Here is a 71,611-nt window from a genome sequence, read left to right on the forward strand (position 1 = left end):
TGGAGGAAGAAATTTACATGGAACAACCTGAAGGGTTTGTGGTTTCAGGTAAAGAAAAGAAGGTATGTAGACTTGTTAAGTCTCTTTACGGACTAAAACAAGCACCCAAACAATGGCATGCGAAATTTGACCAAACAATGTTGTCAAATGGTTTTAAGATAAATGAATGTGATAAATGTGTGTACATTAAAAATATTCCAAATCACATAGTCATTGTTTGCCTATATGTGGATGATATGCTGATAATGAGTAATGACATTGCCAACATAAATGCTACTAAGCGTATGCTCAATAGCAAGTTTGATATGAAAGACTTGGGAGTTGCTGATTTAATTCTGGGAATTAAGATCCATAAGACTCCTCAAGGTCTGGCATTGTCACAATCTCATTAAGACAGTACTTGAAAAATTCAAGCACTTGGGCTTTAAAGTTACAAAGACTCCAATTGACGTGAATCTTGCATTAGCAAAGAATAAAGGCCAAAGCATATCACAATTGGATTATGCTCGTGTGTTGGGATGCTTAATGTATATCATGAATTGTACACGACCAGATATAGCTTGTGCTATAAGTAAACTGAGTCGATATACGAGCAATCCAGGCCAATCTCATTGGATGGCAATGAAACGAGTTTTGGGATATTTAGAACATACCCAGAACTTTGAATTGCACTACAGTAATTTTCCTGCGGTGATTGAGGGATACTGTGATGCAAATTGGATCACCGGTTCAACTGATTCTAAGTCCACGAGTGGATATGTATTCACTATTGGTGGAGGAGCGATATCTTGGAAGTCGTCCAAACAAACATGTATTGCCCGCTCTACAATGGAGGCTGAATTCATAGCCTTAGATAAAGCCGGTGAAGAAGCTGAATGGCTCCGGAATTTCTTGGAAGACATTCCATTTTGGCCCAAACCGTTGGCACCAATATGCATACATTGTGATAGTCAAGCGGCAATTGGAAGGGCTGGGAGCGTTATGTATAACGGTAAATCTCGTCATATACGACGAAGACATAAAACCGTTAGGCAATTACTCTCTAGAGGAATTATCACGATTGACTATGTAAAGTCAAGTGATAATGTGTCGGATCCACTTACAAAAGGCCTAACTAGAGAGGTAGTTGAGAAATCATCAAGGGGAATGGGGCGATGGCCGAGAACAAGTCATTGTGGCGGTAACTCTACCTAGAAGACTGGAGATCCCAAGATCTAGGTTCAAGGAGATCAAACAAAGTCATTAATGACGGTTCAACATTGTCAAATAAAATTTAAGTCCGTTCTCGTGATGAGACAATGTTCAGTACCAAGGATAAAGCATTAAGGCTTTTTAATGATTTCTAAATTTGATACGGGGTATATCAAATAGTGTATCTACAGGATGACACGTTTAGAAATCACCTATGTAAGTGTGAAGTGTTAGCCGCTTCAAGGAGAACTTTGTAAGGCCAGTTCTCTATGCACTTATGAAACCAGGCAGTGTTCATGGCTGAAACGAACACAACAATGAGAACCAAAGACGGTTAAGGGTTGATTGTGTGACTTATGGTTGTCTAGGTATACACCAAAGATCGACGGTTCAAAGATATCAAATCTACCGATTGACTGAGTATATCCGACATAAGTTTACTACGGAAAGTTCAAAGGAAAACCTACTTATCCAGATGCGATTAATCCTTGCTTGTAAATCACACAGTTTTTTCATGCATACTTCCGTGATATAGCCATTTCCCATTCATGTGGGGGATTGTTGAGGTTTTTGTTTTAAGATGAAATAGTATTAAAATGAGGGTGAATGGGAAATGGAGGGAAAATAAAATTTTTGAGTAAAATTTTAAGTTTCCCCCTCTTGACAATGAGACATTGTCCCATATTGGAAGAGGAAGAGATTTTTGGTGGGTATATATATAATTGCTCTTCTTGTAGCTCTTAAAGAGTTAAGAAGAAAGCAAGCCTCGCGCCGTCGTCGTCGTCGCTCGCTCGGCTCGGCTTCGGCTACGGCTACGGCTTCGGCTTCGGCTTCGGATTTGGATTTGGATTTGGATTTGGATTTGGATTTGGTCAAATGATCGATTGATTGATTAATTTTTTGGACCAAATTTATTTGTTAATAGTAAATATTAACGTAAGATTATCCGCATTTGTAACGGATATTTTCCAATCCGTGTATTGACCACAAGGCAGCCGCCTAATGCTCTTCCCACCATGAATGTGCTTGCTCCACAAACATGAATGTGCTTGCTCCACAAACAAGCTAATGCTTGCTCCACCATGGAGGGTGGACGTTTGGTCTTCTTCAACACTGGCTGCTATATATATGTGCAGCAGATGTTGAAGAAAGACACTCAACACTCAACACACAAACTGAAATCCTGAAATCGCTCAACAGATTTGGCTATACATTGCACTCCTTCCTCTCAGCATTTCCATACGATTTTCTGAGTTTCTGCTCATTTGTTCTGCATTGTTTTAACTTCAAACAAAGCAACTGTAAGTGTGATTTGCTACCGAACTTTGTGTTCGCTGAAATACTGGGGTTTGAAGTACCGCTACACCAGTGTGTGATTCGTTCTATCCTGGGAGGAAATAATCTATTACCTTGGGTACTAGGAGGGGATTAAATTCCTTAAGGAAACACTGTGAATTTAGTGGGCTCGAATTAATTACTGTTTCATTACGTTAACTTATATTTTGCAGAATTATTATTTACAAATACAGCAATATTGGCGGGACTAACAGTAAATCAGCTAGATGACCGGATCATCTAGTTGTGTGAGAAGGTACCTATAATCATGGATAAGATTGGCATATAAAGTTATTATCTAATATGAAGTATTTTGTTTAGAAGGACTATATTTGTTTATCTATAATATTTTAGATATTGCTTCAGTCTTATGATTAACTTACTCCCTTTTCTCTGTCCAAGTACATAACCATGCAGCTCAATTCTATATTTGGATGTAGCCGGATGTTATCATTTTATGAAAGCAAGAGTCTCAGTGAAATAAAACTGAAAAGTATATTCTAAGTAAATTTAGTTTTAAAATTTTAATTTCAGTGAGAAATCTTTCAACAAACGCATAAGGTTTACCTTTTAAATCTGAATCCTATTGAATTCCAATATCTTCTTGTTTGGCTTTTTGCACCAAATATTAAAATGATGTCCGTTTTCCAACAATAATATAGGTTGCTAGGCAGAGGAATGTGAAAAAAATAAAGAAATAAACATGATAATGAAATAGGTTATTAGAAAGGAGAAAGTGCCCGCAAATGTAGTGGAATTGAGAGTCTAGGGTTTTAAAATTTATATATTTTGTAATTTTGTTGTATGGTGTGATAGTTTGGTGATAGTATGATGGGTTTGCCAATTGGTATTGTTATTACACAAAATTTTGATGGGGACGTCATATTCACATACTATAGCCTACAATTGTTTGGCAAAGTGCTTGAAAGAGAATTTTAACAGTATGACCTTCCATGTAGTTTATTTCTTTCCAGTTTTTGTAAACATAAATTGACAAGCACAATAGATGCATGCTCAGCTATAGAACATTTTATTCGATATAAATTTGTTTTGTACCGTTTAACAGATTAAATTATTCGGTCATATAATCTATAATATTTCTGCTTTTTACTAATTAGAATTATGTCAATATACTAACGAAAATTAAATACTATCAGTGCAAGATGTTAAATAATATGTGGAAGATGGAAGTATATGTTGTATCTAATGCATGGAAATTAAACATAACAAATCATGAGTGCATTAAAAAAATAGGTATAATAAAATTATTTCTGACCGATAATATTATACTCCACAATTACTAAAATTATCACATGTAAATAGTGTCACATATATAGCCAATAGACAAGTCAGGAGGGGTCATTTATATCTAAAACGTAACACAAAATCATCTACACATATACATATAATAATGTGCGTGTGCGTGCATTCATATGTATATGTTAGCATGTATTTATAACGACCCGACTTGTCGTTTTGAGAATTAGCGACCCGTTCAACGGCTTAAGATCTCGAGCAGCTTTGTAATGCGTATTACAACGTACGTGTGCGGTCGAGTTTGGTTTTCGAACTATTCAGGATCAATTGGAAGAACAATTCTTATTTAGAAGCTTAAAAGAAAAGAGTTGACCGGAAAGTTGACTTTTGTGTAAACGACCCCATAATGGTATTTTGATGACGTCAATAGCTTCGTATAGTGATTTCGGGCTTAGGCGTATGTTCGAGTTTAGATTTGGAAGTCTGTAGGACAATTCGGCACATTTCGGCAAAAAGTTGGAAAACATAAAGTTTTGAAATATTCATAAATTCGACTGTAAGTCGATTGGTTGATAATGAGGTCGGATTTCGATTCCGGAAATTGAAACAGCTCCATTATATCATTTATGACTTTTTTACAAAATTTGAAGTCATTCCGGATTAATTTGATGCATTTCGACGCGAAATATAGAAGTTGGAAGATTTGAAAAACTCATAATTCGATTCGATGCGCGATTCGTAATTTTGATATTGTTTGACATGGTTTGAGGCCTCGACTAAGTTCGTATTATATTTTTGGACGTGTTGGTAAATTTGGTTAAGTTCCCAAGGGCCTGGGTCGATTTCGAAAGGTTAACGGATTGGATTTTGGACATTTGAAGATGGTGGAAATTCTGGAAAGCTAATGCAATCGCTTCTGCGATGTCCTGGTCGCAGAAGTGACCTCGCAGAAGCGAGCAGTCCATCACAGAAGCGAAAAGAAGAAAGATGGAAATAAGTGGGCAGAGGTCGCAGGTGCGATGCATTTTCAGCACCTGCGTGACCACAGAAGCGGAGACTGAACCGCAGGTGCGCATTTGGCCATCGCTTCTGCGATTGCGCAGAAGCGGCATTCTGTCTGCAGGTGCGAGCTTTGGCTGGACAGTAAGGATCGAATGCTCGATTGATAGTTGTTATTGTAAGCAAACTTTGCCAGTGGCAGAAATTGATCCCAAGAACCTCCAAAATCATTGACACAAGTGCGTAGCATATCCTTCAATATCTAAATAGTGTACTCGGACTGTCCGTCCGTCTGAGGGTGAAATGTTGTACTCAACTGAACCTGTGTGCCCAATTCTCTTTGCACTTCTCTCCAAAACTGTGATGTAAATTGTGTGCCTCGATCTGAAATGATGGACACTGGCACGCCGTGTAGGCGAACAATCTCGCGGATATAAATTTCAGCCAACCGTTCCGAAGAATAAGTAGTACCAACTGGAATAAAATGCGCGGACTTAGTCAACCGATCCACAATCACCCAAACAGCATCAAACTTTCTCAAGGTCCGTGGGAGCCCAACTACGAAATCCATAGTAATACGCTCCCATTTCCACTTCGGAATTTCAAGTCTCTGAAGCAATCCTTCCAGTCTTTAATGCTCGTACTTTACCTGTTGACAATTTAAACACCGAGCTACAAACCCAACTATATCTTTCTTCATTCGCCTCCACCAATAGTGCTGCCTCAAATCCTGATACTTCTTCGCGACACCTGAATGAATGGAGTACCATGAATTGTGAGCTTCCTGGAGAATCAACTCACGCAAACCATCTACATTAGGCACACATAGCCTGACCTACATCTGTAATACACCGTCATCCCCAATAGTGACCTCCTTGGCATCACCGTACTGAACAGTGTCCTTAAGGACAAGAAGATGGGGATCATCATATTGGCGCTCTCTAATGCGATCATATAAAGATGACCGAGAAACCATACAAGCTAAAACTCGACTCCGCTTTGAAACATCCAATCTAACAAATTGGATAGCCAAGGCCTGAACATCCAAGGCTAAAGGCCTCTCTGCTACCGGTAAATATGCTAAGCTGCCCAAATTCTCCGCTTTACGACTCAAGACATCGGCCACCACATTGGCCTTTCCGGGATGATAGAGAATTGTGATATCATAAACCTTAAGCAACTCCAACCACCTTCGCTGCCGCAAATTAAGATCCTTCTGTTTAAACAAATGATGTAGACTTCGATGATCAGTGTAAATCTCACAATGGAACCCATACAAATAATGCCGCCAAATTTTTAAGGCATGAACAATAGCTGCTAACTCAAGGTCGTGGACCGGATAATTCTTCTCATGTACCTTTAATTGTCTGGATGCATAGGCAATCACCCTACCGTCCTTCATAAGCACTGCGTCGAGACCAATACACGACGCGTCATAATACACAATATAAGACCCTTAACCTATAGGCAATACCAATACTGGAGTTGTAGTCAAAGCTGTCTTGAACTTCTGAAAGCTCTCTTCACACTCATCCGACCACCTGAACGGGGTACCTTTTTGGGTCAATTTAGTCATAGGTGCCGCAATAGACGAGAAACCCTCCACGAAGCGACGATAATAACCAGCCAAGCCGAGAAAACTCTGAATCTCAGTAACTAAAGATGGCCTGGGCCAACTCTGAACTGCCTCTATTTTCTTCGGATCCACCTTAATCCCTTCACTGGACACTATATGTCCTAAGAATGCCACTGAACTAAGACAGAATTCACATTTAGAGAATTTGGCATATAGTTTCTCCTCTCCCAACCTCTGGAATACAATACCCAAGTAATGTGCATGCTCCTCCTGGCTACGTGAGTACACCAAGATATCATCAATAAATACCACGACAAATGAGTCAAGAGAAGGTTGAAATACGTTATTCATCAGGTACATAAATGTTGTTGGGGCATTGGTTAGCCCAAATGACATCATAAGAAATTCATAGTGACCATAACGAGTCTTGAATGTCGTCTTTAGAATATCCAAATCTCGAATTTTTAACTGGTGATCCGGATCTCAAATCAATTTTGGAGAATACCTTCGCTCCCTGAAGCTAGTCAAATAAGTCATCAATACACGGCAAAGGATATTTATTCTTGATTGTAACTTTGTTCAATTGCCTGTCATCAATGCACATCCGCATAGTACTATCTTTCTTTTTCACAAACAGAACCGGTGCACCCCAAGGTGACACACTAGTCCTAATAAACCCCTTATCAAGAAGTTCCTAAAGTTGCTCTTTTAATTCTTTTAACTCAGATGGTGACATACGATACGGAGGAATATAAATGGGCTGAGTGTCCTGCACCAAGTCAATACCGAAATTGATATCCCTGTCGGGTGGCATACCTGTCAGGTCTGCAGGAAATACATCCGGAAAGTCTCGCACGATCGGTACTAAATCAATAGTAGGAGTATCTGCATCAACATATCTCACAAAGGCCAAATATGACAAACACCCCTTCCCAACCATACGTTGGGCTTTCAAATAAGAAATTACCATGCTAGGAACATAATCTAGAGAACCTCTCCATTCAACATTCGGCAATCCTGGTCTCGCCAACGTCACGATTTTTACATTACAGTCCAGAATAGCATGACATGGAGACAACCAATCCATACCCAGGATTACATCAAAATCAACCATAATGAGCAGTAAGAGATTAACTCTAGTCTCCAGTCCCTCAATGGTTACCACACAAGACCGATATACACGGTCCACAATAATAGTATCTCCCACCGGCGTAGATACACGAATAGCTGAAACTAAGGACTCACGGGGCATATTCAGATAATGAGTAAAGTACGATGATACATACGAATAAGTAGAACCGGGGTCAAATAATATAGAAGCTTTTTTGTGGCACACTGAGACAATACGTGTGATCACTACATCTGAGGCAACGAAGTCTAGCCTGGCAGGAAAAGCAAAGAATCGGGCCTGGCCGCCACCTGATCGGCCTCCCCCTCTTGGGCGACCCCTAGCTGACTGACCCCCACCCCGAGCTGGCTGGGCGGGTGGTGAAGTAACTAGTGTTGAAGTCGTAGTTTGAGTTCTCTGCTGTATTGGACCTCCCGAGCGACGAGAACATTATCTCCATATATGCCCAAATTTTCGAACTCAAAGCAGATCCCCGATACTAGTGGTGGTGCTGACTAAATCGGGCCTCGAGAACCAGAATAACTGCTAGAAGCACCCGGTGTAAATGAACCCTGAACTGAAGGAGCACGGGACGAACTCTGGGCTAGCAGGGCACCGAGAGATGACTAACCCTAATGAGAACTATATGAACCCTGGCTGGATGATGCACCACGGTGAACTGGATGACCCGTCTGAGCGTGTCTGTCAGGACGACCCCTACTACGGTAAACCTGACCCCCCGGATAGAACACCGCTGAAATCACCTGGACCACGAGGCCTCTTAGCCTCCCTCTCTCCACACTCTTAGCTACGGACCATCTCTATCTGCCGAGCAATGTCAGCTACCTTATCAAAAGTAGCACCAGATACTCTCTCCCGAGTCATAAGTAACCATAGTTAATATGTGAGGCCATCAATGAACCTCCTAATCCTCTCCCTATCAGTGGGAACCAACCAAACTGCGTGACGAGCCAACTCAAAAAATCTCATCTCGTACTACGTCAAAGACATATTATCCTGACGTAACTGCTCAAACTGTCTGTACAGCTCCTCTCTGCGAGACTGTGGCACAAACTTCTCCAAAAAGAGGACGGAGAATTCCTTCCATGTAAGTGGTGATGCACTGACCGTCCTGCGCCTCTCATAAGCCTCCCACCATCTGAAGGAAGACCCAAAAAACTGAAAAGTAGTAAACGAGACCCCACTGGTCTCCAAAATACCCGTTGTCCGAAGCATCCGCTGGCACTTATCCAGAAAACCCTGAGCATCCTCTGACTCAGCACCGTTAAATGATGGAGGTCGAAGCCTCCCAAATCTCTCAAGTCTCCTCTGCTCATCATCTTCCATAACGGGGACTACCGGGGCCTGAACATCTACAGCTGGCTGGGCTGGTAGTGCCCCCGGTATCTGAAGTCCCTGTACTACTTGATCTTGAGTATGGGCTACAGAGGTATGAGTACCTCTCCCGGCCTGAGAAGTGGCAGGTGCGGCCTGAGCCGAAACCACCTGAGCAAGACTAGTGCAAACTATCAATATCTAGGATAAAGTCTCCTGAAGGCCTGGAATCTCAATGGGCACAGCTGGTGCCTGAGCTGGTCCTGTCGGCTTAGCTATATCTGGAATCTGCTCCTGAGCTGGAGCAACTGGTGGTACTACAGGTGCAGGTTCAACTGTGGTACGAGCTACACCTCGACCTCTACATCGGCCTAGGCCTCTACCACGACCCTGACCTCTCGCAGTCCTAGCTGGTGGCACTGGTGGCTGACCGTCCGATCCAGTAGTACGTGTTCTCACCATCTGTGAGAGAATAGAATAATAGAAATTTAGTTTCCGAAATAAAAAAATTTGCACGACAGAGTACAAGAAATTGAAATTTTCGTAAGGGTTCGGCAACCTCTCAAAGATAAGTACAGACATCTCCGTACCGATCCGCAAGACTCTACTAAACCTGCTCATAACTCATGAGACCTATGTAACCTAGGCTTTCATACCAACTTGTCACGACCCAAAATCCCAACCTGTCGTGATAGCGCCTATCTCGATACTAGGCAAGCCGACAACCTCGATAAACCATAATTTCTTTTAAGTTTGAAAATGTAATATTTAAACACAATCTACAAGTCTCGCAAATACCGACACAAACATTTCCAAAACCTAGTGTCATTGAGTACACGAGCATCTATATATTACAAGTCTGGAAAACGTGGTCTATAATAATCTGAGACCAAATACAATAAACAAAAGGATAGGGAAGGAGAAACAAGGTCTGCGAAACATGGAAGCTACCTCTGAATCTCCGAAAAATTGACTGTGTGAAAGAATCAACACCCACTATATCCGAGATCACCTAGATCTATACACGAAAGTGCAGGGTGTAGTATGAGTACAACCAACTCAGTAAGTAACAATAATAAATAAAAAACTGAAAGTAGTGACGAGCATCTCAGCTAAGTCCAAATACAGTACTTTCCAATATAAAAGAGTAGGCACGCTCCCAAGTTCAACATTTAAGATTTCACGGAAATTTCATATCAAGTTTGACCGAAACAGAAAATAATATTTTTTCGAAATTTCCAAAAAAAAATAGTTATATATGATAGCTGAAATGCAGCAAATAATGAAATCAATGCATCCTCTCAGAGTAATAGTCACTCAGTCCTCCCATTCATTCCAACCTCACAGTCACTCTTTCCTCACAGTCACTCTTTCCTCACAGTCGCTCATTCCTCCCAGTCGCTCATCACTCGGCACTCGCACTCAGTAGGTACTTACGCTCACTGGGGTGCGTACAGACTACGGAGGGGCTCCCAACAATGTAAACATATGATTTAAACATGATTCATAGATCAATTTATCTAATACGGGGAAAAATGTACGGATATCAACAAAATTTTCAACTACACAGTTCCATGGAATTGACCAAGTCATAATTCCTACGGTGCACGCCCACACGCCCGTCACCTAGCATGTGCGTCACCTCAAAACCAATCACATAATATATATTTCGGGGTTTCATACCTCAAACCGTAAAATTCTTTATTCCGCTAGGTCTTTGCCTCGTGAATTGGCCTCCAAATGCCTCGAATCTAGCCACAAATAATTCGATTCAGTCAATAACATTTATTGGAATTAATTTCATATGAAAATATAATTTTTCCATAAGAATCCGAAATTTAACTTAAAAATCGCTCGTGGGGGCCACGTCTCGAAACCCGACAAAATTTATAAAATCCAAAAGCCCATTCAACCACGAGTCTAACCATACCAATTTTACTTAATTCTGACATTAACTCGACCCTCAAATTTTCAAATGAAACCAAGAGGGTTTTCTAATCTTTCCAACTTAATTCACCCATTAAATGTTAAAAACAATCATGGATTCGGGTAATTTGACCAATAATGAGTTAAGAACACTTACCCCGTTGTTTTTCTTGAAAATCTCCTAAATATTGCCTCTTCCCGAGCTCCAATCCGTCAAAAATAAAAAACTCATTTTCGGAACTTAAACTTTCTGTCCAGACCTCTCTTCCTCGCGAATGCGACAGGTCTCTTGCGTTCGCGAAGCACAAAATCGTGCTGCCCAACATTGCTCTTCGTAAACGCGAGACACTGCTCGCGAACGCGATGCTTTACCGAGCTCTTCTTCGCGAACGCGAGCTCCTCTTCGCGAACGCGAAGGGCAAATCTTTCCTGCCTCAAATTCCCCTTTGCGAACGCGAGGGCCCACTCGCGAACGCGAAAAAGAAAACCAAAAAAATACACCAGCAGTCTTCAGCCAACATGTCAAGTCCAAAAATGATCTATTAATCTCCCGAAACTCACCCGAGGCCCCCGGGACATCAACCAAATATATCGTCAAGTCCCATAACATCATACGAACTTAGTCAAACCCTCAAATTACCTCAAACAATGCTAAAACCATGAATCATACCCCAATTCAAGCCAAATGAACTTTGAAATTTCAAGTTTCCACAAACGACGCCGGAACCTATCAAATCAAGTCTGATTGACCTCAAATTTTGCACACAAGTCATAAATGACATAGCGGACCTATTACCATTTTTAGAATCGGATTTCGACCCCGATATCAAAAGTCAATCCCTCGGTCAAACTTCCCAAAAATTCGACTTTCGCCATTTTAAGCCTAATTTCACTACGGACCTCCAAATAATTTTTCGGATATGCTTCTAAGTCCAAAATTACCATACAAAGCTATTGGAATCATCATAATTCAAATCCGAGGTCGTTTACACATAAGTCAATATCCGATTAACTTTTATAACTTAAGTTTTTAATTATGAGACTAAGTGCCTCATTTCACTCTGAAATCCTTCCGGACCCGAACCAACTAACCCGGTAAGTCATAAAATAAATGTAAAGAATAACTTGAGCAGTAAAATGAGGAATGGGATTATAATACTCAAAACAACTGGTTGGGTCGTTACACGTAAATTGGTCCGCAGAAGCGGAAACTGGGCAGAAACATAAGGATTGAACTTTGTCATTTCTTCATTTTCGATTAGGATTTAGGAGCTCGATTCTTGGGCGATTTTGGGAATTTCTTCATGACTTCAACGGGGGTAAGTGTTCTACATCCGATAGTGATTATATTTCATAAATCCATGGTTATATTCATCATTTAATTCGAGTTTTAATAGGAAAATTGAGATTTTTGTAAAACTTTTCAAAAACGGATATTTCAAGATTTGGAGGATGATTTATTATTGGAATTCGATAAAATTGGTATGGTTGAACTCGTATCGGATTGGGTGTTCGGACTCCGTAAAAATTATGTCGGATTTTGAGAGGCGGGCCCCGCATTGACTTTTGGTTGACTTTTTAATGTGAATTTTTAAGTAATCATTTTATTATACGGAAATATTTTCGATGAATTTCAATGAAGTTATACAATTAATTTGGATAGATTTGAGTTGTACGGAGGTCAATTCCAGCAAAAAGGCTATTTTAGAATATCGGTACAACTTCATTAAGGTAAGTATCTTGTCTAACTTTGTGGGGGAAAACCACCCCTTAGGATTTGAGATGATTGTGTCATTCGTGTTATGTGAAGGTCGTGTACGCGAGGTGACGGGTGTTTTATTCTTCTAAATATAGGATAAATTAGTGTTTTATTCTTCTAAATATATTTACTTAGTCAAAGCTTTATTTTAATAAAATTAATATTATTTTACAAAAATTATATACTACATAGCTCGGCATATACGTGCAACGCACGTGTCGAGAAACTAGTGTGTGTGTATATATATATATATATATATATATATATATATATATATATATATATATATATTGCGACGTTTCGATCCCACTATATAACATATTAACAAAAGCATTTTGCTAACCAATAACATTTTATTAGAAATGTTTACCTGTAAAAACGGTACAGTTGAATTTATATGTGGTTTATAGACAAGTGAATTAATTTGATCCAAATATAACAGATGAATTAGACAGAAATATATACTTGGCCTTAAAATTGAAATAAACAGCAGATATCTTAGTTCCGGACGCAGAGCTACCGGGGGCAATAAAAATAGTACAAATAAGCAAGAAAGTAAAATGTTATTTGAGCTTTTGATGAAATATAGTATATGCTTATCAGAAAATTCGTGTCCTTACAATGATGATAGAGCTCACTATTTATAGTTAACAAGGTCCTAGGATTAAGCTCTTCTTTGATGACAATTATGAGGGCCATTGAAGAATGTGTAACGGTGGGCACTGAATGCCATATTCTCTATAACGGATCATGCACTTAATGTTGTAGAATATTCTTCATTGAATGCTACCTGATGGCGGCATTTATTTTGTCTTTATGAGTATCATTCTCTCTGATGACAAGTGAAATCATTGCCTTCGGAATTGGCTATATTCTATCTCCGGCTCCACGTGTCGTTTTCTCATGCGACCATTAAATATGAACATATTTTACCCATACAAAAAGTTAGAAACCCACATAAACTTAGAGATATTTTGGGTAGATCATGTGTATTTAATGGAATACAATCCGTGAAGTTTGTGAATCACCATCTTAATCTACATTAATTGGATTGCTTAATAATATTAAAACAAGTTAAAATACACTACAAGTTCTTTATACTATTAGTGTATGTAAATTAAATTCTACAAGAGTTTAACTTTTATACATATACAAAAAAGAATTAAAAAAAGTTTTATACTTATAAGTTACCTAAAAAATAAAGAGAGGTAATTATTCAGATTAAATGGTATAATAACCTGAAATATTATAAGATAGACAGCTTAATACAAGAAGTTCAAATTTATTAATAGTATAGAAATTCTTCTTACTATCTGTCTTTATAAAATAACTTCATATAATAATACATCTTTCCCGAGGAAAAAAGAAGAAGCAAAACTGTATTTACTTACTGGGAAAAGAATTACATAGAAAAGAAAAAGGAATTTCTCTCGCAATCAACATTAATTCACAATTGAGCGTCGTTGACCAACTAGGGGGATACGTTACAATTGATGAACAAATACTCAATTTCTTTTTAACAAAGATTAGAAAAGAAATAAAAATTAAAAAGTCAGATCGATTCAGACCTTCTCATCGTTTCCCCTAGAATCACCGGCATTGTCTGTGTCAACAACTCTTCTACCAAACATTACGTAAACTACCCAAATGAGACCTTTCACCACTTTGATCAAACCAATTGTAACAGTTAAGTAATATAACCACCAACCAACAAAATCAACCAATCCAATACTAATCAAAAGGTCTCTTTTTTTCTCCACCACAACAACTAAAGACTCAACTTCATCCCTCAATCTCCACCACCACAACCCACCAAAACTCATTGCCAATGCTACCTTTTCAGCCAATCTATTTTCCCTTGCAACACCAAAAACTGTGTCATCTACCACTGGCTTCACCACTGTCTTGGACCAAAAAAACATTGTCTCATGTAACCCCAAGAAAAATATAGCTCTTGTCAAGAATCCCCTTTTGTTACCAAGATCATGTCCATCTACTCCAGCAGCTATGCTACCTGTTGCAATATAAATTAAGATCCTCATAAAATATTATAAGGCACAAAAAGATGGAAGAGGGTCAACACAAACAGCCGACCAGATTCCCTATTTACTTTTCCTAACCGGTATAGATAGATTATATACATATTATACGTGGATTATGTACCGAGATAGCATAGTACAACTTTGCACCTAGTGACATAGATATCCTATAATAAAAAAATAAAAATAAAAATAAAAAAGAGCAGCCCGGTGCAGGCATCACTTGTTCACACAGAATCCGGAGAAGGGTTGTATCCCAAGGATGTAATGTAGACAGTTTGCCCTAACGCAAGCATTATAGATATCCTATAAGTCAAATAGAAAACACCAAAATGCATTTTGTAATTCAAGAATATTAAAGATTATATTTCCAACATTACCTTCGATGCCTAAGCCAACACAAATTTGCAATATGCAAAGGAAAATCCACGCAGTGTAAAGTCGTGGTCTTGAAACTGGCTCGGAGGTACGCCTGATAAAGCACGAAGTACCACCATTCAAGCTATGGGTAAGCGCAGCAACACTGATAAGAGAAACCAGTACATGGAGAAAAGTGGGGTTGGCATGAAGGAAGAATTTAATTAGGAGATCAGAATCTGTTTCTTCAGTCGAATAGCCTAAAAGGTCAACGAGATAATGTGCAATTGAAAGCCTAGAAAGTATGAGAAATGAAAGAGGAAATAAAAGGCTAAGGAGAATAGTTGTAAAAAATTGAAATGGCTCTCTCAACAAATTGGCAGCAGAATTCATAAGAGAAACTAATGATTTCTTCCCTTGGCATTTTTCTGAAATCGAACCCATTTAATCAAAACAAACAAGAGAATTTGAATGAATTCTTGTTGCACGTAAAAGAGACGAGGAGTACTAGTACTATATATGTCATCAAGAAAGAAGAAATAAGACATGAAAATTAGTAAACGAAGAATAAGAAGAAGAAAGAGAACTATAAAGTGGTTGCCACGATGTGTATAATTTAAACTAGTTGGCATATGATAAAGTCGTTTTCAATGTTTATCTTCTCTTCTCTATCAAGGTTGGCGAATTAATATAATGTTCTATGCAACAAATCCAATATTAATGTATTATTTGGAAGCCACGACATGTTTGATGCTTACATGATAATTGAGTATATGGTCTGATATTTGTTTATTTGTTTCATCTCAACTAATAGATAAGCTACCCAATATTCTTTTCAGAAATGTAGAAGGGATATTTGGTATTGCAACTTCTCAAAATTGACACTCACCTAATCAAGAAGTTTATATGGGAATCCCTGCATTTGGTACGTCAAAAGAAATTAATGTCTCATGTCACCAAATTAAGTTAGATTTGGAGTGACATATTGCAGCCTCCTTAGCGTAAAATTGCCTTCACTCCAATGCGTGGTGGGACTTAGGGCTGTGCATTTGGATCCGATATCTAAACCGATCCGTTCAATTTCGGATTTCGGATTATCTTTATTAAAATTTCGGATATTCGGATCGGATTCGGATTGGTATAATTTTAACCCAATCCGATCCGAAATCCGAAATTATTAGGCCATGTATAAATATTAAACTTTAATTTCGGATAGCCACTACTTACTTTACATCTTTCTCCAAGTTATTACCTTTATAATTGTTGGATTTAGCTACATTGGCACCATAGTACCCTCATAATTACAGAAACATGAATTTTTCTTGCTGTATTGCCTCATTTACAAAGAAATATAAGTATGAGTTTTGCAGTTTAGAGGCATAACAACTCGAACCTCCGGAGAAATATTTTCTTAGAGATACAAAGGATGAAAAGCAAAGAGATATTTGTATTAGCACAGAACACTGAAGAAGCAGATAAGGCAGATGTATTAGCCGATTAGATTAGCAGTAGCCTTAATAATACGTATAATCCGAACTGAAAATCCAAAATATTTATCCGATCCAAACTTTAAAATCCGATCCGATCGAATATTAATTCGGATAGGATTCGAATTACATTTTGTAGAATCTGAAATGTGCTAATTCAGATCTGATCCGATCCATGCACAACCCTAGCGAGACTTCGAGCCATGACATGTAACTAAAGCAGTAGTAGTATCAAAAAGAAGAAGAAAAAAGAGTTTAACTTTGAAGTGATAAAAATATTTTATACTATTTACATAAAAGGTAATATATATATATATATATATATATATATATATATATATATATATATTCTTTATCTTTCAAGAAGAGAGATTTGTTCAAGTGATAAGCATTTTGAGATTGTTGGCCGGTTTGGAAGTAGAACTATTCGACGAGCCAATAATAACTAAGCACTCAACCTTTGTCTTTAGTTTTAATTATTATTTCAAGTTTAAGCATTGACATATACAGAGGCCTTCCTTTTTCCTTTTTTCTTGATCTTCTCTTTTTTCACTTGTTCTCTTCTCGTCTTTCCAGCTCCAAACAATTGAAGCTTCATGTACTATTAATTGCCTTAGTTTAAAATTTTAAATGATTTATGGTTAGAACCGTATTAGATCAATGGTTTATCCTAATTCTAAAATGAGGCACGACGAACACATCAACTAACACTATATTGAGCACCTTTGCTAGTACTCTCTCCTGTCTTTTTATAATGGAATTTAGCCAAAAATTTCATATTATAATACATAATGAATTAGTCATTCCTATAGTGAAAATGAAATGTATATGGTTGGAAACCTATAGAATTCAAAAGATTAAGGATTTTTACTATAAAATTGATAGATTACTAATTATGAGCTGCTAACTTTCTGCTGGTCCTTTGCGTTATTAATAAAAAGAAATGCCAATCGTTTCCAAAGTTTCTTAAAGTTTGTGATGTTTAGGTGTTTACCCTCAAAATTGAATAACAATTGAATTTGTACGTGATTTTAAGGATATGTGATCTAACTTGATACAAAACGAGAAATCAGATTAATGTTGAAATAGGCAATGAAAAAATAAATACAAACCACACAAGTTGAACAATCTTAGCCCTGAAGATTAGTCACGCTCGAGTCGGAAATGCTTTTATTGATACCGGAACAGAATGACAAGATAATGAGAATTAAAAATATAATATATTGCTTTGTGATACGTGTTACAGTTTTTTAATGAATTATCAGACCCCCTTTATATAGTAGAGGAGTCATATTCTAGGTACATTTCTATATAAGGTAAAAATCTCTTGATTTGCTGAGTACTGGTTCCTTACTGATATGTGCCGAGATTCTCACCGTAATATCTATCCGGTCGCGGATATTTCGATCTTCTGTTAGTAATCCTCGAGCTCGTTCGAGGCTAAGTCCGACACCGGACTCAATTTTCCTCGAAGGCAGGTTTTTCGACCTCGGGTTCTAGCTCGGTGAGACTCGGGGTTGATTTTCAGTTCGTGGTCGCCATGTTCCAATCCTAATCTACCAAGTTGAAGTCGAGCTCGACTTCGACCGTATACAGATAGTCCCCTCGTTTTTCAGAGAATAATCGACGAGAAACGATATGAGCCTCCGATATCTCTTCTCGACATTCCTCGTCATAAATGACAAATTGAACGAAATGTCTCGTCAGTCACATCTTCATGGCATTAAATGTTTATCAGTCGCTAGTCGGCCACTTACGGCTTTGAACCGTCGTTTGGAAACTATAAATATCTCTTTCTTCATTCATTCAAACTTTTGACATCCAAATCTTCTCTACTCTTATTTCTTAGAAATTTCAACACTTTTCCAGTATTAAATCTTTGGCTATTCTCAAACATTTTCACAAGAACTTCACATTTATTTTTATTCCCAACCATCAAACTTTATCTTTAAATTTCCTCTCTTTCCTCCACCTAACAAAGAAATGGCGAAGACTTCAAAGTCTGTTCCCCAAAAAGAAACTCCCTCTGCCTCGCGACCGGCTGTAGAGGAAAATGTTTCATATGCTGCTACTGAGGAACCGACACCGGAACCTCCTCTGAAGATGTTCGTTAATATGGGGTGCCCAACCGGTGCCAATTTCAAGGTCAAGAAAACTTCCTCGGCACCGGGTCGGTGTGAACCGGTCTCGAGATATATATGCTCGGTCACCGACAGCTTCCTCTCCAAGGTCAAGGAAGACTGCAATTGGGTTGCTAAGCACGTAGTGGTTCTTTCGCCCGAGGAAGCGATTACTATCCACGTGGAGGGTTTTTTAAATGTTTACACTTATCCCTTCACGTTGGGCCCCTTGGATACGGTCATCATCGCCTTCTATAAGAGGTACGAGGTGACCCTCGGTCAAATTCATCCCTCTTTCTGGAGGATAGTAATTCTCCTCCGCTTCTTCGTAAACAAAATTGAAGGGCGTCCTTTAACCATCGATCATCTCATGCGTCTGTACAGTCCCCGAATCTATCGAGGGGGACTAATAAAACTTGCTCGTCGGGCTAGTAAGGCTCCATTCTCGAGCGTCGACGAGGATCGGACCGAGGCTAGTTAGGCCGATTCGTTCGAGTGAAGACCTCGGATTTAATCCCGGCCGAGGATATGCCATATCCCGAGAAATGGAACATGAAACGTAAGTATAACCTTCCCTTCAAGATTTCATGTATCACTTTTTCTTTTTCTTCCCTTCTCACTGATTTTTCGTGGTGGCGCAGCTGTCGCTCGGATGCTGAATGCAGTTCCTTGACTCAAGAAGTGAGTCGAGGACATCGTGTCCCAGAAACCATATTCTGAGCGCACATGGTGCGAACTTTCAAAGGGTCGGTTGGAGGCTCGTTCTCACGGTAAGATTCCGCTCTCAACTGCACAACATTTATGTTTCCTCCGTGCTGCCGAGCCCTTACTTCTTTTCCTTTTCTTTGCAGGTCTTCCCAAGGACGTTGCAATAAGGGCCCCATTTGGTGATGAAGATATCCTCCTTGAACCATCTGCTTCGAGGCAGGATAAAGAGAAGAAAAGAAAACGAACTACGAGTTCTCCGAGCTCCGAGAAGAAGAAATCAAGGAGGAGGTTGGTGCGCAAATCCATCGAAAGTACCAGCACCCGAGAGCTCCCATCGGACTCACTCCATCAGTCGAGGGATGAGTTCGAAGAAGAATAAGAAGCTTCTGAACTGGTGGCCCGCGTGCGACCGCAGTTCAAGGGATGAGCGGTCCCCGAATCGGAGAGGGGAGGCACCGAATTACCCCGAACAAAGGGACCGGTGGAGAGGCTATGGCCGAAGCCTTGGAACCAGAGAGGGGCGAGGTCATTTTGCCTCAAGTTAGGGAGGCCGATAAGGAGGCCGCGGCCGGTGCTTCTCGGGCAGAGGACAATGCCCCGAAGGATGCACTTAGAGTGATAGATCTCTCTGAGTCGCCTTCGTTTACCGACTCTATGATCAACGAGGCCCAAACGCTGAAAAGTCACCTCGGCGAAGGGCCCCAAAGGGTAGCAGACTTTAATAACTTCTTTGATGGCTAAGATTCTACCTCCTCGGAAGATGTCACCGGGTTGGGCGACTTACCGGTACCAAATAAGAGGCCGCCTTCGGGAGCCAGTGGGACTTCTACAAGTCCGAGACTAGTAAACCGATTCCCAGCTCCGAGTGCAGATCCTGACCGGAAGCGGTCGATTATCATGTCCATTCCGGAGGATGCCCGAATTCTCTCTGCCCCGTAAGGGTTGCCAGTTATCTTCGGTGCCTGGTGACCGAAGAGGATAAAGCTAAGATGGACGAGGTGGAAGCGCCCTGCCTTTTCAACGAAGCACAACATGTGTTAAATCGGGTAATGATAAGTATATATTATGTATGTTTTTAGGTATATATTATATTAAATAAATAAATATTTTATTTATAGATATGACTTTTTGTTCAATAATTGTATAAATTATTAATAAATATTACAGGAAAAGAAAATAAAAGAAAAGGAGAAGAAAGAAGAGTGTTCAAGTAGAGACATCAAAAAGGCCAAGGATGTCATCCTCAATTCTAAGGATGCCATCTGTGGAAAGAGTTGAGAAGTGGAAGAAATTAATTTAAGAGCTAGGGATTTCGTCCCCAATCCAAGGATGACATCCCTGAGAAGTTTACGGGCGTAATTTCCTATAAATAGGCTTGACTTTTTAGCAGAAAAAAAACTATTCTTGTGTAGAGAACACCAGCTTTAATTGGCTTTGTTTTAGTTTTATAAGTTATTTCTTTCATCGTAGGAATAGTATTTTTTTTATTTTATCTTTTCTCCATAATGGAGTAATTTTATTTGGTTGGGATACTAGATGAAGCTATAAAAGTGTTATAATAATTATATTAATTTTATTATCTTCTTATGTTGAGATTTTTTCTTTATCATCATAATACACCAAGGTATTTGATATTGATTATTTTTATTATTTGATATAATTATATCACTTACTGAAATCTTTATCTTGTTATTTTGTTTCTTATTCGGGAGAAGAGAAAGATTTAAACAAGTTTATTGATTTAGAAAGGGCTAATCGAAAGAGGCTTTTTCTCACTTTGTGCACTCAACTAAGATAATTCTTATTTGAAGCCATTACTTTAATTGGTTAACCACACTATCGAAAGAGGTATTATTAGTCAATTATTATTTAATGTCATTAACTGTCAATAAATTAATAACATTAAGCGCGAGCGGTGCTATTTATATAATGTTATTATGTGGAGTGATGTCTTAGAAATAAGTGGTCATTCTTCAAACAAGGTCTTTGTTTCACTGTTAATCGATTAACTACACTAATCGAAAGAGGTATTATTAATTGATTGTTTTTATATGATTTGGTTGAATTAAATATAAGCAATCATTTCATTAAACAGAGAAATAAATAATAGAATTTTGATCTTATTATAATGGTTTTATCTTGCTGATTCAAAGTATTCCAACCTCTATTTTTATTTTCAAAAAAAAATTATTTATTGTTTTTATTTTACAATTTAATAACAACCCCTTTCATCAATTTGATTATCTCAAATATTGACAAAGACAATATAAATCTATAGTCTAGGTCGTTCCAATCTCTGTGGGACGATATTTTAAACTTTACTATAATTTGACAGAGTACGAGCAAAAAAATCATATACGCACAGAGCTCGTCAGGTGATTTTGAATGCCTCTTTATTACGTACTTAGGTTAATTTGCAAACAATCGTAACTCTTTTATTTGTGCTTGCAGGCCTCGGTGCTTCATCACGAAACTTTTCTCTGATATCGAGAAAAGTTAAACTATCATGAGGCCAAAACTCAAGAGCTCACTGAGAATAGGGATGCTTATAAGCTTCTTAGTGAGAAACTCCAGGCGATCTAGAAGTGGTTCGGAAGGAGCATGCCGACCTGGTCGAGCAAGTAAGAAGAGTATTCGAAGTTAGTGACGATGAGTCATACACAATAACTAACTGTCCGAACCCGCAGGTTCAGAAGTAACTTGACCAGATCGAGCAGCTCCAAGCGGAGGTGGACACGGTGAAAGCTGAGGCCGAAGAATTAAAAAGAAACATGGACCGCTTGGCCTCGGAAAAGGAGACTGCCTGGGCACAATTGGCTTCGGCTGAGGTCCAGCTCCGGTTTGCAAAGGAAAAGGCCTTGGTACAGGCCAAAAAAGTCAAAGAGCTCTAGTCTTAGCTGAGCTCGGCCGTCTCCGGTCAAGAAAATCTGGCCAAAGAGCTTGAGGCGGCCAAGTCAGAGATCGTCGTGGTCAAGGCCGAAGTCGATGAGAAGGTGGCCCGGCACAAGGCCGATGCCGAGGCGGCTCAGGAACAAGTGAGATATATGGTGGAGCATACGAAATGGCAATCTCGAAGGGAGGCCCTCGAGGGAGTTCATGCCCGGAGTTTTGACTTGTTGGTTGAAATCGAGAATGCCAAGGTATTCGAAGACAAGGCCAGGAAGTTGGCTTATCCCGAGGAGGAAGATTCTGAGGGGTCTGAAGATTTGGGTGAGTCCAAAGGTGGCGGAGACTCCTAAGGTGATGATGCGGCTCCCGACAAAGATTAAGCAGCTTCTGTTTGACTTTGTTATTTTTTTTTTCATCTTTGCATTTTGTACTTTTGTCAAGGCTTGTTGTGCCTTTGTAAAGATTATATATATAATACAAGTTTTTTGATAAATCTTTGGGTGTTTTCTTTCTCTTTATGTTTTGCAAAGATTAAAATTCCTTAACATTAAATAGTTAGGTCTTGTTCGGGGTTTTGAACAAGCCTTGCCTTTGATTATTCTTAAGACGATGCAGGAATTTTCGGTATGACCGGAAATTTTTTTTCAAAGGACGTATAATTCCTTAGATTATAATTTTGCCTAAGGTACCTTTTGTTACGGGCTCCGGACGTCTCCGAGCCTTTTTTAATATAATCATAGTCTTTTTGAATTCGGGCATTGCCAAATAAGCTTTGCGCCCTCGGATTTCGTTATCCTGGAACGGCCGTAGCCTTTTAATTCGGGTAGTGCCAAATAAGCTTTGTGTCCTCGGGTTTTGTTATCCCGGAATGGCCGTAGCCTTTTAGTTTGGGCAATGCCAAATAAGCTTATGCCCCCGAGGTCTGATAGTTCGGACCGTCCAAGATTGTTTTCGGGCGGCAGTCCCCGAGTGAGAATGATTGTTCGATATCTTTAGGGAGTCATATGGAGGAAATTCTTCGAGAAATGCAAGAAAAATTTTAAAGGACAAGATTTTTATGCGCAAGGAAGAAACTTCCTTTCATTTTTGTGCATAATAGTTACACATGTATATAGACTTTGTGCCAGGGTCCGAACAACTTATGTGGGCACGGTTCATTTGACCGTTTAGAACTTACAATGAATTCTATCGATCGAGACCCTTATATCTTGAAGTCTCTTTCCATGCTAAAGTCGATATCCGAGGGTAATGCCCCCCAGTGTTCGGGGTTGATCGAAGAGAGGTCTTGAATGCAGTTGTGATCATCATCACTGGCTCGTAGCCGGTCTTCAACTCTAAGTTAGCATGATTTACTGGTTGTCTCGTTAAAAACCTTGCCGAAAAACCCATTTGGGACAAAACCGGTTCAAGGGAAAAAGAGTGTAACGGGTTCTTTCAGACCTAAAATCTCGTATCATCCCTTGTTGGTTACCTGCAAGCGTCAGTTTAAAATGTAAATAAAAGAAAGAACGGGGTCGTACCTAAGCAGTAATATCGCTTCAAGTGAGTTATATCCCAGTTGTTCGATAGTTGCTCGCCGTTCATTGTTCCGAGTTTGTAGGATCCTTTTCCGGTAATCTCGATAATTTGGTACAGTTCTTCCCAGTTTGGCCCCAATTTTCCTTCGTTCGGGTTTCGGGTGCTCAGTGTGACCTTCCTTATTACCAAGTCCCCGGTATTAAAGTATCTAAGGTTGGCCCTTCGAATGTAATACCTTTCGATCTGCTATTTTTGGGCGGCCAATCGGACAAGGGCGACTTCATGCCTTTCATTTAATAGCTCCAGGATCGTACTCATAACCTCGTCGTTTGATTCCTTCGTTGCTTATCGGAATATGATACTTGGTTCTCCGACTTCGACTGGAATCAGAGCTTCGGCGCCATAAACTAAAGAAAATGGGGTTGCCCCGGTACTAGACTTTGAGGTCGTACGGTATGCCCATAGGATTTCGGGTAGTATTTCCTTCCATCTCCCTTTGACATCGGTCAACCCCTTTTTAAGGTTTTGGAGTATGGTTTTGTTAGTAGATTTGGATTTTCCACTCCCACTAGGGTGGTAGGGTGTTTATAGGATCCTTTTGATCTTGTGGTCTTTAAGGAATTTGGTTACTTTATTGCCGACGAACTGTTTCCCATTATCACATACAATCTCGGCCGCATTCTGAATCGGCATATGATGTGGTCCCAAATGAAATCGATGACTTTATTCTCCCTGACCTTCTCGTACACCTAAGCTTCCACCCATTTAGAAAAATAGTCAGTCATAAACAATATAAATTGAGCCTTACCGGGTGCCCATGGAAGGGGACCAATGATGTTCGTTCCCCACTTCATGAACAGCCATGGCGACAAAACCGAATGCAGTCGCTTCCCGGGTTGATGAATAATCGGAGCGTGTCTTTGGCATTCAACACATTTTCGAACGAACTCCTTTGTATCTTTTTCCATGTAGATCCAGTAGCAACCGACTCTGACTATTTTTCAAACCAGCGATTCGGCGCCCGAGTGATTTCCACAGGTACCTTCGTGGATTTCCCTCAAAACATACTCACTATCCCCCGACCCTAGATATATTGCAAGTGGGCCATCGAATGTTCTTCTGAACAGAGTTCCATCTTCGGACAAGCTAAATCGGGTTGCCTTTGTATGCAGGGCCCCCGATTCTTTTGGATCCGAGGGCAGTTTACTAGTCCTGAGATATTCTACGTACTTATTCCTCCAATCCCAAGTTAGGCTTGTTGAGTTAATCTCGGCGTGGCCTTTTTCCACCATCGATCTCATAAGATGTACGACTTCTATCGAGTTAAACTCGTTGTCTTCGACCGATGACCCCAGGTTAGCGAGGGCATCGGGCTCGCTGTTTTGATCCCGAGGTACATGTTGCAGAGTCCATTCTTTGAACCGATGTAATGTCACATGTAACTTGTCCAAGTATCTTTGCATTCGTTCTTCTCCTCGAATGTTCCAATTACTTGATTTACCACGAGGAGGGAGTCGCACTTGGCTTCGATCACCTCTGCCCCCAAGATTTTGGCTAGTTCAAGGCCTGCAATCATGGGCTCATATTCGGCCTCGTTGTTAGTCAATTTCATAGTCTTAATAGATTATCTAATTATATTACTTGTTGGTGGCTTTAGTACGATGCCAAGTCCCGACCCTTTTGCGTTTGAGGGGCCATCCGTAAAGAGGATCCAGATTCCCGAGAAAGTTCCTGAGTTCACCAATAGCTCTCTTTCGACCTCGGGTATTAGGGCCGGCGTAAAATCGGCCACAAAGTCTGCCAAAATTTGAGACTTGATGGCGGTCTGAGGTCGGTACTCAATATCGTATCCACTTTTTTCTACGACCCACTTGGCCAACCGTCCCGAGAGTTCGGGCTTATGCATAACATTTCTCAATGGGTAAGTAGTTACGACACATATGGGGTGATACTGAAAGTAAGGTTTAAGCTTCTTAGAGGCACATAGAAAAGCGAGCACCAGTTTTTCTAGGAGAGGGTACCTAGTTTCGGCCTCACCTAAGGTTCTGCTAACATAGTAAATTGGAAATTGCAGACCTTGCTCTTACCGCTATCTCCGAGATCGCCAAGTACAAGTACAAGTACAATTGTTCATCTGTCTTTGGTGTGTGAAGCAGTGGTGGGCTCGATAAGTACCTCTTGAGTTCCTCCAAAGCTCGTTTGCACTCCGGAGTCCACGAGAAGTTATTATTCTTCTTCAACAGTGCGAAGAATCGGTGACTCTTGTCGGATGACCTCAAAATAAATCGCCCCAGGGTGGCTATGCGCCCGGTTAACCTTTGCACGACCTTCGTATTGTCCATGACCGTGATATCTTCGATGGCTTTGATCTTATCGGGATTGATCTCGATTCCTCGATTAGATACCATGAATCCGAGGAACTTACCCGACCCAACTCCAAACGCATATTTTTTCGGGTTCAGCTTCATATTGTATCGCTTCAGTATGTTGAAGGTTTTCTGCAAATGTTTTAAATGGTCCTCTGCTCGTAGGGACTTAACGAACGTGTTGTCAATGTAAACTTCCATTGATTTTCCTATTTGTTCCTCGAACATCCGATTTACTAGGCGTTGGTATATGGCACCGGCATTTTTTAATCCAAATGGCATTACGTTATAACAGTATGTGCCGTATTTAGTGATGAAGGAAGTGTTTTCCTGATCACCCGGGTCCATCCGTATTTGGTTGTACCCGGAATAGGAGTCGAGAAAACTGAGGATCTCGTGTCCGGTCGATGTTGGGCAAAGGAAAGGAGTCTTTGGGATATGCCTTATTCAAATCTTTATAGTCTACACACATTTTTAGTTTAATCCCTTTTTTAGGGACTACCACTACGTTTGCTAACCAATCGGGGTATTTAACCTCCCGAATAGACCCTATTTTAAGGAGTTTAGATAACTCGTCCTTGATGAAAGCATGCTTGATCTCGTACTGGAGTCTCCTCTTCTATTTGACTGGGTGAAACTTCGGGTCTAGGCTTAGCTTGTGAGTGGTTATCTCTGACGGGATCCCTGTCATGTCAAGGTGGGACCAAGCGAAACAATCTTCGTTAGCTATAAGAAATTGAATGAGTTTTTCCCTGAGCTCAGAGCTTAACCCCGTGCCTAGGTATACCTTTCGATCGGGCAAGCGTTCTCGCAATATGACTTGTTCCAGCTCTTCTATTATCGATTTAGTGGCGTCGGAATCATCAGGGGCTATAAAAGATCTGGGAACCCCATAATCATCATCCTCGAATTCCCTTTGTTTGTCTGAATCTGCCGAGGATGGTATCGTTGATTGCTATTTGGCCCCGTTTTTTACCATCTGGTTCGGATCCTTTGGTGTTGAGATTGCAGACTCCGGTATCACCTCCTCGACTGCGAATATTTCTTTTACAGCTGGTTGTTCACCGTAGACTATTTTGACTCCGCCAGGCACTGGGAATTTCAGTGCCTGGTGTAGTGTTGAGGGAACCGCCCTCATGTTGTGGATCCATGATCTCCCGAATAAAGCATTGTACCTCATGTCTCCTTCGATCACATAAAATTTAGTCTCCTAGATGGTCCCTGCGGTATTTACCGGTAACGTTATTTCTCCCTTAGTGGTCTCACATGCCATGTTGAATCCATTTAGAACTCGAACTGCATACACGATTTGGCCTTGTAGACCGAGTTGCTCTACGACCCTTGATCGAATGATGTTGGTTGAGCTACCTGGATCAATTAACACATGTTTAACCTAAATTATATTTACGAGTACAGATATTACCAGTGCATCATTGTGGGGTTGTACGAGCCCTTCCGCATTCTCGTCATTGAAAGATAAAGTTCCTTCCGGTATGTAGTCTCGAGTTCGTTTCTCCCTAGTGATAAATACTTTGGTGTGTTTCAACGTAGGCCCTTATGGGATATCAACCCCACCGATGATCATGTTAATGACGTGTTAAGGTTCTTCTTGTTCTGCCTGTTTGTTAGAATCCCTATTTTTGAAATGATTCCTGGCTCGGTCGCTCAAGAATTCTTGGAGGTTCCCATTGTTGAATAGATGGGCTACTTCCTCTCTCAGCTGTCGACAATCTTCCGTTCTATGACCGTGAGTGCCATGATATTTGCACATCTGGTTAGGATCCCTTTGGGTTGGATCGAACTGTAGAGGCCGAGGCCATTTGGTATCTTTGATGCGCCCGATAGCTAGTACAATGGCGGCAACATCGACATTAAAGTTGTATTCCGATAGCCTCGGTGCTTCTTTAGGCCCGACAGACCTGTCGAAGCCATTTTTGGTCGTGAGACCCCGGTTGTCTTGACCACGATCATTTCTCCTTTCGTTTCTCATGGAGTTTCACCCGGACCCACTACTTCTCCGATCTCCATTATATGGATGGTACCGATCCCTGTTTGGCCTCGGTTCACGATCGATGTCTCTCTTGACTCTGTCAAGGGTTTTGACGGGATAGACAGACCCCGAAAGGACCCCGAGTTGATCATCTTTGACTCTGATTTTTGATTGATACCGGTTATGCACGCCGGCCCATGTAACGGCCGGGTATTCTATCAGGTTCTGCTTCAGCTGCTTTGAAGACACCGAGTTTCGAATATTGAGTCCCTGAGTGAAATCTTGAACAACCTAATCATCAGCGACCGGCGGCAGATCCATTCGTTCCATTTGAAACCGGGACACGAATTCCCTAAGCATCTCGTTATCCCTCTGTTTGACTTTGAACAGGTCTGATTTCCTAGTCTCGACCTTGATGGCACTAGCATATGCTTTTACGAAAGAGTCTTTAAGCATAACAAATGAGTCAACAAAATTAGGAGGTAAATTGTGATACCATATCATAGCTCCCTTTGACAGTGTCTCCCCTAATTTTTTCAGCAGAACAGACTCGATCTCGTCGTCCTCCAAGTCGTTCCCTTTGATGGCACATGTATAAGAGGTCACATGCTCGTTTGGGTCGGTCGTTCCGTTATACTTAGGTATTTCAGGCATACGGAATTTTTTAGGGATTGGCTTCGGAGCCGCGCTCGGAGAAAAAGGTTTTTGCACGAACTTCCTGGAATCCAGTCCTTTCAATATGGGAGGTGCTCCTGGGATTTGGTCTACCCTGGAGTTGTAGGTCTCCACCTTTTTGTCGTTAGCTTCGATTTTCTTCTCCCCTGCTTCTATCCTCTTTGTCAGCTCCTCGAGCATTTTTATAATCTTGGAGTTAGTCCCCGATTCATGTTTATTTGACCTTTCTATGACCGGTTCATCCCTATGGGTGACTTCCCGGGGTAGATAGGGCTCAACCCTGCTCGGTGCACGGCTTTGGTTCTGTAATTGAGCTATTGACACCTATTGAGCCTGCAACATTTCGAAGATCAACCATAGACTAATCCCGTCTTCTTCAACATTTTGTATGTTTCGAGTTGCCGATCGGGCTCCACCGCGAACGCTATTTTCGGGGTCGGTAGGCAAGTTTGCATCGATAGCCACATGTGAGTTAGCATCAATCGGGTCTGCGATCAGAATTCTAATGGGATCAGCAGGTGGTACCTCGTTTCCGGGCGCTATGTTGTTATTTTCACCTTGATGACCGGACTCGTTGTCAACATGCAGGGGTGCTGATTGAGAGTTCGACATTTTTTATTCTAGCCTGGAATCAAAGACACTTCAAAGAGCAAGAGTAAAGTAGTATGTGTTATGGAGATTCGTATCAAATAACCACTATTATCCTTAGCCCCACGGTGGGCGCCAAACTGTTTACCCTCAAAATTGGATAACAATTGAATTTGTACGTAGTTTTAAGGATACGTGATTTAACTTGATACAAAACGAGAAATTAGATTAATATTGAAATAAGCAATGCAAAAATAAATGCAAACCACACAAGTTGAACAATCTTAGCCTTGAAGGTTAGTCACGCTCGAGTCAGAAATACTTTTATCGATGCCAGAACAGAATAATAAGATAATGAGAACTAAAAATATTATTTTGTGATACGTGTTACGGTATTTTTAATGAATTATCAGACCCCCTTTATATAATAGAGGAGTCATATTCTAGGTACATTTCTATATAAGGTAAAAATCTCTTGATTTGTTGATTACTGGTTCCTTGCTGATACGTGCCGAGATTCTCGCCGTAATATCCGTCCGGTCGCGGATATTTCGGTCTTCGGTTAGTAATCCTCGAGCTCGTTCGAGGCTAAGGCCGACACCGGACTCAATTTTTCTCGAAGGCAGGTTTTCCGACCTCGGGTTCTAGCTCAGTGAGACTCGGGGTCGATCTTCGGTCCGTGATCACCATGTTCCAAACCCAATCTAGCAAGTTGAAGTCGAGCTCGGCTTCGACCGTATACATTACGAAAAACCTCAAGTACTCCAAACACCAAGGATATGAATATTTGGTTAATGAATCCTAAAGTGTTTTTGTAATGAGAATTAGGCATATTCTGGTGTCTAGAAAAATGTCACCTTATTTACTACTTAGTCAAGTTAGCTAGCAGCTAGGCACTCCCCATATCTTTCGTGGAGACTACAGGTGCAAAGGCACCAATAATAGCAAAATGTTTTGTAAAAGCTGACTATTAAGAAGGGTTTAAATTACATTGACAGTTAAAAAGAAAAATTCAAAAAGTAGTAGTTGTAGCCTTGAAAAGAGAAAAAATTATACTACCAAATAAAGGTGGGAAAAAAGTTAATTCTTTATGCTATGGGGTATCTAATATAATTAAGTTAAATCCATTACTCTTAACACTTATCCCCCTTGCAAAGTAGTAATTGGTGCTATGCGCTGTGTGTCTATATATTGCTTTGGCATCTTTTTGCTTGGTTCAGAGAAATACGGGATCGTTTGGTAGCTAGTTACACGGTAAATTATTTATATATTAGGAGTAACATAATTAATACCATATTTAGTAGCCTTTAGTTACTTTGCACAAAAGTCAGTATAACTAATAGGAGTATTATGTTTGATTGTTTTTTCTATTGGGTTATAAGTAATACATGGATAAGTTATGCAACAAATTTATGTATTATTTATGCAAGGTAGAATATGGAATAACTAATACATATATTAGTAATACATGGATTAAACAATCAAATGACTAAAAAATCCTCATATATATCTTAAATTACACATTGTATAATTAAAATAAAGTAGATATTTAACAAAAAATAATCTCTACATTACAAATTCATAAATTACTAATCTTTGCTTTAATAATCCTTACATAATTAATTCCTTCATAATTAAATCATGCATAACAAAATAATTAATCCCTGCATAACTAAGTCCTACATTACTAATATCAGCATAACTCTAACCAGCAACTAGGGGTGTTCATGATTCGGTTTGGGTCGATTTTTCCCTAAAAAGAAACCAAACCAAGTAAGTCGATTTTTCAAATATTGGAATCAAACCAAACCAATTAAGTCGGTTTTTTATCGATTCGATTTTTGTCGATTTTTCGTTTTTTCGATTATTTATCGGTTTTTTCTTAAATATGAGACATACACTACCAAACACATATTTCGGCGACTACATTTTTAACGTAACACTATCAAACTAATTGCTCTTTGGAAAATCTATCATTTACCAAGATATATTGATGATAATTGACTCAAATAGTGATGAATAATTTAAGTACTCAATTAAAAATTGATTATTTTTAACATGAAATAAATTCTTGTACTTAGCAAAAGAAAACTACCAATCAAACTAGAAGACAAAGAATTAGATTATTATAATAGCAAAGAACTAGACCAAAAATACAAATGACTAATATGTACCATAAAATTTCATAAACTTTATATAAAAATATACATATATATATATATATATATATATATATATATATATATATATATATATATATATATATATATATATATATATATATATATATATATATATATATATATATATATATATATATATATATATATATATATATATATATATATATATATATATATATATATATATATATATATATAAAAACCAAACCAAATTTGATCGGTTTTTAAAATTTAAAACTAAAACCAAACCAAATCTAAAAAGTATCGGTTTTTTTAGTCGGTTTGGTTCGATTTTTCGGTTTTTTATGAACAACCCAACCAGCAACCAAACGACCCCGGAGCTTAATTTTTGTACATCGAAAGTGTATCATTTTTATGCTATGAGATTAAGATAACCTAAAATGTCTATAGTAATCAAATATGATTGATCTAAAAATACAGTAAAATAACTTTCTTTGACGGATAAATATACATAAATACGTAAAAAAAATTATATTGTCAATATATATAAGTTAAATCATTTACATTAATACTGCAATCAAGTTTGGAGTTACATTCTTTAACTTAAAAGTGGCTATCTATTGCAAGAACAAGTTCTAATAACTCGTTTGGTCCGGCTTCTAAAATCAACTTATTTAAAAAAGTATTTTTTATCAAAAAGTGCTAATACGTAGGGTCCCCAAACCTCTCCCCCTATATTTGGAAGAGTTGTGCGGGTGTAATAAATAGACTTAGATTTAGAGAATTATTTAAGTTTTACGAGAAAAGTAAAACTACCATAAAGGAGTTTGGAATTTGTGGCACCACAAAATTAAAAACAGCAAAGCCGCCACTGGTTGGGCATTGGGCTGATGGGCGATGGCGACTCTATCAAGGATTTGCACCTCAATTCAGAGATTTTGGAGTTCCCAACGAATGCATGAGATGTTAACTTTCAATTACTTCTTTTCTAAAATACTAAACATCAAATATTGATTATTTTCAGATTTAATATAATATATCCACACAGGCAAAGTAATCTTGATTTGTTGACGAGATATCTTTATTTTTAATTAAGGTTCGAGCTTCACAAACCGAAAAAGGTTCGAGCGTCAAAACCGAAAATCTTTCTGTCCCGAGTGATAAATGTGTTACGATCGAAATAATCAGGTGTTAATATACCAAAAGATATATAAATATTTAACAATTGACCTAATATCAAGAGAACGATCTTACAAAAAGACACACACAAGTGTCAGGTTAACACTTATCTTACAAATTTTCTCCCTTAAATAAGACTCTTAAATGCCTTAAGCCTACATTGTGAATGTTGTTAAATGAGTATAAGAATTCTCAATTTATTGAAGTCCAAAAATTTTCTCCCTAGATAAAAGAACTATTCAAATATGAAATAATTGTATTTTTTTTTTTATAAAAGATAAAATTAATTATGATAAATATGTTATACTTCAAAAAAAAAAAGTAAATATGAAAAAAAAAATTGAGCCGTCATATTATATTCGTATTCTAGTTCTAGATAAAAGGAGCAAATATAGAGTAGTTTTATGATTAAAGAGGATAGTGGGGAGGGTGAAAATGAATCAATATTCCATATTGGCACAGTTATAGTTGAGTGGAGTTGTAGCTCTATAATTAATGAGTGATAAAGATGGGGTGAAAACAACTTGTATAACGTGTAGTTTTGTCATCTCTCTAGTTCATCCCTTTGCTTCTTTTTCTCATTCTCTCTCTCTCTCCTAATCAATTGGAGATTTCCCTAATATCTATTCCATTACTTCCCTTGTTATTGTTCTCACTGCAGCTCCATTTCCTTCGCCTTAACTGTCCCCTTGTTTATCCTGTGAAGGAAAAAGGAAGTTTTTTAATCCCAAAAACAGAAAACAAGAAAGCAGAAGGAAGATCATTTAGTCATGGGTAAAAGTAGGCCACCAAAATCAGAGTCTAAAACTTCAAGACTGCTTGAACCAGAGTTTGTTGCCCCCAAAAAGAGGTGATTCAGTTCACTTTCAATTCATAAGGCTTTAAATTAGAACACATATTTGTGTTACCTGACTTTAGAGAAATTATGTATGTAAACATAAAAGGAGACTCTATTCTTTTTTCTTTCCTAACAGCTGTGAATGTGCTCATGTTAGGAAGATGACTCAGAAAGTTGTGATCACAGTGCAAATGGAAGCAAATGCTATAAAGCAGAAGAATGAAGGGGCTCCTTCAGATTGTTGGAGCTGGAGAAAATATGGACAGAAACCCATCAAAGGATCCCCTTATCCCAGGTGCATTTATTATTTTTTTCCCCTTCTAAATCTGTTAACTGTTCTTTTGTTAAAGCTTCCATTTTTCAGTGTTTATCTAAAATTTAAACTTGATAAGTTCAATATTTATATTCTCATTAGTTGAATCATTGGGCATTTGCAACTTTGGATTTTAAAACTAAATACATATATATATAGATTACTTTTTCGGGGTGTTGTTGTGCTAATTGAGCATAGGCAGTTCGGCCCATTTGGGCGGTGCAATTGAGATTTGAGCAAAATGGATGACTCTCGAGAAAGTTTTAATGAATTCAATATTTTTATATACCAATTGTGAATTTTTCTAGATTTGTATATGGCTGTTGAATTTGTGTTGCATCCGCCTATGTTTATGCCAGGGTTAAGTCTCTAGTGTGCATGCGGAGGTAATCCCAGATATAGAGTTGATGAGTTCAGAATGGCTGTGATGATTCCGACCCCTTGCACCCCTCTGCCCCGTCCCTGATCAATGACGGAGCTATATGTATTCAAGGGGTGTCAAATCTTTTTTTATGTATCTATAATATATATTGACTCAACTTGACTGCTTCCTGAGTTTATTTTTTTATATTTTGACTCCGTTAATGAAAATTCTTTGTCTCGCCGAGGATCTCCCGGAAACAGCTTTTCTATTCTTTCGGGGTAGAGGTAAGGCCTGTATACATTCTACCCTCCCCATACCCCATTAGTGGGATTATTACTGGGTTATTGTTGTTGTCCCATAATGAAAATTCTGACTTCACTACTGCTATTGATCATATGTACCCTGCCTTGATTCCCTGTGTGCATATCTTGGAGTGTTTTTAGTTGCCTATGCTTTTGAGATCCTTACTTACGTGTGAAGAATTCACTAAAAATGCAGTGATCATTTTGGATACAGGGGTTACTACAAATGCAGCAGCTCAAAGGGTTGTTCAGCTAAAAAACAAGTAGAAAGGTCCAGCACAGATTCATCCTTGTTCATCATTACATACACATCCACCCATAATCATCCAGGTCCAAATTTCCCTAACAAAGACACTGATCCTGTTACACAAGATACTGCCATGACTCTACAGCAAGATCAAGAACCAATAACGGATCGACACATGTCCCTCGAAGACAATGATGATGACTCACAAAGCTTCCATTACAGCAAATCCCCATTTAATAGTACTACCAGCATTTCCCAAGGCATACATGTCCAGCAAGAAGAGAATCAATTCACTGATAAATTCTTGGGAACAATTTCATATGATGATTTTCTGCCCCTTTCTTACCCTCAGCTAATGAAGTTTCCAAAATCAGAATTGTCAGAAGAAAATGACTTTTATGATGAACTAGGAGAGTTACAACTACCTCCATCTTTTACTTCCTTTGCAGGCATTTTTGAAGAGACAATCCTTGTAGATCCCTCTTAGTAAAAATGCGGAGATCACAGTTCAGATAGGTTTCATTGACAGGTAGTAGTGATATCTTAAGTTTGTGAATTTCTTGTCAATGCTTGAGGTCAAATCATTTCATTTGGCACATTGTAAGTATGATATCATCAGAAGGAGACTCAAATAGTATTTCATTTGTAGCCATGTAAAGGAAGCTCGCTGCTTTGTTTTTTATAATAGGATGGACACTTTCATTTTTCTCTTTTTTTTCGTTTTAAGTTTGCAACACTTTGTGTTAACCTGATTTTCTTTTTCTGTGCGCGAAAATATTTTTGTTGATATATAATAATACTAGTAAATTTCGAACTCAGAATATTTGTTTATTCTTGATGCTATGCTGATAGAATCAAACATCCAACTTGAAATTTTAAGATCATGAGTGAACAACTCAAAACATTTATAAACTTCTCGTCATATCCTTAAAACTGGATACCGGGGACATATTATACCCTTTTTATAATGGCGGTATTTGTGCCAAACTTGCCCTCAATTATTTCATTTTACCTTATTCAGCACATGCAATGGATAACTCTGTCCGTCAGAGTTTAGAAAAAATTATTATCGTTTTTTTTTTGTCTAAGTTGAAATTAAAACTCTGATTTCTATAGTTTTCACTTCATTACTTTTTAGGATGCACCCTTGGGTACCAGAGGGACACATCATGATACTTTGCACATTTAGTTTCTTTTGGGACCACAGCACCACACACTAGTGACTAGTGTCTTCTTTTGCACATATTTGCGAGCAATAGCAGACACGAGGATAATGTCCAAAGGTAGACACTTTTTTCATGGAATAAGAAATATATTATATTATAATAGGCAAATAGATGCGTGCCCTGCAGATGTTGGTTCTTTGGCATTTTGCTGCATTATAGTAATGGTTTAAAATAGGTATCGGTTCTTATGCTGGAATCTGCATTGCTAAAAGGTTTAGATACCAATGAAAATTCCAATTGTGAACGATCCACGAGACACAGCGCTAATGGGCCATAGAGGATATTATCTGCTAATGGAAGTACCTTTTTCACATACAGTGACAGTATATGACTACATTCAATAGCAGTATACGAATTATTTGGCCTTGAATCAATTAGTCTACTTAAGTATTTGTTGCTTACAAGTAACAAGTTGCCTCGGCTACGAACTGTGAGTTTTTTTTCTAGAGAAAGCGTACTTACAACTTAAAAGGGAGAATATCTGAAAAAAGTGTTAGCAGGAAGCTTACAAAGAGTAATTAGGTTTAAATTGTTTCTGAAGATGGCTGATAAAGAATTTCACAAACTACAAGTGTAAATAGCAACCAAGAAGAAGGAATAGCTCTTTCTTTTTAATTGTAAAGCAACAATTCTTGCTGATATCTGCTCTCCTCTTAAACACTTACTCTCACTCCAAAAACATTTAATAGCATCACACAGTAGAACTATTGAGGTCTAACTAATTACTAGAAGTCATTCAGTGATTCACATTTTAGAGGGTTGGGATAAGCTTTTATCAGAGGTTCAGACAGATACACTTTCTGCTGAAGTAGTGAACACATCCTTTGAAAAAACTTCCAACAGAAAAACACAAGATAAAATTTGACATTCCCCAAATAATTTACTCCTAAAGAAAAGGCAACAATCACCAAAAATGGCATGACTATGCAGCAATGAGGTTGACCAATGATTAGAAAAATATACAAATAGGGAAAAACAAATAGAAAAGGAGGAATGACAAATGGACTAGGGGCAGGGTGGCATACATTTATGAGGCAACAAAAAATCATGTACACAATTTGTTCCCAGATATAGCTAGTCTTGATTCCTATATATGGAAAAGATATCCTCATTATCCTTGCTTAAATCGACACAATATGCAAGAACATATGTTAACAATTTTTAGCAGGCTTTCAAGCCTGTGTTTTCATGAATTGCCTTGTAGCACTGGAGACTGCAAAGAGGAAGATTTGTCTTAGAATCACGGTACTTGTATGGATTCATACAGGAAGGCCCAGCACATTGCTCACGAGGAGGAGGGTAACTGCAATTGGCAATAAAAACACAATCAGAACCTTTAGCAACTTTATAGCACTTCATTCATGTAGCAATCCAAGATATCCAGGTTCCACCTCCTGTCTCCAATTCCACAGAGGACAAGAAAAAGGTGGGATGTAAAAACCCTTACCTGCAAGGTTTAGAGTCAAAAAAATGAGGTAAACCCATATCTTCAGGAAATGTCACAACAGTCCCAGTAGGGCCCATAACCACTCTGATAGTGCTTTTCGCAAGCATCTGCTCTTTGGCAGCCTTCTCCTGCCAGATAGAACGTCAATTAATTGTCAGCTTCATAACATCGCTATGAAAAGCAATCTACCTATCAACAAGCAGGTTACCTGTGCCAACTCTTCCTGCCGCTTCTTTATTTTATCTTCTCGCTTCTTCCTATTTGAATCTTGACCTAGAATTTTCCTAATTGCCTCAGCCTGAAAATTCCAAACAGTTATGCTCACTTCATCATCATATGACCTTAGAAGAGCACACATACAGTAAGAAGGAAAAAGGAACAAGGGCAAACCTCTGATTCACGCGCAGCCTTCTCATTTTGCATTCTACGTTTCTGAGCAGCCTCCGCTTTCTTCAGTTGCTGCTCAACATCTGTGAGCTTTTCCTTTTGCTCTGTCAAAAAGCAAAGATGGCAAGACAAATCTGTTAATCAGAAAACGTTCTAGAGCAAAGAAATAAGAGTGGAACATATAAGTAACTACAGTCTATTACTTCGAGGTGGCGCCGGTGGTAAACCATCAGGGAACTCAATTTGACTCACAGAAGAAGCAGTAGAATCTTTGCTAGATAGGAGAGCTCGTTGACGTGTTGTAAGAGTCATTTCTCCTCTCATCGTTTCAATTGGTGAATCTGAGGATTCCTTCCTTTGTTTCTGCTTCTTTCTTCCTTCAGGCTCACCATCAGACAGGAGCTCTTCCACCTCATAATCAGTGTCCTCAGGACCTTCTTCTGATTTCTTCCTTACATCTTTCCTTGAACTTCCCACATTTTCATCCTTTTCATACTTACAAACCTTTGAAACACGGGAAAAACTTCTTTTCTTGGTCAATTCCTCCTCAAAATCTTTATATCCTGCAAACTTTGAGGTTTTAAGCTTCTCCAAGTATCGAATTTCATCATCATCGTCATCCTCATCAAACCCCTCCGAGACACGCCTTTTCGGCGCCCTCTTACTCTTACGAGTTGGATCTGACTTGTCACCTCTTTTTTGGAAGGCATTTGTCATTGGTGTCTTCCCCATATTGTCTTTGCCAGCATCAAAAGTGCCTCTTGGTGAATCTCTCCACAAATTTCCTTGCGACTCACTTTTCTTTTCAGAAAGACCGTCTTCACTCGAAGTGTCCTAAAATATAGAGGAAAAGGTTAATTGGACAGCATTGAGAGTATATTACAATGATAATCTGACCAAAAATAAATGCCAAAGATTTACAAGCAATAAAATAGATTTCTTTCTCCGGTAAACCGGCTTCAGATTAATCACGATTTGCATCTTCAAAAGTTTGGCATTAGTTTTCCAAAACTGTATCCAACATAAGGTAAGGGGTAACCTAAACCCTCTGGTTTTCCATGAAGTGAACAACCAGATTTTCTTGCTAATACTTTAGGGGAAAGCTATTACGTAGTTGTTAACTCATCCTTGAAACATTTGATTCTTATGCACCTCACTGTTTTGTTCCCTAATAAACCTATAATAACGCAACAACATCTATCTACATGTTTTTCTTTCCCTGTTTTGAGAAGTTAGACAGGAGCGAGTATAGCAGCGAAACTTAAAAATGTTATGCGGCTCACCTTCTTTTCCAAATGATCAAACCAACCATAATTATGAGGGAGACTACGTTCAAAGCACAATTAAAAATTCAAGTGGGTTTAGATAATCCAAATAATTAACTGCTTGAGAAGAAGCATGTAATAAACCTGCTGGGCAAGTTTCTGCCGTGGCAGCGAGGCACCTAAGGCTCGAGCACTTTTAGTAGACAAACCACCACCATATGCACCATGAGAATCGGTTTTGGTTTGAATGGTGCGCGTCACACCCCCAACTTTCAGCTTAACCTTTTTCAGCTTGTTATCATTGCAAACGCCATCCTGAACAGTTCCTGATTTCCTAAGAGAGGAGCCCTTCCGGGAATATGTATCATCTCCTGGACCTCCATTACTGTATAACAAGCTAGATCCGGTATCCTTATTCTTCTTAACAGTGTAGTCCTCATCCACTCTCGAAGCAGAGCCTCTAGACATGCAATGATTAAGGTTGAACATTTTCCGTCCAGCATCGGCATCACCAGTGTTCTCATCACTGGAAACCCTACCAACATCATCTGAAACTAGTGTTAAGGGTGACTGATCACGGCTTTCATGAAAAACCAGTATCTCTGGTCTAGGTCGCCGCAACATGTGGCTTCTTTTCTTTCTAACAGTAGCATTGATCCCTTCAAATCGAGTGCCACCAGATTCATCCATGACATACATAAAGAGTAGGTCCCACCAGCAACACGTGTACTAATCACGGCAAAAAGACGACAGTTGCTAAATGAGTTTGGTAATTGCTGCACCAAACTGGCAACTGCATGCATTCAAAGACATATCCTTTATTTGCTAATTCATTCATGTAGAGAAACATCAATAAATAAAAACGATTAACAAGAAGTTCATTCAGCATTTAATTTAATGTATCCAGGGGATGCAACACCCATACATGCAGTATACATGAACCCAACAAACAAAAGGGTAAGGAAAACTATCATATCGATAAAGTATAGCTAACTAAGAAACATGATAATGAAATCAATTTGAATATCCACAACTTCCTCAATAAAATGCAAGTATCAATATAATGGCACATAGAGCTTTGAGGAATGTATTAATGGCCTTAAACAAACACTGCCTATGTGCAAAGACAATATATCAACAAGATGGCTTAGGATTTTTTAAGAAAGAGTTAACCGCTTTAGTAATTCCGCCTATATGCAAAGCATAGCTGATCCCAAGCACGAATAAATGAGAGTTGCGGTATATTAACTGTCATCTTAAAATAGTCAAATTACTTGAATCCTCTAAATAAAAAAGTAGTTGAATAGAGCCAAAAAAAGATGCAAAGGATCAAGGACGGATGTAGGCTTTAAGATATGGGTACCTAAGAACCCACAAACCACTAAATATGCACAAAAATGAAATTCAAAATCCAAATACTAACACTTGAGGTCGTGTCCTAAAATACAGAACCAATAAAGTTCAAGTCTTGGATCCGCCTCTTTAGATGATTCATATAGCCAATACCAACAAATTTAAAACTGAGTTAGTTGATAGTTTTTTGAACTAATGGCCCTAAATTTTGCCCAAAACTTGGCAGTAACTGGATTACCCAATAAGATGAAGCACCGAATTACATTCAAGTTACGCAATTGACATCGACCTTACAAAATACAGCAGACCCATTTATAAAAACATCAAACAAATACAGGCAAAGTCCATTACACGCCCCAGCAAAAGAGTACACAGCACATATCCATGAACCAAAAGAGGACAGAAGCAAATACCTTGTGAATGGCACAAAATTGAAAAGCATCCGCCCTAAGTTCGCAGAAAAGAAGAAACAAAAAGAGTGAATTAACGAAGAGGAAAGATAAAGATAATATATAATTGAGAAGAGGGAGGAAAAGAGTTGATGAAAAAGAGAGAATAAGAAAGAGATGATGGGTTTTGGGTAAAGTATTATAATTAGGGTTAGAGAAGTGAAGGGTGTCGTTAGAGCCAAAGAAGACTCTCAATATCTTCTCCATTTTCTCCCTTTCCTATTCTTACTCACCAACACCACCCACCCCCTCAAACACCACCCACCCCCAAACACGCACACCCACACCCACACTGTCTCTCCCTCACACCCCTGTAATTTGTTTTGTTGGACTGCCCCTTTCTTTCTTTTTGCCTCAGCAATCCGATCCGACTCGATTTTCCTCTTTTATTTCCCTCGTCTTTTATACATGGTTATAGTTATACGACGTCTTTGTGCTTCAAAACGTGCGCATTTTAGGACAGTATGCTGTTTCGGCTCATGTTAGCACTACCTCTACATAACGCACGTGTTGACTATCTTATAAGCTTCAAAGTTTTACACCTCTCCTAGGTTGTCCAGTCGAGTTGAATCGAGCCGAACTAAGATTGGAGTTGAATCAAATCAAACTGAGATGATCCGAGCCTAAATTTCTTTTTCAAACGAGCCGAGCTGAACAAAGCTAAAATGCAAGTGAATCGAGCTGAATACAGAACCATTTGCCGGGTCTAACATTTTCAATAAACTAATATTGGTACATGCGCGCTACGCGGTCAATATTAAAAATATTGATTAAATTAAATTATGATCGGTCTTGTTTAAATATACTAAATCATATTTCTTTAATAAATTTCAATTGTTATCTTATTTATCAATATGGATATGACGTACCTAGTAACAAAATTTCTATCGAGTCAAAAGAGACTTAAATAGTCAGCTAATTAAAAAAAAAAAAAAAAGACTTTGACTTCTATCCCAAGGTGGCTTTGATGACATATAGTAATGAATTCCCTAGGAATTAAGTACTAAAATATTACAGTAAATTTTTTCAGATTGAATGGAGTTGTTTAACATAATTTGTTTATTATCAGGATCTTTCGGAGTTTTTGGGACTTCCTCTTTAATCTGTATAATAATAATAATGTAGGTTATCACATCATTACTTAAATAGTAATATCATCTAAGGAAAGTATTAAACTTTCATCAGTTAATAGAATCGTCTACTGAAACGGCCTAATACTAGGTGATCCTATCTCCTAATATTAAAGCTAAAACAGCTTCAAAGCTCCTGTAGTAGCAAAAGTTGCATCAACTGAAAATACTTTAAAGACACTTTGGTAGCACTTCAAAAAACATATTATTCCATGAAATAAGAAGTGCTCATAGTTTTACAAACTCAAGGTACTGTACCACTATTTTTACAATCTCAAAATACTCTTTCTACTTCTCACTGACACCCTAAACAATTCTTTATCCAGTTAAGTTTTGCTTTGTAATCCAGGATATTTTAAGGAGAATCCATCATAAGTGATAAGAGTCCTTAGAAGTTATAAAATTTGAGGATAAAGAGGAATTTACACAAGGGGCATCTCACACAGATAAAGAAACTTAAGAAAAAAGAAATTCAACTTTCTTCACCCCTTCAACTGAACCACTGCCATCAAATATCAACCGATACATATATACAGGCTCTCATCCAACAAGTAGAGAATGGCCATACAGTAAAAATTGAACAATGGGCTCTCTACAGGGGATGAAGCAAACCAATAGATTTTCCAAAGCATTGCCAGATCCACTGTGCAGAGTCTCACTTCTGCCAACCCACTTCAAATTCTCCCGTTCTGCTGCATTACGATCGAAGATCGGAGTGTTTGAAGCATTGGAAGGCCTTCCCAATAATGTTCATCTTCCTTCATGAAGATCTTCTGAGAATACAGTTGCCCGAGATACGTCATTCTCGAACACACTCAAACCAGAGTAAGGACCAGAAGAAAACATAGACGAGGTACCATCTGATTCAAATGTTGTACATGACTGCCTTATGTTAGGTCGAGTGCCTGAATTTATATTAGTATCCTGGTACTCAGTTACCCGCTGAACCATTTTGAGAGACTGAACCACTTCTCCCATCGTAGGCCGTTGGCTAGCTTCCGGAGCAACACAAGCCGCTGCAATTGTGCAAACCCGCACAAAATCCTCCTTTGGATACTTACCCTCAAGCCTTAGATCAGCAAGTTCTTCCAAACGATCCTTGTCTCTAAGTATTGGTCTGGCCTGAAAACAAAATACAGCCCTTTCTTTTTACAGCCTTTTCAAAGAGAGTCCAATGACAACACAATAAGCTTCTAATTTTGTGAAGTACCAAAAGGGAAAAAATTGGAGACATGAATTCTGAAGATCAGTAAGTGCGCAACAACTATCTATTACCAATAAAAATAAAAAAAAGTGCACAACTACACTTGTATGATCTGAAGTAAACGATGAAATAGTATAAGAAAGTACCAACAACGTAACACTTACCCAAGTAACAAGATTTTCATGTCCAGATAGTTGTGACATATCTACAGGCTTCTTTCCTGTTAACAATTCAAGGAGTACAACCCCATAGCTGTACACATCACTTTTTACCAGTAGGTGCCCAGTCATGGCATATTCAGGGGCGACATACCTGCACAACACAGTGCTTCAAAATTAGTCAATGTTATATCTTAGAGAAGCATGTGTTAACGAAGAAACACTAACCCAAATGTGCCCATAACACGAGTCGAGAGGTAATTCGCCTGGCCTTCCGGGGCCTGTTTTGCAAGGCCAAAATCAGCAACTTTAGCATTAAAGTTGTTCTCAAGCAATATATTTGATGCCTTAAAATCTCTATGGATAACACACGGTTGGGAATCTTCGTGCAAGTATGCAAGTCCTCTCGCTGCATCAAGTGCAATTTTCATTCTTGTGTCCCAATCCAGTGGGCAGTTTAATCCTAAAGGGCCTGCAGCAAGAGAGTGCAATTGTTAAACTCCTTGATAAGTTGAATAGGTCACAACGCTGATTTGTGCGACCACCTTGTCTAGAAACTTCAACTGTTAGAAAGAGGACACTTTTAACAGTTCACTTAAACTTCTAAATAACACCTCCTCAGGAGCAGGCTTGATTTCTTTTCCTGGGCCCAAGACACGCAAATTCATTTTTTCACGAGAATAGCAATGAGACTTGAAGGATCTCTACATACTCAACACCTGTTATAGAATCTAAATATCCACTCCAAGTTTTAGGGTAATGGTAGAATAGCTCAGAACCATTGTAATGACTTTCAAAACATATGTGAGAGTTCATATTCATCTCCAATAGACAGGCCATACAAGGAAAGCTGAATATGTTGATAGTTGGAGTTACCCTTCCTTTACGTGACTTCTTACCAGATAAGCAAATTACAAACTAAAATAGCAAAGCAGATATTGTAGCTATTTAGTTGCGAAGTTGACAAAGGATAAAGTCACAAAAAAACTTACCATGAAGCCAAGCCTCCAAACTCCCATTTGGAACAAGCTCATAACACAGTAGGTTCTGTGAGGACTCACGACTGCTATAGTAACCAATAAGTTTCACCAGATTACGGTGATGCAGCCTACTAAGCATCTCAACCTCAACTAGAAACTCTTTACCTCCTTGTTGGCCTCCACTAGTAAGTCTTTTTATTGCAACAGCAGTACCATCACTCAGCACACCCTTGAAAACTCTGCCAAAGCCGCCCTCTCCAAGTATACTAGATGGTGCAAAGTTATTTGTAGCTTCTTTCAGTTCTTCATATGGAAGGAACCGTGTACTAGTTGGATGGGGAAATGATCCCTCAGCTGGAACAGCGTCCGTACATATCGGTTTTGCTATCAAGAAATCAAAATACAAGTGAATTTTTATAAAGTAAGAGACTTAGGTGGTGCAGCAAGTACAAACAAAAACATCTCCATTTATAGTTTCAACATCGTGCATTTAAAGAACCGATAAAAATATTTCTAGTTAGCAGAAAAATAGCTTCACGGAATTCTAGAATAATTTTGGTTCAAAGGGAACTGGTAGCTCAAGTATAGCATTGGGGGTTTAAACCACCAGTTTTTAAGTATAATAACCATTTTAAGTAGCTCATACAGGAAATTATGAGAGCTCAAGATGTCAGATGCAAACCAAAGTTTCGCAGATAGGGAGAAAACTTCATTTTAACATTACTTCCGAACAAAAGATCAACTAAAGCTTCTGCAGACTTTTTGCTTTTTGTCTTATTTGACCAGAAGTAAGTAGTTTGTTAGAGTTATGGATCAAGCTTCTACTACTCAAGTAACACTAGTTCAAGTTAAAAAGAGAGAGCCTTTTCCATTCTTGTTGTTTCTTCTGTTCACCAATCCAAATTTCTGTTCCTACATGGGTGGAACTTTAAAAAGAAGACGATCCAAATCCAGGATAATTTGATTAGTCCATGAAACATACAGTCACTTACCAGTTTCTTTGAGGGGTCTATTCTTCTGTCTTTGATTAGATCCACAGAAACAAATAAAGAGTGTTGATATGATAGTGATGATTAAGATGCCAGCAACAATCCCAACAATAAGAATTAAACTTGGATGTCTCCTTTTGTTCGAAGACACTGTTACTGCAGGAGCAGAAGGCAGCCACGGAGCTGCTTGAACGGGTGACATAGCAGAACGAGGAGCTGCATATCAAAGAAACGTTAGTCAACAAATATGAAAAGACCTGTGGGAATTGAGGGGTAAATAACAATCCCCCCCCCCCCCCAAACACACACTCTCCGAAATATTCAGCCTGTGCTAGAAGAAATTATCTGCACATCAGGTGTGAAATATAACTAGAAGCAAGTACCTTGTGCTGAAACTGGTGGCTTAAACCAGGTAATGTTGAGCAATTGATATCCACCCACTAGTGCTGGATCTAGATGGATCTTATGCATTGATAACGAAGAGTTTATTGCAAAGGCTTCAGCAGATGATACGCTAATTCCCTTATCTGGTGTGATATCCATGGATATATTTAGCTTTGATAGATCCACCAAGTAAAAGTTAATTAGCTCAATTTGAGAAACCTTCAAACTTAATTGTGAAGCAAATTCATTCAGAAACAGTTTCCAATTTGGATTTGATGAGACATTCAAGAGGAGAAGGTCGATCTTTAATGGGTAAACACACTGGCAGTCCTGGCTTCCTCGTTTGAGCACCATATCTGGTTCACAACAGTCTGCCAAAATGGGAAAGAAAAAAGATGCGCATAAATATTGAGATATATCTTCCAAGGGGGGATGGCAAAGAATGAATACCTTCACTGATACGTATAAAGAGATAGGATGTGATTCTTACATATGTTTTGCACTTATCCACACCAAAGGATAGTTCGTTAATGAGTCAGTGTTTAAACGTGTCCTATAAGCCGTACCAATGGGAATATATTTGAAATATCACTCTCCCTTTATCCTTATTTATGTAACTTGGGGAATCAGCTTGTTTCTTTTGACCATTTAACATAATTTTTGGTATTTTTAACCGGTGTTTGGTTTCAAAACCGATAGGACTGATTTTGGAAACCAAATACTAGAGTTCTTAGGGTATAAAACAAATTTGGAAATCAGCGTCGATTCTGGAAATCAACTTTTGCAAACAAAACCAACAGTGAGTTCTGTTTTCTCAACATTAAACTTTTCATTTAGATCCTTGCATTTCGGTATGGAACTCTTTTCAGATTTATGGCCCGTATCCCCCTCCCCCTCACTTTTTTGGTGTTCCCTCTGTTGGATCCATATAAAGAGAGAAAGTAATGTTCTATGATTTTTCGGCTACTGGGAAGTAAGTTTGCAGCAATTTATGATATGTAGTCGATTTGTATTAGTAATTTCTAACCATACGAAGTGTAAAATTCCCTCTTGAGAGATTCAAACACAATCACTTTTCAAAACCAATTCTTCCAGAACCTAAATCCAATCGCTGACAGTTGTTTCCAGAAACCAAACCTAAAACCTATACATCCAAAACCAATTCCAAAGCCAAATCCAACCAGGCTCTTAATTTTTAAAACAAATGGTTTATGATACTTTTTATATAGTTTTTGCTTATGAAACCTTGTTTCCCAATAAATATAATGCATAACCCCAAAATTATGACTCTCATTTTCTGCTATAGTACAACCGGTTTCTCCCTATTTTGTCTTTTTTTGTGGGAATGGAAGAAATAGGACATATATACGCTAGGCCAGCAGGTCTTCAGTTTTAATTCATTAAACAGAAAGATTCTTACTGGAAGTGTGAGGAGAAAGTGGTGGCTGAGCCAAACCAGCGGGTAGAGTACTAGGACTGGATTGGGTTGGAGCAATCTCTGCCGAACGGGGAGGTGCAAGGCCAGCACTAGGAGGCACCAATCCACTTTTCTTCATTGATGGCTTGGACAAGCGCGAACTGGAAGGAGGGTGTGCAGCAGTTACTAAAGGACCATAATCAGGAGGCTGGGCTGGAGCTAGCCAAAGCCGTGGTGCACCAGAAGGAAAATGATTTCTATGTTGCCTATGAAATGCAGGTACACTCGCCAGCAGGGGCAGATCAGGTAAGCCAGTTGCTTCAACAGGTTTGTTGACCGGAGAGATGGGCTGTTGTTCAAATGGCTTATCAGGCAACTCGGCATTTGTTACGCACATGAGATAAAATAAGATGGTTAAATGCTTCAGCGTCAAAGATTGCCCCCTCTCTGATACCTCTGAAATTCATATTAACAATAAATTAGAAACTGAATAACGAGCAGCCAAGCACATATTGCAACAAAAATAGCATTAATACAACAAAGTAACATCGATCAGGGATACAAATTGTCAAGTTGGTCACAATACATTACTCCATTCTCACTTTAAGAGTTTGCATCTAAAAGCAAGAAAAATAACGGCCGCCACAAATATACTCAACAAAAAAAGAAAGAGATTATGGCAAATGTGACAGATGGAGCTGCCCAACTAAGTGTGTCTGTGATGCACGAGTATTGATTGAAGAAAATTACTGCTAGGAAGCCTAAATGAAGGGTAATATCTAGCACAATCCATTTGAGGTTCCAGATAAGTCTACAAATACATATGCCTAAGTACTTCTGTTTGTTCACAATCAGGAAGGAAAATGTGACAATGTCCTAGTTTTCTCAAAAGAAGCACACTATTTAACAAACCTTCAATTCTAAGAGGAAATTGTTACCTTTCTCAAAAGAAAAAAATTCTAAGAGGAAGCACTGTTTTGAAATTGAGAAGTAACTAATTTCGCGTGACTTTTTTCCTTCTACAATTAAGTAGTTCATTAACGTTGAAAATTAACACTAAGATGATTCTGGAGCGCACAAAAAATTATATACTGTCCAGTTATTGAACCTATGCCTGTGAGGAGTTGAGAAATGCTATCAATGTATTCACTTTGTATATGTTATCCAATTTACATCATACAGCTACTAAGTACAAGCAGATCAAACTATGACCTGCTACTGCTTTTCCTTCAAATCCGTCTAGAATTGATTGTCACTCAAACTAAATACAATAGGGATAAAAAGGAACCGCACGCAGATTTATATGTACGGGTAATTTCTTTTTGCACATGAAACACACACACACACACAAATCAATTGAGATTTTTCTTTTTTAGCATTTAATTTCTCATTTTTCACGATTACAAATCCCACATTTTAAGGAGGCTTATCAGTTAATATTTTGGGTGACCTGATATGATCTATATAACTCAAACTCTTCTAGAAATAGAATGCTACTCTTCATTGCCAGCTCAAGACTCAAATAAGAAATATTAGATGTCAATAAGGCAATAACTAGTTTCAGCAACAAAAAAAAATAAAGCAGGATATCATTTTTTCCCCAAGCTTCGAGCAGCAATTTTAATACTTCCCAAATTTGCAGACAGAGATTTAAATTTCAGTAATTAACCCTAAATTAATCAACTAAACTAGCATCAAACCAGCAAATTCGATGAAAAGACATCAGTAAACAGTTCTCATTGCACAATTTATATGGAACACTACTGCAGTAGCAACTGGCAAAAATCAGAAGGAAAAGAAAAAACTAAAAGACGATTAAGACCTAAGGAAGTAGAAGAACTCACTAGCCCAACGGGGAAAGAACAGTAGCTTTGCCAAGTCCAACATCCCTGACGGCCAATGAAATGAACACCGTTCGGATCTGATGAAATTGAACAAAACCAACGGTCTAGATCGAAAAAAGCAGTAGACTAAAATAACAAGAAACAAGACTATGAGCAAAAACATGTATCAGCCATCGAATGAGGATGCAAAAACCCAACTAGAAAAAATTTCAAAGAATAAATTTCATATTTAGCGGTGTCTTTCACCATTTTTGGGCTAAACTCCAGCTGGAGAAATCCTCACTCGTATGCGTTAGGGTGGGTGGGGGAGTGGGGGTGGGGTGGGGGGGACTTGTCGTTGGCTTCACTCTGTAATTAGTACTAGTACTGAAAGCTTTACTTCCATTTTTCTTTATCTACTTTTTCTTTTATTTCTTCTTTTTTCCTTTTTTTCTGCTCGAGTTGTCGGTATCTGTGACGACTTTGTTGAACTTTTAACGTGCACCTCTGATAGCTAAATCTTACCATAACGGTAAGTGAGAAAATTATAGACTCAATTCTATCACTATTTGAAGTGTGTCTTAAAATAGGAGTACTGTATTTGATTTTGGGACAATTTTCATCAACAATCGCGATCGTCCATTCGTCATGCATAATTTGGATTGCCGAAAAAGAACATGTGATGCGTTTTCCCATGAAATCTTTTCGAAAAAATGTGATATTTTATTAAGTTTTAACTCAAAAGTTAAGAAGTTATTGTCGTCTAAACAGATATGATGATGGATTTTTGTCGCTCCTTCCCTTCCACAATAATTGATTATTTTATTTTGACATACTTATTAAAGAAATATAAATTTTTAAAGAAAAAAAGATGTATTTACTAAATTAATTTTAATTAATTATTACTTTAACACATTAGAATGTGTAAATAAAGGCAAATTAATTCCTTCTTGATTATGTAAAAAGACACTTATTTTGGACCAAAATAAAAAGGTAAAATGGTATCTTAGCTTGCCTTTGGCCATAGATTCCCAAATTTGTTTTAAAAAATCTGAAGTTTGGTTTGAAGATAAAAAATATTTGAGCATAATTTTCCAAAACATATTTTATTTTATTTTTAAAAAAAACATGAAATGTGACTTGTACCCATAAGTTCTAAAAACTATCAAAATACCCAACAATACCAAACAAACAAACTTGCTAATGTTGTATATGCAGAACCTTCATCGATGTCATTCATTATCATTATCACAAACCCTGGTCCTGGACGTAGATAAGTTCGGCACAAAATTATAATTTTTATAATAAATTACATAATACACTATCCTAAAATTATAACCTGATATTTTAATATCAACTGCTAATAACACAATTAATAGCCATTATAATTCGTTAAATTATAATAATATTACAAGATCCATCGGTCCAAAAAAATAATAGTAATTAGTTGGTGGTTGGTTGGGTCATACTAGATGGTAGTTTTTTTATAAAATTCAAAAGTTTGGGATAATTTTTGAAATTGTTAAAAAAAATCAAATTCTGATATTTTGGGCCAAAAACAAGTCTAGAGCTAGTTTTGGAGTTTGAAAATTTGTTTTCAAAATTTGCCAAAATATGGATAAATATCTATAAACAAACATGTTTTGCCAAAAAAAATTGGAAAAAATTTGACAAAATTTATGGCCAAATGTGGGCTTAATATCCTTATAATACAGCGTCATAACATTGTTAAGTTAGAGTCTAATTATTTTTATTTTAAGTAGCACCTGAGAAATAACAACAACAACCACCCAGTATAATTCCACAAGTGGGGTCTTGGGAGGATAGGATGTACGCAACCTTACCCCTACCCTAGGGGGGCAGGGAGGCTATTTCTGATAGACCCTCAGCTAAAGACGGTGAAGGAAGCCCTGATATCAAGTAATAGCAAGACAAATAATTAGAAAACTAAATCGAAGATAGCAACAGAGAATATGAAAGTGGTACCGATAACAAATAATAGCAAGACAGTATAATTAGAGAAATAAATCCAAGGCAGCACACAAGAATATGAACGAAGTACTGCTAGCAAACTATGAAATTATCGATGGCAAGTAGTAACGGAACAAGACATGTGAATATAGCAAACTAAGGAAAAAGGATACCATACTAGCACTAATACTATCGAACTAGAGAAGACAAAGGAAAACTGTCACGACCCAAAATCCCAACCTGTCGTGATGGCGCCTATCTCGATACTATGCAAGCCGATAATCTCAATAAACCAAAATATCTCTTTAAAATTGAAAATATAATATTTAAATACAATACAAACACTCCCCAAAACCCGGTGTCACTGAGTACATGAGCATCTAATATGAATACAAGTCTCGAAAATATAGTCCATAATAGTCTGAGACCAAATACAGTAAACAACGAGATAGAGAAGGACAGACAAGGTCTGCGGAACACGGCAGCTACCTCAAAATCTCCTGAAAATCAACCGCGCGAAAGGATCAACACCATCTATGTCCGGGAACACATGGATCTGCACACGAAATGCAGGATGTAGTACGAGTACAACCAACTCAGCAAGTAACAATAATAAATAAGGAACTGAAGATAGTAACGAGCTACACAGTTATGGTTCATTTTCAGTAATTCCAGCAAAGAATAGGCGCTGTCAAATTTGATAGTTTAATGTCAAATTAATTTTTATACAGTTCATGTTCATGTAATCCGTATATCAACAATCTTTCAGAGATTTCACAACAATGACAGATAGCAACTAAGTGCAACAACAAACAAAAATCAAGTACAACATCTTAGGACAACAATCACTCACTAGGCTCCCAGCCCTCATCACTCACTCTCAATGGGTACCTGCGCTCACTGGGGGTGTCTAGACTCCGGAGGGGCTCCTACAGCCCAAGCGCTATAATCTTCATGGACAACTCACGTGCCATAATATAAATATCTGGATCCGCACGGCCAACTCACGTGTTGTACGGCCAACTCACGTGCTATAGTATAATACAAGGATCCGCACAGCCAACTCACGTGCTATGGTATAATATAAGGATCCGCACGGCCAACTCAACCGAGCCCCTCGGGACCTCAACCAAATATACCAACAAGTTCTAAAACATCATACAAACTTAGTCGAACCCTCAAATCACCTAAAACAACGCTAAAACCATGAATTACACCCCAATTTAAGCTTAATGAACTTTGAAATTTCTAATTTCTACAAACAACTCAGTAACCTATCAAATCACGTCCGATTGACCTCAAATTTTTCACACAAGTCATAAATAACATAACATAGGTATTCTAATTTTCAGAATCGGATTTCGACCCCGATATCAAAAAGTCACCCCCCCCCCCAAAAAAAAAAACTTCTCAAAAATTAAACTTTCGGCATTTCAAGCCTAATTCCTCTACAGACCTCCAAATAATATTCTGGACACGCTCCTAAGCCCAAAATCACCATACGGAGCTATTGGAATCATTAAAATTTAAATCCAAGGTCGTTTACACATAAGTCCATATCTGGTCCACTTTTCTAACTTAAATCTTCAATTATGAGAAAGTGTCTCATTTCACTCTTAGTTCCTTCCGGCCCCGAACCAACTAACCCGATAAGTCATAAATCAATTGCAAAACATAAATTAAGCAGTAAATGGGGGAACATGGTTATAATATTCAAAATGACTGGTCGGGTCATTACATTCTCCCCTTCTTAAACAAACGTTCGTCCTCGAACAGGTTTAGAATAATACCTGCAGTCTCAAATAAGTGTGAATATTTGTTCCGCATCTCCTACTCAGTCTCCCAAGTAGCTTCTCCGACTGGCTGGCTTATCCACTACACCTTCACTAATGCTATATTCTTTGACCTCAGCTTTCGAACCTGCCGATCTAAAATAGCCACCGGCTCCACATCATAAGTCAAATTACCGTCCAGCTGTGCTGTACTGAAATCCAGAATGTGAGACGGATCCCCGACATACTTTCGGAGCATGGATACATGGAACACTGTATGAACACTTGATAGACTAGGTGGTAAAGCAAGTTCATAAGCCACCTCCCCAATTTTCTTAAGTATCTCAAAAGGCCCAATATATCGAGGGCTCAACTTGCCCTTTTTCCCGAACCTCAACACACCCTTCATGGGTGAAATCTTGAGCAGAACCTTCTCCTCAACCATGTGAACAACATCACGAACCCTCCTGTCGGTATAACTCTTCTGTCTAGATTGTGTCGTACGAAGCTGTTCCTGAATCACTTTGACCTTCTCTAAAGCATCATGAACCAAGTCGGTACCCAATAGCCTAACCTCACCCGGCTCAAACCAAACCACCGGAGACCGACACTGTCTCCCATATAAAGCTTCATACGAAGCCATCTGAATGCTTGAATGGTAGCTATTATTGTAAGCAAACTCTGCGAGTGGCAGAAATTGATCCCATGAACCCCCAAAATCAATGACACAAACGCGTAGCATATCCTCCAATATCTGAATAGTGCGCTCGGGCTGTCCGTCCGTCTGAGGGTGGAATCTTGTACTCAACTGAACCTATGTGTCCAATTCTCACTGCACTGCCCTCCAAAACTGCGAGGTAAAATACGTACCTCGATCTGAAATAATGGACACCGGCACACTGTGTAGACGAACAATCTCGCGAATATAAATCCCAGCCAACCACTCCGAAGAATAATTAGTACCGACTGGAATAAAATGCACAGATTTGGTCAACCGATCGACTATCACCCAAACAACACCAACCTTTCTCAAAGTCTGTGGGAGTCCAACTACGAAGTCCATGGTAATAAGCTCCCACTTCCACTCTGGAATTTCAAGTCTCTGTAGCAATCCGCCCGATCTCTGATGCTCGTACTTTACTTGTTGACAATTTAAACACCGAGATACAAACCTAACTATATCTTTCTTCATTCGCCTCCACCAATAGTGCTGCCTCGAATCCTGATACATCTTTGCGGCGCCTAGATGAATAGAGTACCGCGAACTGTGAGCTTCCTTGAGGATCAGCTCACGCAAACCACCTACATTAGGCACACATAGCGCTCCCTGCATCTGTAATACACTGTCGTCTCCAATAGTGACTTCATTGGCATCACTGTGCTGAATCGTGTCCTTAAGAACAAGCAGATATGGATCATCATACTGACGCTCTATGCTGCGATCATATAAAGAAGACAGAGAAATCACATAGGCCAAAACTCGATTCGGCTCGGAAATATCCAATCTAATAAACTGATTAGCCAAGGCCTGAACCTCCAAGGCTAAAGGCATCTTTGCTACCGGTAAGTATGCTAAGCTGCCCAAACTCTCTGCCTTACGACTCAAGGCATCGACCACCACATTGGCCTTTCCGGGATGATAGAGAATGGTGATATCATAATCCTTAAGCAACTCCAACCACCTTCGCTGCCGCAAGTTAAGATCCTTCTATTTAAACAAATGTTGTAGACTCCGATGATCAGTGCATACCTCACACTGGACAGCGTACAAGTAATGCCGCCAAATTTTCAAGGCATGAACAATAGTTGCAAACTCAAGATCGTGGACTGGATAATTCTTCTCATGTACCTTTAACTGTCTGGACGCATAGGCAATTACCCTACCGTCTTGCATAAGTACTGCGCCGAGACCAATTTGCGATGCGTCACAATACACAGTATAAAACTCTGAACCTGTAGGCAACACCAATACAGGAGTTGTAGTCAAAGCTGTCTTGAGCTTCTGAAAGCTTTCTTCACATTCATCCGACCACCTGAACGGAGCACCTTTCTGGGTAAATTTAGTTATAGGAGATGCAATAGACGAAAAACCCTCCACAAAATGACGATAATAACCGGCCAAGCCGAGAAAACTCCGAATCTCAATAACTGAGGATGGTCTGGGTCAATTCTGAACTATCTTTATTTTCTTCGGATCCATCTTAATACCTTCACTGGACACTATATGTCCCAAGAATGCCACCGAACTAAGCCAGAACTCACACTTAGAGAATTTGGCATAAAGTTTCCTCTCCCAGGCTTTGTAATACAATACCCAGGTATTGTGCATGCTCCTCCTGGCTACGTGAGTACACTAGAATATCATCAATGACTACCATGACAAATAAATCAAGATATGGCTGAAATACACTATTCATCAAATGCATAAATGCTGCTGGGGTATTGGTTAGCCCAAAAGACATCACAAGAAATTCATAGTGGCCATAACGAGTCCCGAATGTCGTCTTTAGAATATCCGAATCCCGAATTTTTAATTGGTGATACCCAGACCTCAAATCAATTTTAGAGAACACCCTCGCTCCCTGAAACTGGTCAAATAAATCATCAATACGCAGCAATGGATATTTATTCTTGATTGTAACTTTGTTCAACTGCCTATAATCAATGCATATCTGCATAGTACCATCTTTCTTTTTCACAAATAGAACCGGTGCACCCCAAGGTGACACACTAGGCCTAATAAACCCATTTTCAAAGAGTTCCTGAAGTTGCTCTTTCAATTTTTTTAACTCAGTTGGTGCCATACGATACGGAGGAATAGAAATGGGTTGAGTGCCCTGCACCAAGTCAATACCGAAATCAATATCCCTGTAGGGTGGCATACCCGGCAAGTCTGCAGTAAATACATCCGGAAAGTCTCGCACTACCGGTACTGAATCAATAATAGGAGCATCTGCATCAACATCTCTCACAAAGGCCAAATATGACAAGCATCATTTTCCAACCATAAGCTGGGCCTTAAAATAAGAAATTACCCTGCTAGGAACAAGATTTAGGGAACCCATCCATTTAAACTTTGGCAACCCCGGCATCGTCAACGTCACGATTTTTGCGTGACAGTCCAGAATAGCATGACATGGAGACAACCAATCCATACTCAGGATTACATCTAAATCAACCATACCGAGTAATAAGAGATCAACTCTAGTCTCTAGTTCCCCAATAGTTACTACACGCAACCGATACACATGATCCACAGTAATAATATCGTCCACCTGTGTAGATACACAAACATGTGAAACTAAGGACTCACAAGGCATATCCAGATAATGAGCAAAATACGATGATACATATGAATAAGTAGAACCATGGTCAAATAATATAGAAGCCTCCCTGTGGCACAATGAAACAATACTTGTGATCACTGCGTCTGAGGCAACAACATCTGGCTTGGCAGGAAAAGCATAGAATCGAGCATGCCCGCCTCCTGATCGGCCTTCCCCTCTTGGGCAACCCCTAGATGTCTGACCCCCACCTCGAGATGGTAGGGCGGGTGGTGTAACTGCTGGTGCTAGTGTCGTCGGTCGAGAACTCTGCTGTGAAACCCCACTCAATAGCCTAGGACACTCTCTCTTGAAATGACCAAATTCTCCGCACTCGAAACAACCCTTCCTCTGACGGAACTGCTACTCCTGATAACCCGAGGAATGACCTGCAGAATCCTGTGTGGACGAGGCATGATGAGAACTCTGCGCTGGTAGTGCACTAAATGAAGACTGGCCTGAGTGAGCACTGTAAGAACCATGGCTAGCTGATGCACCACGATGAGATGGACGAACCGTCTGAGCGTGTCTGTAAGAACAACCCCTACCACAGTGAAACTGACCCCCTGAAGGAACACCGTTGTAATCACCCGGACCACGAGGCCTCTTAGCCTCTCTCTCTCCATGTTCCTGGCTACGAACCATCTCTATCTACTGAGCAATGTCCACTACCTCATCAAAAGTAGCACCAGATACTCTCTCCCTAGTCATAAGTAACCGCAGTTGATATGTGAGGCCATCAATGAATCTCCTAATCCTCTCCCTATCAGTGGGAACTAACCAGATTGCGTGACGATCCAACTCAAAAAATCTCATCTCGTACCGCGTCACGGACATATCACCCTGGCGAAGTTGCTCAAACTGTCTGTGCAGCTCTTTTCTGCGGGACTGAGGTACGAACTTCTCCAAAAAGACCACGGAGAACTGATGCCAAGAAGAGGTGTTGCGCCAACAGGCCTACGTCTCTCGTAAGTCTCCCACCATCTGAGTGCAGACCCAGAAAACTTAAAAGTAGTGATTGAGACCCCACTGGTCTCCAGAATACCGGCTGTCCGAAGCATCCGTTGACACCTATCCGTAAAATCCTAAGCATTCTCTGACTGAGTATCGCTAAATGGTGGAGGTCAAAGCCTCTCAAATCTCTCAAGTCTCCTCTGCTCATCATCTGCCATAACAGGAACTATCAGGGCCTGAGCAGCTGCAACCGACTGGGTTGATAGTGCCCCCGGTATCTGAAGTCCTTGTACTACCTGGTCTGGAGTACGGGCAACAGGGGTATGAGTACCTCCCCCAGCATGAGAAGTTGCAGGTGCGGCTTGAACCGAAACCACCTGAGCAAGGCCAATGAAGGCTGTCAATATCTGGGCCAAAGTCTCCTGAATGCCTGCAATCTCAATGGGCACAGCTGGTGCCTGAGCTGATCCTGTCGGCTCAACTATATATGGAATCTCCTCATGTGCTGGAACAACTGGTGGTACTACAGGTGCTATTCCAACTGTGGTACGAACTACACCTCGAACTCTACCTCGGCCCCGACCTCTACCACGATCTCGACCTCTCGCGGCCCTAACTAGTGGCACTTGTGGCTGACCGTCTGATCTGGTAGTACGTGTCATCATCATCTGTGAGATAATAGAATAGCAGAAATTTAGTTTCCAGAATCAATAAATTTGCACGACATAATACAAGAAAGTGAAATTTTCCTAAGGGTTCTGCAGCCTCTCAAAGATAAGTATAGACGTCTCTGTACCGATCCGTAAGACTCTACTAAACCTGCTCATGACTCGTGAGACCAATGTAACCTAGCCTTTGATACCAACTTATCACGAACTAAAATTTCAACCTGTCGTGATGGCGCCTATCTCGATACTAGGCAAGCCGATAATCTCAATAAACCAAAACTTCTCTTTAAGGTTGAAAATATAATATTTAAATACAATACAAACACTTCCCAAAACCTGGTGTCACTGAGTACATGAGCATCTAATATGAATACAAGTCTGGAAAATATAGTACATAATAGTCTGAGACCAAATACAGTAAACAAAAAGATAGAGAAGGAGAGACAAGGTATGCGGAACACGGCAGCTACCTCAAAATCTCCTGAAAATCAACCGCGCGAAAGGATCAACACCCTCTATGTCCGGGAATACATGGATCTGCACACGAAGTGCAGGGGGTAGTACAAGTACCACCAACTCAGCAAGTAACAATAATAAATAAGGAACTGAAGATAGTAACGAGCTACACAGTTATGGTTCATTTTCAGTAATTCCAGCAAAGAATAGGCGCTATCAAATCTGGCAGTTTAATGTCAAATCAATTTTTATACAGTTCCTGTTCATGTAATCCGTATATCAACAATCTTTCAGAGATTTCACAACAATGACAGATAGAAACTAAGTGCAACAATAAATGGAAATCAAGTACAACCTCTTAGGACAACAATCACTCACTGGGCTCCCAGTCCTCATCACTCACTCTCAATGTGCACTCGCGCTCACTAGGGGTATACAAACTCCGGAGGGGCTCCTACAGCCCAAGCGCTATAATCTGCACGGACAACTCACGTGCTGCACGGACAACTCACGTGCCATAATATAAATATCTGGATTTCCACGGCCAACTCACGTGTTGCACGGCCAACTCATGTGCTATAGTATAAATATCTGTAACACTTGAACCAATAGATCGCTACCACTTTAAACCTCTCCGAAGATCATCCTTCTCGAGCCATCAACATTAGGATTACCGATTCGATTCTGAACCACAACACACTGCGACATCTGACAGCCGCTTACCCGACACCATTCACAATACTCTGTCCCAAAGGCGATTTGAAGAAGGCCATAACACCGGCGAACTTAACACATTCAATCAAGGATGACGACACCACATCTCGGATGAAGATTCCACCACACTCAAAAATACCAAGTCTCTTTACTATATCAATCCAACTTGAACATTCTTAGTCCGATTACCTTTCCCTTCGCTGGAAATAAAACATTGAACCTCTGAATCACACATTGAGAAAAACCTACTTGCAATTCATCTATTGCCCCTATACGTAGACAAAGATCCTACCATTACTTTAATACTATGCGATAACAACTCGTGAACATCATAGCAATTTGTGCATAACCCCCAAACCATCAGAAATACAACTACTGGACTGAGATGACAGAACATCCTTCCACAAGGCGACGACATCAACCCAATCAAATACGCATGGAGAAACATCCTGCTCTACGTCAATAGTGCCATTAAAATTCCTCGATTCTAAATTTATAACAAGCGCTTCATGCCGTATAAGTTTGAATGAAAAGTAAATGAAGGCATAAGTCTCAAAGGAATCAAATCACATGATGAGGAATCAAGAAGGGAAGTGCTCCTAACAGTCCTGTAGCCTATCGAAGATAGGTACAAACGTCTCTGTGCCGATCTGCAAGACTCTACTAGACTCGCTCATGACTCGTGAGACCTAAGTGAACCTAGTGCTCTGATACCATGTTGTCACGATCCAAAATCCATAAAGGTCGTGATGGCGCCAAACACCATTGTCAGGCAAGCCAACAATAAATACTTAATTGGGTTATTATTTTGTTACTTTTGAAATCATATTTTTCTTCAATTTAAATAGTAAAGAATGGGGATTACAGAGTAAATAATAATACTTTTAACAAATTCAATACAAAACAACCCATAATAATCCAAAAACCCAGTGTCACAAGTGCATGAGCATTAATTAGGAATATAAAATAAAATACAACAGCTGTCCGGAATACAAATTGGACACGAAAAATATAAATACTCTGAAGGAGACTCTGCTGGCTGCGGATCGACGAATGGAATACAGCTCACCTAGGTCCCTGCATTTATACACGCCTCTGCTCTCACATGGCCTCTAGACATATATGTACCTACACAAAAATGTGCAACAAGTGTAGTATGAGTACGTAAGCAACGTGTACCCAGTAAGTATCTAGCATAATCCTCGGAGTAGTAGTGACGAGGGGTCGACATCGACTTTCACTAGTGGTCCAACAATATCAGGTACAGTAAAGAGGTAAGTAAGTATGAGGCGGAGTAAATAAATGAAATAAACACGTATAAAATACGTGATACAAATCCCCCTTTTTACGAGGAACTCAAGCTCTTTATTATAAATTTCCTCATTAACTGGAGCGTATATATATATAGTGGATCTCATCAAGTAGCTTACCATAATTCAAATCCGGGAATTCACCGATATACTGGCTTCTTGTCAAGTCTTACGCACGATTTCATGGAGATATGATATAGGAAATGCCGAGGCGTACGACCCGATCTAACATAATAATAAAACTGTGCACTGCCGAGGGTCGAACGACCCGAGCCATATGATAAATCAATTAACATGCTGAGGCGAAAGGTCCACTCCTATGAGAGTGTGGTACATAAATCCTGACGAGGCGAATGACCCGATCCCATAAGAAGTGAAATACATAATCCTACCGAGGCGAACGACCCGATCCCATTAGAATAAGAAGCTTTGATGGGTCCTTCACCCCACTCACGAATAAACGCGTGAGTTATAATTTATTTAATGAAAACCTTTCGATGAAACATATATATATATATATATATATATATATATATATATATATATATATATATATATATATATATATATACATACATACATACCATAAGAGGAGGAATATTATCTGATGGCTATTCGCGAACTCGTGAAGTCTCTACAATAGCAAGTCTAGTCTCAAATAGAATATAAAGTAGGGGAATTAATAAGCGAGAAACTACTCAAATAGTACAGCTATAACATAATGTGAACCTAAGTCTACCCGGACAATAACATGAATGTAGCTACGTGCAGGTTCTCGTCATCTCGCGCGTACATAGTTCTCACAACAAGTAGCACACATCAAGCATATCACCTAGGGGTAGTTTCCCCCTCACAGAGTTAGACAGAAGACCGAAATTCTATAGCCGGCTCCAAAGCTTCTCTAACACCTCAAACCGATGCTCGTCACTCCAAAGTAGTCAATTAAGATTCAACCCAATCAAAATATACTCTAATACTCATAATTAATCAATTTATAATAATTTTCAACTCCGCTCGAAAAATCAATAAAGCAACCTTCGGGCCCACGTGCCCGGATTCTGAAATTTTTTGAAGATAGCTATTACCCATAACCTCACGAACTCAAATATATAATTTATTTCCAATTCCATATCCAAATTCGTGGTCAAAATTCAAAAATATTAATTTATAGGTTTTCTATCAAAATCCCACAATTTCTACCAATTCCCATGCTTGAATCCATATAAAACTATGTATTTAACTCAAAATAGGTGAAAATTACTTACTTCATAATAGATGATAAAATCTTCTCTTCAAAAGCTCCAAAAATCGTCCAACCTAAATGAAATATGAAGGAAATTGGGCCAAATCTCGTCTTTAAAATGACACTGCCCAGCACCTCTCGCATCTACAGACAAATAGCCGCTTCTGCGGCTCCGCACATGCGGAAATTCCATCGCAGGTGCAGCTCTAGCTCGGCCTAACAGTCATCTATGCTCCATGTAGCGTATCTGCGCGTCCGCTTCTGCGGTCCATAGGGCTGCTTATCGGGTAGATCATGCGGTTATTTACTCTTAACGATTTGGCTTATCGGTTATCGGCTTTTAAATATATTAATCCGCTAGTCACCCGATAAAATATCAGGCGGATTGGTATCGGTTAGCTATTATCGGGTGGTTTATCGGCCTAGTTCAAACTGTTTTACAAAGTACTATTTTAGTCCTTCATGTTACAACTTACAACCTGTTAGTTGTTACACCAAAATTGCCACCTCTAAACACTATAGAAAATTTGCTAGTGCCCGCTGCTGCATTTAGTTCAAACTACAAATATTGGAGCAATGGCTGCAATTGCACATGACTTACACTATTTTCATAAAGATCAGATCATATTGATTTAATCTGTAAAGATCGAAATAAAAAAAAGATCCAAAGGCAAAGCTGTAAAGATATTTAATTTACACATGCTTAAATAACTATTTGCTAGTACCTGATTAATCTATACATAGAGATAACAAATAGTACAAAACTTTATACAGATATTTACACATGCTTATTAATCACCGATTTACTATCCATATATAGTAACCACTTAAAATCTTAACTGTTTTATAATAATGATGAATGAAGATTCTATTAACACTTAACACTTCCTAACATATGCATTTACATGTGTCAAAATGAGTCGAGAATACAACTAGAGATAAAATGGAAATTTAGACATAAAATCTAGAATAATTGGAGACATCCAAAATACAATTGCTGTAGCTAACGCCTAACAATGCTTCAATTTCTGCAGCTTCAAAGTTCAAACAACAGTTTAAGAGTCTTTGGAATCACTCTGCAATAGTAGAACCATTTACATTATTAATAACATTCAAGATATAACAAACTGCTAACATCCAACAGCCTAGCACTTTAAGGCTATTGGTATTTTTCCTTAAGTCAACAATATGCTAATGACGAGTAAAGTATCTTTCATTATTGCTAAATTAAATTTAATAAACCAAGATTAACTAGAAGGACTTATAGAAGCCCCACTTTCACCCATCACATTATCACTTTGTATATTTTCAGCCATGTTATGAGTCACTGCAACAAGAAAAGAAAAGGAATGAAAATAACACGTTCCTTAACGGATATTAAATAGAAACTGTCAAAATCGATCTCAAAACAGAACAAGGCAGAGAAGGCAACAACTGGAATGTCAATTTGAGATGGCTGAATACGTCTAGTAGCTTAGTGTTCTACGATGGATAATTATCTATGCAGTTATTCCAAGGGTTATCAGAATCTTGTTTTGAATCTTGATTCCATTTCCACACCAAACTCCCTACCTTAAACCCTGTCCCAAATACAATCATCCACATTTTATCACCTTTTTTAACTCTTCCTTTTGCTTCAAAATAAGCCAACTCGTAGAACACTAAGCTACTAGACGTGTTAGTTGTTACCAAATTTGTTCAAACACACTAAGCTGCTTAGTGATTGGAGATCCGTGAAATGACTGAATACTTTGAGATGCTCTTTGATTTTAAAGGTGTAAGCAACATTGAGGACTAAATATTCTGAAGACATCAACAAGAAAAGAAACTTACCATTTGTTGCTCTGGCTATGGCGAGAGGGAGAGGCGAGACGGCGAGCTGGAGAGGCGATTCGGCGAGAGGGAGACGACGAGTCTGCTGCTCTGGCCACTGGGTGAAATTAAGGCCTTTAGACATTAGGGTTTCTATTTTCTAATGTCTAAAATCTAATTGTCTAATAGAGTACTAGAAGTGGAAGAAAGGATTTTTATTATTTATTTAATATACATATGGATAAATATATATATATATATATATATATATATATATATTCTTAACGGGTTAGCGGATTATCCGTTAAGAAAATTAAGTAATCCGTCCCCAAACCGATAAGCCATTAATAAAAAAAATTCAATATGTTTCCCATCCGTTAAACCATTAACCCGATGCCAATAAACCATTAAGCCACTTTTGCGGTTCGGTTTTCGGTTTCGGTTCGATTTTGAATACCCCTATCGGTCCATGCGCTGCACCTGTGCCCATCTCCCGCTCTTGCGTTGCCCACTTCGCACCTGCGCCTTCGCAGGTGCGCCCAAATGTTACGCATCTGCGACTCGTGGCTCACACATGTGGCCCTTTTCACGTATGTGCGATTGCACCAGATATCAGCTGCCTCATCATTTCATCCAAGTCTAAACTCGACCTGTTAACCATCCGCAATCCACCCGAGGCCCTCGGGACCTCAACCAAATATACCAACACGTCCCAAAACACATCACGAACTTAGTCGAGCCTTTAAATCACATCAAACAATGCTAAAAATACTAATCACCCTCCAATTCAAACTTAGTGAACTTTGAAACTTCAACTTCTACAATCGATGCCGAAACCTATCAAATCACGTCCGATTGACCTCAAATTTTGCACACAAGTCACATTTGACATTACGGGCCTACTCCAACTCCCGGAATCGGAATCCGGTCCGATATCAAAAAGTCCACTCTCGGTCAAATCTCCAAAACCTTCAAATTTCTAACTTTCGCCAAATGACCCCGAAATGACCTACAGACCTCCAAATTCACTTCCGGACATGCTCCCAATACCAGAATCATCATACAGATCTATTCCTAGGCTCGGAATCCCAAGCAAACATCGATAACAGTGAAATATACCTCAACCCACTTTCATGAAATTCTTCCGAAATTCTAACTTCCATAATAGGCGCCGAAATACTTCCGGGTCATCCAAAACCCGATTCGGACATATGCCCAAGTCCAAAATTAGCACACGAACCTGGTGAAACCTTCAAATCCCGATTCCGAGGTCGTTTACTCAAAAAACACACTTTAGTCAATTCCTCCAACTTAACGCTTCCGAAATTAGAATTTTCTTTCCAAATCAACTCGAACTTCCCGAAATTAAATTCCGACCACGCGTACAAGTCATAATACCTGAAGTGAAGCTGCTTAGGGCCTCAAACCGTTGAACGATGCGCTAAAGTTCAAAACGACCGATCGGGTCGTTAGACTTCACTAATAAGGTAAAAGTTTAAACAACCAACCAAGTGAATTACTAAACTTTCCCACTATAATAATTATTTTGGTTTTGCAACAAAAGCTACTTTCTGGTATCTTGTTTTGTTTATTATGAGCAGATTTGAAAGTGGCAGGGCACTATTATTTAATAAAAAATTAAATAAATATTGGAGTGGGAATTGAACCCAAGTAGTGCATTAAAAGTCAAATTGTGTCCCCAAATCAACCAATGCAGTTGCTTAAATTTTGAATTTTAGCGTGTCAATCAAAATATATATATCTATCATTTAAGCTCTCTATATATATATATTCCAAAATTATCGTGGGCTTGCGACTCCTACCTTATGGGTAGGTCCGCCTCTATTATGAGTATTTTGATTTTGATGATTTTTTTTAATACTATTATTAAAGCGAAAAAAAAAATTAAAAAATTACATTATTATGCTTTCTATTTTATTTTCCAAAAAGAAAAATTGTCCCTAACCTGTGTTCACCAAAGCCAACCATTTCCTTTACCCGTAAACATAATTCCCACCAAAAAGGATTAAATTAAACAGAAAAAGAAAAAAATTGCCCGTGGGCCGACCTTATTTTAGCCGTCGCTCGCTGCTCATATTAGCTTCGATTAGCGGCAAAAATAGGCGTTTTTGAAGCAAAGTTTTGATAAGCAGGAATGTTTAAAATTTAGTTAGGTTCCCAAGCTCTGTCCAAAATTCGTTAGCGAAACTCTATCTCTACATTCCGTTTTAGGGTTCAGTCAAACTAGGGTTTGGACCTTGAACCAAACGGAGATGTCGAAGAGAAAATTCGGATTCGAAGGATTTGGAATAAATAAGCAAACGACGTACAACTTCGAGCGAAATCAAGCTCCTCAGCGACTGTACGTCCCGCCGTCGTCACGCTCCGGCGGTAGCCACGACAATTACGAAGACACCGACTTAGATAACATCGAGTACGAAGAACACGATGCCGTCGGAGAGGACAACAAAAACGTTGGTGGAGGAGGAGGCGGCGGCGCCGAAGATGATGAGATTGATCCGCTCGATGCGTTTATGGAAGGGATTCATGAGGAAATGAAGGCGGCGCCGCCTCCGAAGCCGAAGGAGAAGCTTGATAAGTATAAGGATGATGTAGAGGATGATCCGATGGAGAGTTTTTTGAGAGCGAAGAAGGATGTAGGGTTACAATTGGCTGCTGAAGCTCTTAACGCTGGTTATAATTCGGACGAGGAGGTTTATGCTGCGGCGAAGGCTGTTGATGCAGGATTGGTTGAGTATGACTCGGATGATAATCCTATTGTTGTTGATAAAAAGAAGATTGAACCTATTCCTGCTTTGGAACATAGTGAGATAGACTATGAGGCTTTCAACAAGGACTTTTACGAGGAAAAGCCTTCTATTTCAGGTACACTGAGCTTTGCTTGTTGGTTCCTCCTCTTGATGTTAGTCTTGAGGTTAACTTATGGCCCACAATTTAACTCCATTCTTCAGTTGGTTAGAAATAAGATAATGTGCACTGATGAGACAAATTAAGAAGGAAGAAATGGGAAAATAAAGGCAAATTCAGGGTTTTATGTTATGGATGCTGGGTACTACTAGACCAGATGCGCGACACTTGCTAACTCACTATAATTATTAGATTTTTCTTGTTTAACTGTGCGTATAGCAGTTCAAGCATAAGACGGTGTGTGGGGCTGCACCAGCTGCCCTCATGTTACATCTGCTTATGGAGAAAGTAGAGCTACTAAGTTTTGTTTTATGAGTCCTGCCTCATGATCTTACAGTCCTGGTGGTCTTTTAGAGCTTGTTATAAATAGTGGCTTCTAGTTTGTCATGTAAGAAGTGCGGGCAGTGGACGAAGATATGATGTTTCTAGTTTCTTTTGGTGCGAGATGCAGTTTTCAGTTTGCTCCTAGAGCTTTGGTCTAGTAGTAAGCTCAGCGCATGATGTGTGGGTTAGGCCCACGTCACCGGTTAGAAAGCCTGATATTTAAGTGGAGGGGGGGGGGCTATTAGTCACTGACTTCCAAACTGTGAGCTAACCCTTAACGTTTCCCTGGTCCTTTAAAATGATGAATCCATTTTAGAATTTTGGGTTGGAGGCATGATATTGTAATTTGATTATGGGGTTGGAGCTGATTCCCAGTTCAGATTATATTTATTGTCCCACATTGTATTCGTGTGCTTATATCGGAATAGAGGAAGTCCTTTTTGCTCAGAGGCTAGGAAAGGCAGAGAGAATCCCTAATAGAACATCTGAAGTACAACTTGGGTGTCAGGTTTACTTATTGTTTAGTACAGTCAATGAGGAGCTTAAGCTCATCACAGTTATTGCATGTAGCCATTATTGTTTTGCTAGTTCTTCTTTGGATTTTGCACGTTATCTGTAACACTATTTCCCTTCAGCCAAGTTAACTCTTTTCTCTATGTAGGTATGAGCGATCCGGAAGTTAATGAATATAGGTCAAGCTTGGCAATTCGTGTATCAGGCTTTGATGTTCCAAGGCCTGTTAAGACATTTGAAAACTGTGGTTTTTCTGGTGAGTTGATGAAAGCTATCAGTAAACAGGGATATGAAAAGCCCACACCAATACAGTGTCAAGCATTGCCGATTGTGCTCTCTGGGAGAGATATTATTGGTATTGCTAAAACTGGGTCTGGCAAGACTGCTGCTTTTGTGCTTCCTATGATTGTCCACATTATGGATCAGCCTGAACTTCAGAAAGAAGAAGGTCCCATTGGAGTTATTTGTGCACCTACTAGGGAATTAGCACATCAAATATTTGTGGAGGCAAAAAAATTCTCTAAATCGCATGGTATCCGTGTCTCTGCAGTTTATGGAGGAATGTCTAAGTTGGATCAATACAAAGAACTAAAGGCAGGATGTGAGATTGTTGTTGCTACTCCAGGGAGGTTGATAGATATGCTTAGAAAGAAGGCATTTACAATGTTGAGGGCAACTTACCTAGTACTAGATGAGGCTGATCGGATGTTTGACCTTGGTTTTGAGCCTCAGATAAGGTCCATTGTCGGTCAAATTAGACCTGATCGTCAAACATTGCTCTTTTCAGCAACTATGCCCCGTAAAATTGAAAAGCTTGCCAGAGAAATATTGACAGATCCTGTAAGAGTTACCGTGGGTGAGATTGGCATGGCTAATGAGGATATTACACAATTAGTTCAAGTGATTCCTTCAGATGCTGAAAAATTGCCTTGGCTTTTGGAAAAGCTCCCTGTACTGATCGACAATGGTGACGTTCTTGTCTTCGCTTCGAAAAAGGCAACAGTGGATGAGATTGAATCTCAACTGGCTCAGAAGGGATTTAGAGTTGCAGCTCTCCATGGTGACAAGGATCAAGTTTCTCGTATGGAGACGCTGCAAAAGTTTAAATCTGGCATATATCATGTTCTTATCGCAACTGATGTTGCTGCCCGTGGTCTTGACATCAAATCAATTAAGTCAGTGGTGAACTATGACATAGCTAAAGACATGGACATGCATGTTCACAGAATTGGGAGAACAGGTCGTGCTGGTGACAAAGATGGGACGGCCTACACTCTTATTACACAGAAGGAAGCGCGTTTTGCTGGTGAACTGGCTAACAGTTTGGTTGCTGCCGGTCAAACTGTGTCCATCGAACTAATGGACCTTGCTATGAAGGTACTTTTATGTATTTCTTTTTATTTTTCCTTGAAATGAATGGGCTTAGCATCCTATTTTTTTGGTTCCGACTCTTAAATTTGACTAAGTGCGTTATGTACATGACATTCACTGCCACTGTTAAAGAGTGTGTGTTCGATTTTGTCGTAAGTCCCAATAGCAGCAAACATGCAAAGGGCTCCCTATGTGCAAGTTTTCTTAAAGTAGCTGCCTCCAAATCCTCTCCCCTCTAAAAAGGACGGACAAACCAAGAAAACAGGAAGCATTTTTCTTTTGAAGTCAAAATTTATAATGGCATCCCTTTCGGAGATTCTCTTTACTAAGAAAAACTATGATACAAAGAATAGAGAAGCTTTTTATGGTGCCTGATACGAAATATGAGACCAAGGATGCAATGTTGTTATAGAGGTTGACGTAGGACATTATCAAACTATCTCCAACAGCCTCTCGTTTATCCTCTTCGTGTTTTGCTTGTTCCTTTTGACTAATGTGGTAATTTTCTTATAGGCAATGAGGTAATCTTGTCAAGTCTTATATGACATCTTATTCGTCTTAGCATCCACGTTCTTGCAACACATGTTTTTCGATGCGTAATATTCACTCCCATATAAAGGTGCTAACCTTGCAACTGTTGTATAAAACTTTCCTCTTATTCAGTGGGTATCTTTCTATCACATATCAAATGGGTAGAACTTAACTAATTCAACCATCCTATTTTGACTTTGTGTACATCCTCATCTATCATACCATTCTCTCGGAACATCGAGCCTATACATCTGCATTGCTTACATTTAGACACCTCAATTGTGTCTGATTGCACTCCAACTTCCTTGTTTATATGCTAGCTAAACATGCAGTGCATTATTTCAGACATATATTGTCATTTGCTGCTCCCCGTTTTGTGCTTTTTGGGTTGTTGCTTAAAATACTCAGATCTTATTCTGTTTGGATGATTGGATTTATTGTGTGTAAACTCTTAGGATGGGAGGTTCCGGTCCAAAAGGGATGCAAGGAAAGGAGGTATGGATTTATTCCTGTTGTTGGTCTTACTGAAGATTTACCCCAAATAATTATGCATTTATGGGCACTGACTATATTCCATGTAGCAACTGTTGGGTACGGATTGTGTTCTGCTGTTCCCCCCCCTTCCTTTTCCTTCTTTAACAAAAGAGAAGTGGGATTTCCTCTAAATTCTTGATTGTCTATCCAAACTACTAATGAGAAGTTACTGTTTTTTTCAGGTGGAAAAAGGGCCAAAGGAAGGGGAGGAGGAAACAATAGAGGTGTACGAGGTGTGGATTTTGGTCTAGGTATTGGATACAATGCTGAATCAAATAACCCTCCCCAGAACGCTGCTCCAAGCCGTTCTGCAGCAGTTAATTCCCTGAGGACAGGCATGATGGCACAATTTAAAAGTAACTTTGTTGCTGCATCGTCAAATTCTCAAAATCAAGGGATGAATAACACAGCTGGTGCATATCCGAACAAGGGAATGGTCTTACAAGGCTTTGTCTCTGGTGGGACAATAGGTGGAGAAAGTAATGCTTCCCGTATTAGTTCCACATTTGCTGCTGCTACACCTGGTGCATATTCTTCTAGTCAGCCAGCTAGAGATGGAGCAAACCAGAAGAGTTCAGAGAGGTGACTATACCTTCCTTTTCTATTATCAGGTTTATCAATTAGTGTAAATGAAAGTAGATGAACATTAAATTAATCAAAACTGTCAAACTCATTTTACTTTTATTTTTTCACCATTGCAGTTCAAAAGAGAAGTCTAGAGAAAGACGGAGGCCTTCTGGTTGGGATCGTTGATTTGCTATTTAGGGATACCGGAATAATCAACTTGTTCGCAAATGAACTTTTCCTTTCAAAGTAACCGTGATCAGTTTTTTTCAAGTTCTTTTTTTCTTCTCTGTGTTATGTTGCATAGTTATTTCTTTTAGACTTGTGTACTTGTAGTCTCTGATTCCATTCCTATGATTTTGGTGACACAATACCATAGGATATACTTAGTTTACGGAATATCCTGGTCTAAGTTGGCATAGCTTTTCTTTCAAACTCATCATCTCGATCGAGGAAAGGAAGGGAAGATTCATCGATATATCCATAACAAGTGGCGAGAATGGAAAGACTGATCAGATTGGCGTCAACTGCGGAGCTGGTGGGGGAGAAGTGTCATGATGATGGTTTGTGTAGAATGATTTTCATTGGAGATGGCGGGGGAGAAATGTCATAGGGCTTCTTATAGGTTGTGTAAAATGATTATTTTCCAAGCGTGTGTCGTATGCAGCATTTGATTGTTTTGATACGTCAAAATTGTTCTTGTAACTTTAATCCCATCCTGGTCCTTAGAAAATTTTAACATAGGGCTATACTAATAGTGGAATAGGTTAAAATGTAAATTATCTACTTCGGCTGTAGTTTCAATTGCTTTGTTAATTTGTGCCACTTATGGATTATATTGCTCGCATACTCTAAAAATTTTGTCGTACTTGTGTCAGACCTTCTAAAAATTACACTAATTTTTTGGACCCGAAAATCATAGCTTCTAGATAAAATTGATTTTGATTTGGTCATCAGAGTATCTGTTAATAGAGCACGTAGTGTAGATTGATAAACATGCATAAAAAACATGCATAAAAAGCAAAAGGGTTCAACACATTTCCTTTTCTATTCTCTTCTGGAACGACCAATTCCCTTATTTTCCATTCTCTTCTAGAAGGACCAAGAAGCAATCGGCTAGCCGAATGAGTCCAATCATATAAACAAAGTAAATAATTTTGAGCCATATAAACAAATAAATAATTCTAAGCCCAATGTAGTCCAACGCATAAAAAATCAGCTCCAAGCCCAATATTGTATGAACCTGATATGAGCTCATTCCTGTATAGCCATCAGATTCTCACATGCGTATGCATCTCTTTTATCCTCAAAAGCGTAGAACGTGTGTTTTAATCTCTTCAGACAAAACACACACTCTAAACCTAGCTTGTCTTCTTCTTCGGAGTGTTTTCTAGAACCACCGGAGAGCCACCGTTAAGAGCCACCGGAAATTTATTAGAACCACTATATCCGACACCGACAAAGGGAAGCTATTTTCATTAAAAAGAACATTGGCGGGAGAACTCCGAGAGGGAACAAATCACAGTTCACCTGAAGGATGCAGAGAATCCACGTGTCAGTGAGAGTCAGGCCTCTCTCGCCGGAAGATGCAAAGTCCAGCCCCTGGCGAATTTCCGGTAACTCCATCTTCATTTCCAACTAGCCCGCCAATATCAATTTGGTACTCTCACTTTCTCTTCTAGGTTTTCTCCCTTTTCTTTTTATGAACTATTTTTTCTCAATGTGCAACTTTTTTCTTTGGGTTTGCAGATAGAATTTTCGAGGAGGAATGCAGAACACTTGAAATCTACAAAGCTCAAGC

General features: G+C 39.1%; 6 protein-coding genes across 13 annotated transcripts in view; 3 read left to right on the forward strand and 3 right to left on the reverse strand.

Annotated features, from left to right (window-relative positions):
* Nucleotides 1-13,895: 13,895 nt before the first annotated feature.
* Nucleotides 13,896-15,473, reverse strand: LOC107792460 (uncharacterized). The gene is made up of 2 exons (XM_016614672.2): nt 14,906-15,473; nt 13,896-14,500 (listed from the first exon to the last, which is right to left on the reverse strand). Exons 1-2 carry the CDS (start codon nt 15,324-15,326, stop codon nt 14,049-14,051), a joined length of 873 nt encoding a protein of 290 aa, XP_016470158.1. The 5' UTR covers nt 15,327-15,473; the 3' UTR covers nt 13,896-14,048.
* Nucleotides 15,474-33,012: 17,539 nt separating this feature from the next.
* LOC107792468 (uncharacterized) lies at nt 33,013-35,412 on the forward strand. Of its 3 annotated transcripts, none has more exons than XM_016614685.2 (3): nt 33,013-33,396; nt 33,546-33,679; nt 34,560-35,412. In XM_016614685.2, the coding sequence occupies exons 2-3, from the start codon at nt 33,546-33,548 to the stop codon at nt 35,095-35,097; spliced, it is 672 nt and encodes a 223-aa protein (XP_016470171.1). In that variant the 5' UTR covers nt 33,013-33,396; the 3' UTR covers nt 35,098-35,412. The 3 variants fall into 3 exon arrangements, with proteins under 3 accessions (XP_016470171.1, XP_016470169.1, XP_016470170.1); XM_016614683.2 differs by having other exon boundaries at nt 33,021-33,396; nt 33,542-33,679; XM_016614684.2 differs by having other exon boundaries at nt 33,034-33,396; nt 33,542-33,679; nt 34,578-35,412.
* A 1,421-nt stretch (nt 35,413-36,833) lies between these two features.
* On the reverse strand, nt 36,834-41,111 carry LOC107792467 (uncharacterized). Its single transcript, XM_016614682.2, has 7 exons — nt 40,702-41,111; nt 39,080-39,728; nt 37,874-38,504; nt 37,674-37,774; nt 37,492-37,581; nt 37,284-37,411; nt 36,834-37,139 (listed from the first exon to the last, which is right to left on the reverse strand). Exons 2-7 carry the CDS (start codon nt 39,632-39,634, stop codon nt 36,998-37,000), a joined length of 1,647 nt encoding a protein of 548 aa, XP_016470168.1. The 5' UTR covers nt 39,635-39,728; nt 40,702-41,111; the 3' UTR covers nt 36,834-36,997.
* Nucleotides 41,112-42,323: 1,212 nt separating this feature from the next.
* LOC107792466 (receptor-like serine/threonine-protein kinase ALE2) lies at nt 42,324-49,240 on the reverse strand. Its single transcript, XM_075237903.1, has 8 exons — nt 48,844-49,240; nt 47,003-47,455; nt 45,582-45,953; nt 45,202-45,414; nt 44,222-44,593; nt 43,458-43,701; nt 43,236-43,383; nt 42,324-42,989 (listed from the first exon to the last, which is right to left on the reverse strand). Exons 1-8 carry the CDS (start codon nt 49,004-49,006, stop codon nt 42,618-42,620), a joined length of 2,337 nt encoding a protein of 778 aa, XP_075094004.1. The 5' UTR covers nt 49,007-49,240; the 3' UTR covers nt 42,324-42,617.
* Nucleotides 49,241-65,053: 15,813 nt separating this feature from the next.
* LOC107792463 (DEAD-box ATP-dependent RNA helicase 24) lies at nt 65,054-70,503 on the forward strand. 2 transcript variants are annotated; one of them, XM_016614675.2, is made up of 5 exons: nt 65,054-65,931; nt 66,959-68,187; nt 69,168-69,207; nt 69,429-69,828; nt 69,948-70,503. In XM_016614675.2, the coding sequence occupies exons 1-5, from the start codon at nt 65,319-65,321 to the stop codon at nt 69,997-69,999; spliced, it is 2,334 nt and encodes a 777-aa protein (XP_016470161.2). In that variant the 5' UTR covers nt 65,054-65,318; the 3' UTR covers nt 70,000-70,503. The 2 variants fall into 2 exon arrangements, 1 of the variants encoding a protein (XP_016470161.2); XR_012702736.1 differs by lacking the exon at nt 69,168-69,207.
* Nucleotides 70,504-71,015: 512 nt separating this feature from the next.
* LOC107792465 (uncharacterized) overlaps nt 71,016-71,611 on the forward strand; it is a 12,971-nt gene continuing 12,375 nt past the window's right edge. For 3 of the 5 annotated variants that reach the window (XM_016614677.2, XM_016614676.2, XM_016614678.2), the window contains exons 1-2: nt 71,202-71,426; nt 71,560-71,611. The exon at nt 71,560-71,611 is cut by the window's right edge and continues 38 nt beyond it. In XM_016614677.2, coding sequence (XP_016470163.1) covers nt 71,348-71,426; nt 71,560-71,611 — 131 coding nt within the window. In that variant the 5' untranslated portion in view covers nt 71,202-71,347. Of the gene's footprint in view, nt 71,471-71,559 lie in introns of all 5 variants that reach the window. The other 2 variants (XM_016614680.2, XM_016614679.2) reach the window with 2 other exon arrangements.

Source organism: Nicotiana tabacum, chromosome 19 (genome assembly GCF_000715075.1).
Source record: "Nicotiana tabacum cultivar K326 chromosome 19, ASM71507v2, whole genome shotgun sequence".
In the NCBI taxonomy this organism is placed as follows: Eukaryota; Viridiplantae; Streptophyta; class Magnoliopsida; order Solanales; family Solanaceae; genus Nicotiana; species Nicotiana tabacum.

Bases quoted from the DNA above. Each gene is read 5' to 3' on its own strand.
- LOC107792463 (XM_016614675.2), top strand. From the start codon at position 65,319: ATGTCGAAGAGAAAATTCGGATTCGAAGGATTTGGAATAAATAAGCAA. The intron at 69,208-69,428 runs GTATGGATTTAT...TGTTTTTTTCAG, and splicing joins AAGGGATGCAAGGAAAGGAG to GTGGAAAAAGGGCCAAAGGA. The intron at 69,829-69,947 runs GTGACTATACCT...TCACCATTGCAG, and splicing joins AACCAGAAGAGTTCAGAGAG to TTCAAAAGAGAAGTCTAGAG.
- LOC107792468 (XM_016614683.2), top strand. From the start codon at position 33,317: ATGGGTAAAAGTAGGCCACCAAAATCAGAGTCTAAAACTTCAAGACTG. The intron at 33,397-33,541 runs GTGATTCAGTTC...TGCTCATGTTAG, and splicing joins TTTGTTGCCCCCAAAAAGAG to GAAGATGACTCAGAAAGTTG. The intron at 33,680-34,559 runs GTGCATTTATTA...CTAAAAATGCAG, and splicing joins AAAGGATCCCCTTATCCCAG to TGATCATTTTGGATACAGGG.
- LOC107792460 (XM_016614672.2), bottom strand. From the start codon at position 15,326: ATGGGTTCGATTTCAGAAAAATGCCAAGGGAAGAAATCATTAGTTTCT. The intron at 14,501-14,905 runs GTAATGTTGGAA...ATATTGCAACAG, and splicing joins TGTTGGCTTAGGCATCGAAG to GTAGCATAGCTGCTGGAGTA.
- LOC107792467 (XM_016614682.2), bottom strand. From the start codon at position 39,634: ATGTATGTCATGGATGAATCTGGTGGCACTCGATTTGAAGGGATCAAT. The intron at 37,582-37,673 runs GTTTGCCCTTGT...TGGAATTTTCAG, and splicing joins AGGCTGCGCGTGAATCAGAG to GCTGAGGCAATTAGGAAAAT. The intron at 37,412-37,491 runs GTAACCTGCTTG...TCTATCTGGCAG, and splicing joins GGCAGGAAGAGTTGGCACAG to GAGAAGGCTGCCAAAGAGCA.
- LOC107792466 (XM_075237903.1), bottom strand. From the start codon at position 49,006: ATGTTTTTGCTCATAGTCTTGTTTCTTGTTATTTTAGTCTACTGCTTT. The intron at 47,456-48,843 runs GTGAGTTCTTCT...TATGAATTTCAG, and splicing joins GTTCTTTCCCCGTTGGGCTA to AGGTATCAGAGAGGGGGCAA. The intron at 43,384-43,457 runs GTTAGTGTTTCT...TGTGTTGTGCAG, and splicing joins CGTGTTATGGGCACATTTGG to GTATGTCGCCCCTGAATATG.